Source organism: Lytechinus variegatus, chromosome 2 (genome assembly GCF_018143015.1).
Source record: "Lytechinus variegatus isolate NC3 chromosome 2, Lvar_3.0, whole genome shotgun sequence".
Classification (NCBI taxonomy): domain Eukaryota; kingdom Metazoa; phylum Echinodermata; class Echinoidea; order Temnopleuroida; family Toxopneustidae; genus Lytechinus; species Lytechinus variegatus.
This window is the reverse complement of record NC_054741.1, coordinates 74,808,646-74,880,734: the sequence shown is the minus strand read 5'-3', so window position 1 is coordinate 74,880,734 and position 72,089 is coordinate 74,808,646. Positions and strand designations below refer to the sequence as shown.

Sequence of the window (72,089 nt, the reverse complement as noted above, 5' to 3'; positions counted from 1 at the left end):
CGGTAATGGTTACTAACGATTCAAATACTTAGTATGTACGTAGCTAAAGGAAAACGACCTAAGCATAATATCCAAATACAAAGACGCAAAGTCCAGCCAAGAGAACACCGTTGAAAGCTACAAATTTTTCCCACTTTGGGTCATCAGCAGCCAATGCTTGTTTCTCTGCTACGGCCTTAGCTTGCTTCTCTGCCTCTATTTCGGCATCCTCGTCCATTGGTGAGCCGCTTATGCCGCAAAGGATGGACCAAGCTTTCCATTTTAATCCTGTTCGATTCTTGTACTCTGTAAACAGATAAATATACATTATGATGAAGTAATTAAACAAATTACATTCGAAACAGGAAAATCTCGTAAGAAACGTCTCATTCTCTAGCGCCCGAATATGAGCGTATATATCATTTTCAATCGAAACATTACGGCATTAAAGACTTACTTAGATCAGACTCCATTTTTTTCTCTTTCCTAACTGCATCGTGTTCCTTCTCTCTTTCTTCCTCCTCCTTTGACATCGGCTCCCGTGGAAGTGTCGAATGTCTGGTCCAGAAAGTCAATCTAACCAACTGTTTGGGAATAAATAGTACGAATCTTATACATTTCATTCACTACTCACTCTAAAGTTAGTGATATATTAATCAAGATAATATTTCATTAAGACTTGTCGGACGTTTAGTCTGATGTGTCCTGTTTATCCGATAGTTGCCATAGTATGAGTGCTTCTCAGCAAATCAAATCAAGATAATGTTGTCGGATTTGACAATTGTCAGACAATAAAAGTTGATAAAACTAATTATCGCCAGATTGTGAGCAACTAAGGGCTATGTATAACGGGGCTGCAATATTATATTGTTTAAAATGTGTTGAAGTTAATAATTCAATCTAAGCTTCACGTTTGCCATGAAAAAAAATTGATTAGTTTGAAAATATTTCTTTTATCGCGCGAAAATGCTTTAAGTTACGAAGAAATAAATGGTAAGAAACTAATAATTAATTTTAATGCCAGGAAAATAAAAACAAAGATTCCGGCCATCACTGGAGAGCATTTTACTAATATTTAGTCAATTATTTAACACATTTAGAGTAGTCCTTGCATCTGTTTGACTGAGAGGAGATCCGATGAAAATAACAGACCACGCTCTTCATATTAATTAATGTTCTTGTTAATGTTCCCCGCTTTATGATATGATTATCAAATCAATTAAACTCGAAATTAAGAGATGTCCAACTGGTCTCTAGTACACTACCCATCCGAGTAAAATTGATCCGAAATCTGACTGACTAATAAAGTTGATTCCAAAAGGCACCATTCTGAGTCAAATTTGAAACCCGAGAAATAAGAATGTATGCTAACTTGGTGTTTGCGGTATTAACTAACATGGATTCGGTGATTCCGATTGGCCACTGAATGCCATCATGGCCATGGTAGTTACCCATTGGCAAATTGTGAATTCGTCATAAAACTGGCCAAAGGACTATATTTTATTCTTTATACTCGAACATAAGGTAAATTTTATGTTAGATTATACACTACAGAATATGAACCTTTGTCGGTGGGATCGGGTCGGTCATAAGACTGATACAGACAATCAGGATGAGTGTGAACGCGTATAGGAATGCTGCAAAGTGCAGGAAATGAAAGTTCTTGAGGACGTCTGGTCTGGTGTCTTCCTCGAGGCAGGTTGGTATGCCATAGACGAACTCCATGATCGCCCGGGTAAAACCAGTTGTAAAGCCAATCACCAAACCCCAGAATGCACCCTGTGAGAGAGAGACGAATAAGAAAGAGTTGGAAGTACCCTAAGCAAGGAGTTTCAATGAAAGGAGTTACATAAACCAATTCCCTTTGAAGCCACGTTTGATACGGCAATGAGGAGATATGTTAGGCATGTTTTTTTTTACAAAACATTCTTGCCTGACTACAGACTTACTGGCCAGTTAAAAACAAAAGTAGATTTTTTCCTTTAAGAATAGCGGCATCACAGATCGCCATCAAATGCTAAAGTGTACATTCTTTTATAAGTTTTTAGAAATGGGAATTTGCATGAATTAATTTGCGGTTCGTTGTGACTCCATTATTAACGACTTCTTGTCCCGACTTAAGAATAATATACTTAAAGAGAGCATTATATGATATTTTTATCCAAAACCACAATAAAAATGTTTTCATTATTTCATATAGCAAACCATAACTTTATAAGCAATACCAAACAAACCACATCACATCTCATCAAACGTGTCAATTCGATTGATGAATTAAATTAAATGATATCTTTCAAATCACCTTTTCGTTGATTCTGGACCATGCAATAGCTGCTGTGAAGACTGCAAAGACTGACGGTGAAAGGTAAGACAAGATAGACTGAACATAGTAGACTATTCCTCCAGAACCATAAGATTGGATGACTGGTAGCCATAGAACCCCTACGATCATGAAGATAATTGTACAAAGCCTGTCCGTTGGTCATCAAATATTTGGAGAAACAGAAAGAACATTCAAAGCTTAATCAATATGATAAGTCACAAAAATATATATCGTTTAAGTTACAGCGTAAAGGCTATTAGTCTCACACCACAAGATAGTCTGCACATTCTTGAAGTACTGTAACACAGAGGATAATTGTTTATCAGTGATTCAGTGGCGGAGCCAGGGAGGATCCACAAGGGGCCACATTCTTTCTTCCATTTATGTGAAAGCCCCTCCCCCCCAAAAAAAAAAACGACAAACATTCCACTCACACGCCCATACAACGGAGGAAGGCACTGACCTTTCTATTGTCTTATTCGTTTTTTTGTATATTCCCTTATTCGGGGGGGGGGGCATGGCAACCCTCTGTGATGATTAAGAGTCTACTTGGATATGAAGAGAAAATCGTATACTCAGATTTTTTTCTCCAATTTTCAAACAAATTAAAACTCTCGGTTGTTTTTCAAATCAATTGTGATGTTCTGTATGATTCACTGAAATGAATATCTTCTTTCAATAATAATGATCTGCATATTCTAACAGTTCTCTCATGGACCTACTACAACATGGTTCTCCTTATAATGTAGGGCCTAATCGAAACTTACTTTCCAACGATAACCATCTCTAATTCTGTAGAGGTTGGACGAACCTTCACCCAAATGTCCAGAACAAACATGGAACTAGCTGCATTGAAGATTGATGTTAGAGTACTGACCAATGCAGCTAACATTGCAGCCAACATAAGTCCTTTAGCACCTATATACAACAAAATCTGATCTCAATCTTTGTAGGATATCTCCCTTAATTGGGATTAATATATTATGAGATCTATGTCAAAACTTAAAAGCAGAGCAACTTGTTAAGGAAGGCATTATGTTGCTTTGAATAAAATGACATATTAATATCTCAACAACGGGGATATATCGCCTAAATTCGAAAATTTAACTGACAGTCACTGGTTCCTCAAGCAACATTTCGCTCATGCAGCTGTATAAAAAAATACCTATGACAATAATATTCCTTACAAATTAGGATTAGATAACAATATTCAGAAGTTAATCCCAATGAAGTAAAGGTAAACACTTAAATGAGCTCCATACTATTTTGTTTATAATATCTTTTTAAACAATAATAATGGCGTCCAACGTCATTACCATTTTGCGATAGACACAAAATCACGAGACGTAAGCTTTACCTACCAGTTGGCATGAGGTTGACCACCAATTTTGGGTAGGCGATGTCCCCGCAACCAGCTGGATTACTGCATACTTTTTCACATATCCCCGGCTCCACACACGCCACTTCATCTAAGTTAGCACGACAACAAACAAACAAAAAGCAAAAAAAAAAACATGTTAAAAGCTGCATCTAAACAGCGACCAAAATATAGGTTTTTACGGTCAATAAATTTCCCGAAAAAAAATCCTGTGTAGTTGAATGACTTTAATGAGAGCAAAAGATTGAAGCGAATACCATAGAAAGCATAAATCTTCTCAGTTTGTTAGATCGTCTTGTTCATCAGAGGTTACAATGATGTGCAAAAACCAAAAGATCATTCAAGACCATGGACCTATGTCAAGACCGACGGTCAATATATATATATATATATCATCATCATCATCATCATCACCATCATCGCAATCATCATCATCATCATCATCATCATCATTTAACACAAGCACCACCATCACTAGTCCACCACCACCACCATCATCATCATCATTTGTTTGGTTGGCATATATTACAGATAACATAACAAGTATATTTATTGACAAACTAAGACATGATGGATTCAACCTGTTAGTATTAGTGAAATATCTCAAAGAATATGCAGTCAATGTCTTTGACTAACTTCATGTGCGACACATTGTTCTAGTAGGGGTAAGGACTAAACTCACCAGGCCACAGTGATCTACTTATCATCCCAGGCCAGATCATTAGATACATAGGTAGGATCTTGAAATATCCAGTCAGGATACATCCTGCTTTGCTATGGGTAACATTCTTTGCAGAGAGAGTCCGTTGAACAATGACCTATACAGCAACAGATCAAACAATTAAACACATTTGGGTTTTTCTTTTTAAATCAAACATATACACGACACGGAAAAAAGGTGAATCACTTTCGAGAAAAGCTTCATGTTGTACAATGGGGTTAACGATAATTACTATGCCTGATATCAACGGCGGCTTCTTTAATCACTAGGCAATATACCCGCATTAAGTGCTCTTTTCACCTGGTTGGAGCACCAGAAGTAGAGTCCCAGTATGAAGATACCGAAGATGAGTCCTGGCCAAGGAATATCACCCGACTTGGCATCCCTGAAGATATGCCATGTATCCTCCTGTGGGATCCCACACGTTGTATTGCCATAGATCTGGGTGGTGTTTGGTATAGCAGTCATGTAAAGTAAACGAAGGTTTCCGATGCCACCAATCTCTGCTATCGCTGCAGAATAATCGTAGTGTTAAAAAATATTTAAATATTGGAATTATCAATAATGAATATTTCATAGTTTAGATTCCATGAACTATAAGACTTTAAGGATGTATTCAATTGTATTGTATTGTATTTAATAAAGTCACATGGTTTATATTGTGTGTGGATTCTCGCTTTTAAAGGGGGGGGGGCACACTTGTGTTACAATGGCATATTTACATTACATTTCGTATTATGTATGATTATGAGCCACCCGCTGGATCCGCAAGTGCCTGTTACAATAATAATCTATGAGCAAAAAAATGTTAGTCATCTGATATAAAAGAAATTTCAATAATGTACAAGTGTATCATATTCCATGCAATTTAGTTGTAAACCCCTTCGTTGCCACCCCGGGCCACGCAGTCAAGCTAAGCTTATAGTGACAATCCCTGCAACCTTCTGAAATCATTATGTTGTAGAAAATAAATCTCTGTTCATTGTTTTGATGGTCAAATATTTTTATTAATATGTACTATGTATTTTCTTTGTTAATTTGATTATCCGATAAGTTGCAGTGATCAATAAATAAAATGACATTGATTAGTGGAAGTCAACACGCAATTTAATCCATTTGATAAAAGTGTCACCAGATGCAAGCCAGAAAAATATTTTCAATAATATTCAAAATAATGTACTTTGAGTGTACCTAAACTGTAGGCATATATATTCACTCACATATTCCCATAAGAACAAAAGCACCAATGATCATGATGACGGCCTGGAGAGCGTCAGTATAGATGACGGCCTTTAGACCACCAGCTACCGTGTAAATAGCCGTCAATAAAAGGAGAGAGATCACAGACGTATACACGTTCCATCCAAGAGCGGTCTGGATTACAATAGTACCACCATACATTTCACCCTATAAGATGATAAGAATAGGATGGAAGTGAAATTCAGTAACAAAAAAAACAACAACAACAACAATAATAATAATACACATTCAATAATGTTACGTAAATTAGATATGTTGGAAAGAAAACAATTTTGTGCCACATCACCACCTATGTATGTGTGTGTGGGTGCGAGAGGGTGTATTTCAGAGAGTGTGAGGGAAGGTGGGTGTGTGTGTGTGTGTGTAAGGGAGGGAGAGGAAGAGGAAGGCCTAGGGATCGAGAGAGTGTGTACAGAGTGTGTATGCGATTTGGATGTCGAATGTGTGTATGTGCATGTGTTTTTGATGTGTGTTGTTGTGGTGTTAGTATACCCTATCAGCTGCTCCAGGATGGCGTGCCACATCACGCCCTATGTATGTGTGTGTATGTGGGTGCGAGATGGTGTATATGAGAGTGTAAGGCAGGGCGAGGGTGTGTGTGTGTAAGGGGGAGAGGAAGATGAAGGCCTTGGGATCGGGACAGAGTGTGTATGCGATTTGAATGTCGAATGTGAGGGTGTGCATGTGTTTTTGTGGTGTTAATACCCTATCAGCTGCTCCAGGATGGCGCCGTCTTGATCCACGTGACAGAAAAAAAAAACGTGCGACATATTCAGTATAATACACTTTCATTTCTTATTAAATCTGAATTCACAGGCTATGTTCGCTTTCCAGACCTTTTGAACAGTGTTTGTCCACTAACATGTGGTCTAAGACCCATCACAAAACAGGCCTTTCATGATACTGTCATCCCTTTTACCCCGGCATTTTACATTACGTAAATAGCAATTAATTTACCTTCTAAATCCCATGTTAATCCATGTGTTTTATTTTAGACACGTGGCCGATACTGGAAAATAATATCTGAAAACGTTGAATAGTTTTTGATAAGGTAACCTCCCCCTATTCCTATTCATTTCCCTTCTTCTCACACCTTACCGCTAGCATCATAATAACAGCAACGATGAGGTTAATGACTGAGATGAAAGTTTGCAACCGGTTTCCTCCAAAACGTTTCTTTAGATATTGCGGCACCGTCGATATCTGGAAAAATATACGAATACAAATCAAACCATTGTGATTCTAAATGTTTAATTTAGGACATGATACTTGTGGCAAATGCCACATTGATCTAACAAGCATGAACATGCAAGATGTTCTGGTAGAAACGGTTCAGTACTGATATCTAAGATTACAGATTTACTGAAACACCACTGCGACAATTCCACTTGATATGATTGTTATCACTATTTTGTAAAATAGGTCACTTTCTAACTTCAAATTGTTAAATTAGTAACTTTATTCTAGAATTTCTATACGGTTACTGACACGTAATTAAAAATGTGGAAATAAAAAGAAACATTGGAGATGTAGAAATAGAAATTAAACAGGATAAGCTCTGATAATGCTAACCATTTTTGAAGTATCATCATTAGGAACAGTGGTGCCAAGATTCGTGATACCTTGGACGTTGTCTCGTAGAACCTTGCGATGACGCTCGGCATCACTAATTCAAACTGATAGTATGGCAGCGACAAGGGATGAGGGAATCATGTGGGCATATTAAATCAACGTACTGAAACTGCAATGAGGTCTAAAAAAACACTTTTTACTCTTCGAATTTGTAATTTCGATGGCTAGGTTCCCTCGCACACATGTCATAACGCAAATATACGTTGAAATCCCGATTTGATCATGATTGTAAAAAACAATCGCTGTCATTTGTTTAGTTTAATTCATGATCGTTATATAAATTAAAAACCTGGATATACTTGCCTCTGAAGCAAAATAGACCGGACTGAATACAAAACCAAGGAGCAGCAAACAGACCAATGCCTGATGTTAGAAACAAAAAAACACTGATATATATATATATATGTATATATTTAAAGCACGAAATACGATTACAAAATATAGTTTTGATTTTAGATTTCATGTGCATTTGTTTCATTTAGTGATGAAGTATTGAGTCAATCTCTAAATGCTAATTCAATATTTTATGTACTTTCTTTTTTATTGGTTGTTTACGAACTTACACTCGAGAATTATGCAATAGATTTATACTTAGTATTGTATTTCTTAAAGACAAAGGAATGTTTTTCACTCTCACCGTAAGAAACGACAAATAATAAATCAATTAATGAACCAACTATAAACAAATAACGGATTATATGTATATCGTTTTTTTTAAACTAAGAATATGCAGATGAATAATCCAGATCGCATAGTAAAGGGTGAATAATTAATTAATCAATATTGTAGGGGGGGTCCTTATAATAAGAAAAAATAGCAAAACTTAAACCATGTAGAGAAAGTTGTTCAATGGAAATAGAATTGCAACCTTTTTCAGTAAAGGTTTTTATAAGAATTTGGATGGGTTTATTTAAAAACAAATGAGAGGTAACAGAATATCTTACGTAGTATTCATAAGCGATGACTGCAATACCAGACACCGCAGCAGTTCCTGCCATACCAATGAAAGATGAACTACCAATGTTGGTGACGTATAACGAAAGCCCAACCTGTTTCCATGGAAAATAATTGTTTTATAAATTATTCTTATGTGGAAAGTATGCGGGGTATAAAAAAAAACAATTGTCCAGAAAGAGGTACAGTCAGAACTTCTGATTACCCTAAGCTTACCAAATGTCTGTGCCCCCCGGGTGCCCCTGGCCTCTTGGATCACACAGTGAACAAATCATCATCATCGAAATGTAGGCTTCATACGTATGAGTGAAATAATAGTAAAAGTAGTGGTCGAAGTAATAGAAGAATTAAGAGTAGGAGATTAGTGCAATGTAAAAAATGAAGTGCTATTACGTATTTAAAGTGCTTGTTTAGTGACTGCACTACGAGTGCTGATTTTCTAGTGTAAATTTGAACTAAAAATCAGCACTCGTAGTGCAGTCACTATGCAAGCACTGTAGGTGCTAAATTAGCACTTCATTTTTCTACCGTATGGAAGGTGTATTTGAAGTAGTTATGCGTGGTGCTTTTGTGAGTACTCTGGTGGGGGGGGGGGTGTTGAGACGGCCCTGTCCCGAGACACGTCCCCCAAAATCGCAGCCCAAGTTAGTAGTAGCAGCAGCATAAGAAAGAAATGCTTCACCAATGTCTAACATCATTTTTAAAGATATGCCAAGTTTACTTGTTTGTTCTTACCAGCCACCATGGCATATTTCGACCTGCCAGGAAGTAGCCGCTTGTAGAATCCTTTCCACCTCCCCATGATGCCTGTAAATAGTGATTGGAAAAAAATGTTTAAAACAGTAGTATGAACTCACGTATGCTTAAATAGTTTACAGACTGATTAAAAATATTGAAAACATCATGGCACTTTGCAAAAAAATAATTCTATTGCGTTTTCTTTTTCTAGACTATAGGCTAGCCATTCAAGAGTTCAAGAAATAATCAGTAAATCAAGTCACAATTTTACTAAAATAAATAAAATATGGGTTTTATTACTTTAAGCAAATATATTATCTTGCAAAAGCCAACACAACACACCCATTCAACCACTCTCGACAGATCGCCTTTACCATCATAGGGCAATATATCGTTGTTTATATTGAGTATTATATGAATTTCGGGGGCCAGTGTTTAAATGTCAGTTCTTGATTGTCAAGAGTACAAACTAATTATCGAAATTTATTACAGTCATTACCTACCATCACTGGTAATAAGGTAATAAATGCATAAGCATTATAAAAGTGATTTTTATAACAAATGGCGTGCAAGACCTGTATAAGCATGACAATTAGATTGATGTAGGTCTACTGGAATTGGCTTTGGGTGAAAATATATGGAATACAAATAATCATGTGCAAAACAACAACAAAAAGTGTGTACTTGGATAAGAAAGTACTACAGATTTTTTCGAAACAACATGCATTCTAAAAAGAAAATTTCGAATTCAAAAAAATCATGTCAGCTTTGTAGTCACTTTTCGTCGATCGGAACAGGGACTTGGAAAATGGTTAAATTAAGTTACCGAATAAGACCACAATTCTTTACGTGTACATATACAATGCGTCCCCCCAAAAAACTATACACTTTTGAAATGGCTGACAAAAAAAATATATCACTTTGGGGGAAAACAATTACATATTATGGAAGCCAATAAAGTCAACTTTCAAATGACGCCAAGAAGTTGGAAAACTATTCACGCTTGATCGAGCATTGCCCACTGAAACAAAGGGTATGAAAATTAGGCTGGGCTGGAATTAGCCTTCCAAGTTTTGGTTGTTTAAGCAAGTTTCATAAATTATTAAATTTAACTTTAATGCATGAGTAAACACGTATAACACCTTTTTAGGCAGCATTTCAACATTATTATGTGGATCTCAGCAATGTGTTCATGGGAGTCGGGAGAATAGGGGGTGAGATAGGACTTAAGTGGGAAAAGTAGGTTGATGGAATAAGAGTCAGCAGAAATTTTAGCCCCCCTCCCTCTCTCCCGCCTTCCCCTGATTGCTATTGTCATGTACGCGTGAAGTCCAGAGCAGAATGTTGATTTAATGATAAATTCTGAATTGGGGCATCATCTTTTTCCTATCAGTCATTAATAAACTATTTCAATGTGCATTGTGATCAATCAAACATTCAGTTTTTCAATAAATTATTTCATAAATCATCATAATCAGTCAATTTCTTGGTAATCATTCAATGAAAAAAAAAAATATCAGCCACCGGTCACCTCAGTGGCAGTTAAGTTTTGTATAGGCTACTATACAGGAAGTGAGACAGAGAGAGAGAGAGAGGGGGGGGGTAAAGATGGAGGGAGGCGTTGCTAAATGTTATGTTGAACTTTATCCCATTAACGTACTTCACCTACTTAAGTCCTATCTTACCCCCTATTCTCCTGACTCTCATGAACACATTGCTGAGATCCACATGATAAAGTAAAAATGCTGCACTAAAAACTGCAATTCATGATCACTCATGCATTAAATTTTATTTTTTTGGGACGCACTGTATATGCACACATGAAGCAACTTCTCAGTTGTATATATATATATATAAAGAACAAGCTACAAAATAACTAGATGAATTTAGGTGCCACTGATACGTCTACTCTTATACCTTATTTCATTCTTGTTTGTAAAATGATGTAGTTCCAGTGATTAAGACTACAAAACAATGAAATATGCCTTTAATAATAATAATATCGGACATTTGCAAAGTGCATGTATCCACCTTGTTAGGGGCCTAAGACACTCCTATACACCCCGTCAAAGCTACCCGTGAAAGCTAGGCCACAGTGCTCACAACTTTGTTTTACTTGCTGCTAACAATAAGTCTTTATGAAATGGTAAGAAGTGAGAATTGTAAATAACTGTTTACTGCATAAGCTGTTATTTTCGCGGATTTCGCGAATTGCCGATCGGCCGCGAATTTAACAACACGCGAAAATATTGACACATTTCTTAGTCAGTGCCCATGCCCCCAACAGCAAAGATTTGCTATTGAAAACTTCCTGCATAGTTAGAAAATGGAGATATGCACCTCTATATGTACAAAAAATAAGGCTTAGAAAGTACAGTTAGTGATTCAAAAAGTTAGCTAGAATTTCACTTTTTTAATGTCTCGAACGAAATCAGAGCCTAAATTATTTTCTAACATTATTTTATCAATATTTATACACTCACTGTAATAATAAAATGTATTTTCCATGAAATAATTTGATTTTATTGTCATCTGATTGACTCTATACACACGTATTGGTAGCTATTTGCATACTCATTAATATTCATAAGTCACATGACCAGAATTTTGAGGGTGAAGATTCTGTTCACAAAATTCCACAAGTTTGCACTTTTACCAACTTTTTGAAAAATTAATCAAACAAACTACAAATTCCAAAGATTGCTTAACCCTATTAGATCCTGTGGCATGATGATTTTTTAGATCTAAAGGTTAAAAAAGTGAAATTTAAGCCACCTTTTCCATAATTTCTGTTTTTACAGGGACATATTTATGTACAAAAGACATATCAGCATGAAGATTTTGAGTGGTAAAGATTTGCACATGATTTGCACTGGATTTACTTCTTTGAAATGCTGTGAAAATGATTCGTACATCTTCCGATCGCGAATTTAACAACCCGCGAAAATGTCGGGACACCCGCGATTCGCGAAAAATTCTGTACGCGAAAATATCAGCTTTTACAGTATTTGAACTTACTCACTCGAATCCCCCATCTATGTCATAGACATAGTATTTGTGAATAACAATAATTACTCAACATCTTACCAGAGAGGTGTTGAAATAACACCGGTTTGGCGTTAGGCTCAGGGGCGGATCCAGCCTTTGCCAATAGGGGGGCCCAAATTTTTTTTCACCCATTTTTTCCCCGATCGGCCGCTCGAATATGATTTTTGCCGGGATATTTGGTTTCTTTGAAGTAGTCCTATTAGTCACTTCTTAGCTTTATTCTTATGAATAAATGTAAAAATATAATACCATAATCCTTATATAATGCAAGCGCGAAGCGCGAGCTATTTTTTAAAAATTCTTATGTACTTTTTCCTAAAATTTTTAACATTCTGGGCAATGTTTGTTATCCTGAAAAAAGATGTGTATGCAAGTGAATAATTACTCCGAACGTAAAGTGCGAGCAGAAATGAAGTGATGAAAAGGTACTGCTTGCAGTTATAGTCATGAAGACGTTACATTTTTTAAAAAATCATATAATGCGAGCGCGAAGCGCGAGCTGAATTTTTTTGACATTTTTACCTAAGGAATGGAAATTCTAAGCACTTTTTGTAACTTAACAGAATAGGTATATAACTAAACAATTGATGCGACGCATGAGCAAAAAAAATCTAGCTTTAGACCTTTTGAACGAGACACTCTATTCAAGTTTTGAAAATCATGAAGGATGAATGACTAAGTAGGAATCTTCCTTACATTAATAATGCGAGCGCAGAGCGCGAGCAAAAAAATTAATAACGTTTTGAACTGATCGAAAACGTGCCTGTTATGGACTGCTTGCACTTAGCCATGAAGACGTTACATATTTCAACATATTGCGAGCGCGAGCTGAAAATTTTTGACATTTCTACCTGAATAATGGAAATTCTAAGCACTTTTTGTAATCGTGGAAAGGATAAGCATGTAAACTAAACATTATTGATGCGAGCGCAAAGCGCGAGCGGAAAAATTCTGGACTCTCCATTCATATTTTGTAAGTTATTGGAAATGCGAGCGCAAAACGCGAGCAGACAATTTTTGATATTGTGATCTGAAACTGGATAATGATTTAAATTTTCAAACAGAGAACAAGCTGCGCATCTGAATGAACGTGTGTTTCAGATTTCGACCTAGAATTGGGGTATTCTAAATTCCTTTCTTATCATGAAAATCAATAAAGCGAGCGCAAAGCGCGAGCTAAAAATATATGATATTCCGATCTGAAAAGGGGTCAATTTAAGCTCTGTATTGCAAGTACTTCGTGGGAAAATTGTGAGGTGGATATGGATCACAGAAAAAAAAAGATCTGATATTTTTCATTATTATTACTTTGAGTTTTGACTTAGGAATGGGACATTTTATAAGGACATTATATCATCATATAAAAATGATGACTATCTTCCTATTTCTCTTCCTATAAGCATGAGAGCGCGAAATCTGCATGTTAATATTATGGCCTTAAAACTCGACATTTAAAGCACTTTTGTAATTATGCATAAGATGCATGTCATGAGTTAATATCTATCAATGCGAGCGGAAATCGCGAGCCGAAATTTTTGATAAACTGTCATCAAATTGTGATTTTAAGTAGTTTGTTTTAGAATTAATATTGAGATATACATAACTCATTAATCAATATGCGAGTGTGCAGCGCTTGCTGATACGTTTTGACAATCTGACCCTAATAGGGATATTTTGAGAACTTTATGGAATACAGGAAAATAATAGGCACCTGTCAAATCGAATTTGCGAGCGCTCAGTGCAAGCAGAAAATGTTAATATTGAGACCACAAAACATACATTTTTTACAGAACACTTTTTAAAAATAAATTTGTAAATCAAACGAAATAATGAAAGTTCAATTTCCTAGCTGAAATGTGTTTTGTATATTGACTTCAAAATTTGATATATTAAGCTCCATATTGAGCAAGATATGTAAATCACCTAAGACGCAGTGCGAGCGCGAAGCGCGAGCGAAAATTTTATATCCCGACTTGAAAGATTAAAAAAAATATTTTCCAAGTCTTCCCCTCATCTTATTTTATTCACTCATCTTCCTCCTCAGTCTTATGTTTGCCTTTCCTCTTTTCTCCTCTCTTTTTCCTTCTTTTCCCTTTTTCCTTTCTTTTCCTCTTTTTTTGCTCCGCCAATAGGGGGGGCCCGGGCCCCTCGGGCCCCCCCTGGATCCGCCTATGAGGCTAACACTTGGCATTCAAGCAACGTTGATTAGTGTTTAACCAATATCGTGTTGATTTTTACCTGGTGTTGTTTCAACATGCACCTCTCGGGTGTGGACCGATATAGATACCAGGCTCGGCAGGCTGGTATTAAATTAACACCGGCGTTTTTGCAGCGAACAAGTCATTCATGGATTATGTTTTTTTTATACATTTTATCTGTCAGTTCACTTATTTTATCAGTTATTTAGCTGAAACAGCTACAGTTAAGGCCTACTAAATAAAACTGGAGTTATCGAAATACCGTTTTGGTTAAGTCGATGAGCTGAAGTGTTATATAGCAATGATTGAGTTGAAGTTATTGAAAGCAGTACCTTACCCAGATTCCTAGTGAGAATACAACAACAAAGTGAATACAAATAACTGCGATATCCCATCCTTCAATGTTACTAGAGGTCATGTTCCCCATGGTTACGAGGAGGAGGACGATATCAACTTCGACGTCGAAATCACCGTTTCTGAGGCGTCAACCACACATACAAGGTCTATTTTGCGATATGGATTTCATCAAATGCCTTTGATTTCTTCAAAAGAATTGAGGACGATTGTTTGTAGTCATTTAACGACGATATAAATATCTCATTTACCACACACATCAATTTGTTTAGATGAATATTTACATCAATGATTCAAAGTCGAAGTGTCAAGTATTATTACATTAGCAATTCTACGGGCTACTATTCGGTGTTTATATGTAAAATGAAGTAAGTAAGGGTTATCTATATTAGATAAAAACTGATAAGGTGATAAGGTTACCGAAAGACAAGGTTTATCTGTACAATATAACACTTCTTTTTATATCTATCAAAAACAACACGTTAATAGCTTTTCGGATAATTTCTAAATTGTAAATGTGAAGCTAAATCTAGAATAAGAAAAACATAAATATTTTTTGTTAAACCGTATATGAATAAGATAGTCAGCTCTTTACGTCTTTGTGACATGCACAAGCAATTTTATCTGCAAGAATCTTCAGGAGTGACGGAGATGGCTATTACAAGGAAGAAGAAAAATTTATTGGGCCTTTAGCGAAGAGAGAAAAATAACGGGGGAGGGGGGGATAGATGCTAACATCTATGGGAACTTGAGGCTTGAGCTACATTCATCATGCTTACCAGTAAAATTAATGAAACTAGCTCTGGAAATCATTAATATTAATGTGTGCGGAGATTTTTTCTTTGAAGTGTGCGTGTGTGGACGCGTGTATGATGTTGTGTGTGCTATAGGCATGGTAGATAACCGCCCACATCCTCTCAAACGACTGCAAGTCGAATGTACTATAGATGGCGCTAAAATATCTTTTAAAAGGGACACATTTTGTATTTTTTTGAATGCACCTCTGACGTCCCAGGTGACTGGTAAACTGTCATTAAGCACACATAAAACGTCCGCACTCATAAAATGTCCCCACACATGCATGTTTTGAGGAGAGTGTGTATACGCTTTCATCTGCTACAACAGTGTTTTGAGAGAAAGAGAGAGAGAGATAGGGATAGTGTAATGACGGTGGGATGCGTGTGTGAGGATGTGTGTGTGAGGGTGTGTGTGTGTGACAATGGGGAGAACAAAGAGAGAGAGATAGAGGGTTTAGTGACCACAGTTTCCTCCGATAGATGTTAATTTCCTATCTTGCTTTGTAGTATTCATGTGGTGAATACATTTTCCCCTAATCTTTATACCCCCCTCAAAATTGTGATTAACGAATCACTACTACTGATGCTGTAAATGAGAAATAATGAAGATTACATTATACTTACAATGATTATGATAATAATTGTGATGATAATGATTTAATTATTTCAGTTTCAATGACATTTGCTCTGGAGAAAAATGATCCAACCAAAAATCTACACAAACCTCAACTTCAAACCTAACCCTCATATTATATCTCCAAAGAGATTACGAAAACATTTGTCGTAAGAGCCGACAGCTACCATTATTTTATTACATTCTAAGAACCATTTTCCGTTTTTAAAGATGCCCCTTAAAATACATATCCTTATAAATCATTGTCCCCCGAGTAATCAAAATATTCCCAGTCCTATCTTGTAGACGTTCACCTGTTTAATAAGGGAAGCGTTATCCGACTTTAAGCGATGGAAAGGCCTATAATAGTACTTTCCCACAGCGTCACCTATGTAAATTGAAGAACCGTACATATCTTCTGACTGTCCTTTGTCTGAAAGGGTATCAACACACTTGCTCTAATGTTCAAATGATAAAAGTTATACAGCTACTAAAGTTTTCTCATAGGAAGGATACTTGATCATTTCTAGTATATTTAAAGCTTTCCTTGAACTGACCATCTCAACATCTTGAAAATGAAACGCCTTAAATTGGCACTAGTTCTGGTTGCAGTTATTCTAGAAGAGAAATTACTACAAAAGGCATGTGAGTAACACGCAATTTCCTATTCATTATTGTTTCTATAATTCCCAGGCTGATTGTTTGCTTGTTTGCTTTTATTTCTGAATTAAATATACTACAAAACATTTATAAAATGTGTTTTCATATAAATCATGCATAAAACTATAACACGGACAATGTATTCATGTTAAAATTTAAATCATAACAAAAATGTTTCATAAAAAGAATAGAATCTATGAGAGTAGGAGACCGCCTACGTGAGCGGTGTAGCTTGTAATTGATGGCCGCTTTGAAAAAAAACACACGATTTTTAAGCACGTATAATGTGTGTTATTTCACAAATTATCATCTTTTTGTTTTTGTTAAGTATTATGATAGTAATAATAATAATGTTTTATTTACCCAGGGTAGCCACTTCAGTTAGGAAACTGTTCTACCAGCGGGCCTTGCATAACATTATATGTTATTATTATACCCTTCTCCAATCTCAATGCTGAGCGCCGAGCAAGAAGGCAGAAGGTCCCATTTTTATAAGTCTTTGGTATGACTCGGCCGAGGATCGAAAACGACCTCCCGTTCATGAGGCTGACGCTCTACCACTGAGCCACCATGATCATTGATATTATAATCATTATCATCATCATTATCCTCAGTATTAATGTCTATATTCAGTTTTTCAAATGACAATTTGAACATAGAAAATAGAAAGTGACTGCATATTAGAAAGTTGCAAGTAATGGTTGTAATCATCAGCCTATTCAGTGATTGAATTACTGTTACATCTATTTTTTTCTATAAAGATTTCGACATTAGCGAATTTCATATAAAATCACAAAATACACCTATTACCCACACCAATTGTGTATTTATCTTATCACAGAGGTATAAAGGATGGAGTGGCAACGAAATGCAAATTAATTCGTGTAGCTTCTAATCCAAGAAAACACAAGTATACATTGTAACCTTTGGAGGCGATCTGTAATGCCGCAAGTTTCATGGGAAATTTTAAAATGATGATGTTGAAAATATTTATTTTGGGAATAATTCATTTTTGTAATCATGAATATTAAACACATGACGAAATATGCCTCAAAGTCTTGTTATGCCCTAAAGTTGGCGAAATGTTGTATAACACTTCCAAAATCTGCAAATCCCACAGAATTTGACAATATTTGAAAATAAACATATTGCAAATTTCCACACTTCTACACTACAAAATAGTTTAAGGTAATATATATATTTATGTAATTTCAAATAATATTTCATTGCAACATATGGCCAGTGTGTCTGTAGTTAGGTAGGAATATTTTGTCTACAATCTGCAAGAAAAATCCAATAGAAAACATGTCTTACATGGGGGTTGATGGTTTTTAGGTGCAAAAGATTGTTTTCATAATATAGTATTATAGAAATCGTATTTCATGATTGTCACATACATCCTTCACTTCAGTGGGTGAGTTCACCTCAATTAAGACCCGCTGTCTTGTAAATAGGTGGTTTTCGCATTTACTACGGGGATCGAAGCTCTCTACAACACATCGACTCCTTTGAAATGCAATTAAAATCACAATGGAGAGCTCAGAGACTTTTGTCGAAAGTTGACGGACTGAGACAGCAGATCATCCGAAGATTTGCACCCAACGAACAATTGCAAATATGTTGTTTAGTTCATTTTTATTTTATCTTATCTGTCTTCTTTACCCAGGGTACCCTCTTGAGTGATTAAAATACTGTTGTCAACTAGGGCCCTGTATGCACAGTGGTCATAATTATATACATAAAACAATCATAAGAACACGTTACAATACACCGTGTCCGGAGTTAAGAGATTCCGATGATGCGCCGGTCCACCAACTTTCGACAAAAAGCCTCTCAGCTCTCAAATGTGATTTACTTGCATTTTCAAATGAATTGGTGCGTTGTAGAGAGTTTCCCCGCATTAGGCCTAAATGCGAAAAGTTCGGTTTGGATTCAAACTTTAGCGGGAGATAATTTATGGACTTGAATTACACCCTACCAATCTACCCTCCATGTGGAGAATTCAGATTGAGCAACGGTTCGGTGATCTGATCACGTCACAACTGATCCAGAGCTGCAGGAAGCATGGGGAACATACTGTGTATTGTACATGCTGAAAGCGAGGTATTAAAGGGCATTTTCTATAATAGCGGCGATAGGGTAAAAAATGACAATCAAAATGTCATTTGACCCACACCTTTGAGATAATTAACAAACAATGTAGCATCATAATGAGCGTGTCAGATTTTGCAATATGTCTGAGTAGCTTTCGTTTGAATACTGCTCGTTTAGTTTATCACTTATCACTCAAACGCCAATACAAACATGACAAAGATGATATACCTCTTCCACCATATTGCTAAGCAACAACAGTTGCTCATTTATAATAGATATTCATTATTTCAAATTTTAGTAATCGCGACGAGCAAGTGTATACAGTGCGTATCAATACAACCGTTGCAACAAATAAAGAACAAGCTGTCAAACTTATATTAATTGCTAAAAGTGCAGTAGAATGTTTAAATATTGATAGCTTCTCTAAAGTATTCTCTATTCAATGATACCTAAAAGTCATTTGTAATTATGTTAGAGAGAACACTCATCTGGGTGTCAAAATGGCTCGCGCTAAAATAAATGAAACACGCTCAACAAAAGCAGCAGTCTGAATGCAGTACTCCAGATCAAGTGATTCCCCCCCCCCTCTACATTATTTTACTAAAGGTAATATTTAATTCTGACATTCTATTTGCATTTGCTTGGATAAGAATAGGCTTTGTTGAGAATCGATGTGTAAAAGTGTAATTTTCTTCGAGATCTTGCTGGGTATGATGTACATGTAATGGAATTCAATTTAATGGATAGGAATTCAACTATATATAACCACATTTTAATGCGTTTTTTGTAATTCAATTTTATAGAATATTTTATTGAGCAGCTATAGAAATGAAAATCAATGAAGACTTCTGCTTTATAATGAATGAATATACATGCTGTTTGGATGTGTATATACACTTTGTGTGTGTCAAACATAGAGATGGCGCCATTTTTTATTCAGTGGACAAAAGTTGTCATTGTTCGACCAAGCATGAATTACAAAATGTATCGCTGGCTTCATCTTGTAAAAAAAAGACTTTTGAGCATCTTTCAATATCAAATCTCTTGGAAGATTTCCAAAAGTGAATCGCTTTTATTGATACGCCCTGTAAGAGTGACAAAGCGATGTATATCGTACAGAACAAAGCATATTTACTGAGAGTTAAAAAATGCAATTAACTAACACAGGTAATTAGCATGATGGACCGGATGCATGGAAGTATAAGTAAAATGTATATTTTAGCCGCTTGCTTAAATTAGTGAAGTATACATAAAAAAAGCAAGTAAGACAATCAAAGGCAGGTTTCAGTTCCGAATGACACTTGCTGGAAGTGGGGGGATGGCTTCTTATTATTGGGCAACCATTCAATTTGACTATTTTCACCATGCCTTCAAAATAGCTTGTAAGCATTTCGTTCTGCTGCTTTAATATCAGAAGCCTTCAAATACTAAAAAGTCTTCACCAAGGTCAATTATTATTTTTACTTTAAAGGCCAATTTTATTGTTATCATTGAGAATGTAAAAGGATCAATTGATTTTATTATTTCATGTTTGTTATATAGCTTATGATAATCAAACGAAACACTCCACACTAAAACTAGAGGGTCATCCTCCATCAACGTATAACTTGATGTTTTTTTTCGAAAAAAAAACCAAAGCTAGTATAAGCATTCGCTCCACTGCTTCAATATCAGAACTGTCTTATATTTGCCTCGGGACTTTTAAAATGACTGCTGGCTGTAATGTCTACAAAAGCGACAACACCCGAGGTGGATCAGTGAAATTGCAAGTAAAACCAAAATTTGAAATGGTCTTATACAGGGTATACAGGCTTATTCAGGGGCACCATTTTGATATTTTGATACTGGAGGGGTCAAGGTCAAGAAAAAAAACCCTATTATTTTCGTTCAGAAACAATGTCACCTTTAGGTCTTAATTATTGTTTCTAAGAGATGGTCCCTGGTTTATATCTGATTTAATTTCCCTCTCCAATGTTTACTAATTTGTTTTTAAATTTTATATCCTATACAGTGGCGTAACTTACGGGGGCATGGGGGCACGTGCCCCCCCCCCCCCACAATCGGCTGGCAAAAAAAAACGGGGAAAAGGAGAAAAAAGGAGAAAGGAAGAGAAACGTAGCGGGAAAGAAGAGATAATTGTTTATTATAATTATAATCAAAATTATGTTTTGTTATATTACATAAGAAACATTTTTTCATAACTTTGTTAAACATTATTGCTCAGGGCCTATGTCTTTATTGTTCCTGGTGCTCACATTGTCTGTTTAACAAGATTATATAACCCAGTTATACTAAAACATCCCGTTTTCAAGTCAATATACAGCAAAAATTTCCTCGCACTTCGAGTTATCATTGTATTACTATTTGACATAAGCTTCTTTATCATGACTACTTAAAGTTAATGCCTCATTTCAAGGTCTTAACACTTCCTGTACATGCTTACGTTCGACTTAGTGGATCGATGATATATGTCTGCTCTTCATGAGTTCCTAAAATCAGTCTTTAAAATGTCCCTTTTTCTAATCTCAAAATCAAAAATTTCAGCTCGCATCATTCGGTGAAATACGCATAGTTTTAGTGAATTTCTACAAACAAGCCTTAGAATGCCACTCTTCAGGTCTGAATTTCCTAAATTTTCAGCTCGCGCTTCGCGTTCTCATTGCTTGTTTAGCGAAACAGATACGTATCATGATTACACAAATGTGCTTGTTATGTCTTTTTTTAAGGTTTGAATATCTAACATTTTCAGCTCGCGCTTTGCGCTCGCATTATTTGATCAGTGACATACACATCAGTTTCATGGCACTATCCTTAAAATGCCTCTATAACTAAGGCCAGTATACCTCGCAATTGAGCCTGCGTGCGCGCTCACAAAGTAACTCCAAAATTTTGCTGCCCCCCCCCCCCCAATGCCGTGGCCCACGGTACGCCACTGATCGTATATTATGTCCGTTTCTGTTCATTTCAATTATTGAGTTTATTGAAATGAAATAAAATGATATTAGAATATTAATATATTATTTTGTGCGAGAACGAATTTAATTTCCATTTGTAGCTGATTGCATCATGGACGATAAAAATAAAACCTTGAAACCGATTTAATACGCAAATCATTACATCATTTTATACAGTTCTATCAGCCGAAATTAATATATATTTTTGTTTAAAAATGATACCAATGCACACCATAACACACACAAACCCACACCCTTAAACGCACCCCTCACACTGATGGACAATGTTTGATATTATCCCCCACGCAATCACATCTCATTGTTATCAATTACGTTAAATTTTGTGAAAAAGCTCTCAAATTTGGGTTTCAAAATATGAGATAACCAATAATGCGAATTGTTATTCATGCATGACCGAACTCTGACCCTTTTTATCCACTGTGTTAAAAACTACCTGCACCAAAATGAAAGATGATGGAAAATGAATGTAATGATAGCAACAGTCTGAATCTAGTACTCCAAACCAAATGGTTTGCTCTTACAGCTTTCACCGGATATTATAATGGAAATATGTGTCGCCTTTTTATCACGATTGTAAAGTTTACTGATTTGTAATACCCTTAAGCTTCTCCTGGGAATGCATGAATGAAAAGCAGTTTATACACTGATTAGGGATTGACTAATTTAAGAGCCTTTTTTATCGAGCGTCTTTAATTATCACTTTGGAGTATTACTCCAAAACAAGGCAGGGATAAATATGAATAATATTCATTTTGCAAGGAGATATTGCTTATTTGCCAATTATTCCCATGAAAAATATTTGATTTTGTACTCTTCTTCTTGACGGAATCACTGGTATCTTTATATATTTAACTACTTCTTATTGTGTGAGTTTGAAAGTAAATCTCTGGTCAACTTCTCATTAAGAATAAGTTTGTTACATTCGTATAAAATAAATTATTGCCCATTATCTATCTTCATTCATGCATAAAATAATGAAAATTTGTGAAATGGAATTGAGACATACATCAAAATTATTAATGTATACAAAAGGAAATCACCCAATGATAATTATGATGATAATTATAATAGAAACAATGTAAATATTCATGATTCAATTCAATTTAATCAATTCAAGTTTATTGTCCATAACTTTAGGTTTTGCCTACACTTTGCAATAATTTTCATTACACGTTAATATAATAATGATGATAACGAAAATAATTGCTTTTGATTTCATTTCCATCAAAACTAATGATGGTCAATTTAGTAACAAGTTAATTTTGTATATTTTGATCAAATTTTCAGCATTTTGCTTTGTGAATTTTACTCTATTTATTGAGATATGAATATTTCCAGCATGGACTATCCCTTTAAGTGTAGGACTGTAGGATCTGTGCGAGTCACGGTTGGTCTCAAGGATTTAGAAAAGCATACACTCATTATCCAGAGGTTAGTTAACGTATTCGTGAAGATGTTACTGTCACTGCCATCTCAATATGATTCAAACATTCAAAGACTTTGGTTTTATGATGTTCATCACTGATTCGACGACAGCTAAAATAGCAAGACAGTTGTTGGATTGTATTGTATTGTATTTATTTCCTGTCAATTGAGAACAACAGCGATCTACAATTACAGAGAAAAATCAGTAAAGTGGCGGAGGGATTGCCCCACTCATGTGAAACAGTAAAGGAAAGGAGGAAAGGAAAACTTCCATTAAAACTGACTTACGACAAAGGCACCAAAACATGGCCATAAGGTATCTTTTCAATGCCTTGTCATTCGAATTTCATGTCTTGGTTTGAGGATTTGATGCCTTAAAAATTATAGACATTTTCAAAGAATGTACACATATATTTACATTTATTTATTTAATTTAAAAAGGATGGAAAATTAATAATGCACATTTTACACTTAGGTGCACAATGCCAAGGTTTTTCTGGTGATAATGTTAAAACATGCTTTGTCGCCACGCTCTCGTTGACAAAAGCTTGCCTATATTGATAAAATTAACATGTTATTTTCGCTATATTGCCCTTGCGCCCATAAATACACCTTGATAAGTTTTACAGGTGAAAAATCGTTATTTTGTTAAAAACATGATAAATAAAAGGATATGACTTCGTGCTTCTTTATACTTGTACACCACAATTTATGTAGAGCGCTCGTCGTTTCTTGTATCACTCTTGATCTCGGCCTTGAGTTTGTTGTCACGCCTTGACCTTGACTTGGGTTTTATTTCAATGTCTGTTCTTGGTGACTTGACTACAGCACTGGTGCCTTCTACAATATTCTCATAGAACTATGACTTCAAGTGCTAATAACTACGCTTCAATTGAAGTACATATAAACATAATTATTTAATTAGTTTACACTGAATTTATATTCACATATTAAAACTTTTAAATCAACTTAGATACGAGTTTTGATAAAATATCAGTCTGTTCCTATAGTCTATAGCAATTTTGCAGTTTGAAGTGGGACAGTAAGAACCCTTCTGATAGGGAGACCAAAGAGCTTCCATCTTCAACACCTTCCCTCCTTCTTCATGAGGCGACCAGCAAACAACCCATTTCGAAGAATGCTATGGTTGCAACAATCAAAAACATCTGAATAATGACTTAATTTGTTCTAAAACCTGAAGAGCAGCTTTACGATAGCCTTTACTTGTGACAATATATACAATACAGTGCCACCATGTGACTGAACTAGAGATAAACCAATTTACTTGAATCAACGTTTGGTTGAGATTAAATCCATTATGGTAGAATGATGTGATCATCAAGAATATTGGACTCCAACCGAGAAAGACTACAATGTTCAACAAGAGAAGGGTGATAAAGGCGCGTCTTGAGCGAGAACGTCCTCTTCGTAATTTGTCTCTTTCTTGACTCCCATCTCCTTGAAAGTTAAGTGTCGATACATTGCCAAGGGCAATGTCTATCTGTTTTATTTGTCTTCTGGTGATCATGACAGTGTGAATACTCGTAAACGATGCTACGATGATACCAAGGGAACAGAAGAAGATGAAAAAGACATGGGTGACTATAATGTTGTAAGTGGTTGGGTACTCCTTAATCGTGTACTTGCAAAAAAGGTCATAGAAAGTGTCCATCAATGTTCCTGGAAAGGGAAACATGGCCAGTGATGATATCAGGATTACGGTTGTACATACAGCAATGATTACTTTAGCTCGCTTAATTGTCATAAATGTTTGATACTTCAGTGGCATCACAATCATAAGATACCGATTGAGGTTCAGGCAAGTTGAGATGATGATGGCTTCAAACGCACAAGGGTACATGAAAGATGCGTTGTACTTGCACAGGAAAAACTGCAATGAAGTACCTGGTAGGAAAAATTGGAGCGCTGGTACGAGAGACATGTCGGTACCGAGGAGGAGATAGGTCCAGGTTAAGGAGAAAAGCAAAATCTTCATGATATCATCAAAATCGTCTCTTACTCGCTTCAATACAAAAAGCGTGAAAAGGTTGCCCAATACACAGAGCGGACCTTGGATAATAATTGCACATTGCATTGCAAGGTCATATTGCTGTCCAGTATAAGACGAAATATTGGTCATCATCATATCTGAACAGTGCAAACAGTCATAGATTGAGAGATCACTCAGCTATAAGAAAGAACAAATCTTATATAATTTTATAGGTCCTAAGATAAAAGGTGTGGTCGATCGAACTGACTAGCATCGATAACCGCTTGGGCATAAACGAGTTTGACTCTTCACTTTTCGTACGAAACGACTTGTTTAAACAAAATATCTGTCCAACATAGAAGGCGGTCGCCTATCTGCAAACACTAACCATCAATAATGGAGCCTGTCAGAGAAGAATGAACTACACATCTACTTTAGATGCATGTTCGAGGCCAAAACGATTAAATATCATCGTGGTATAGGTAATTAAAATGCTATTAGATGTGAGCTACATTGATTGTTAGAGTATCAATCATTTCCTAATACGTCAAGCCACATTAAGGATATGCGTTTTAATTTTCTTGTGGTAATTCTATCGAATTCCAAAATTAAAAATGGGAAACGTGTCCTATAATGCAGTCTTTATTAAGGCCTCCCCATCAAAAGTTGATTTGAATAAAAGGATAAAAATCCAACTAGCATAACAATGAAAATCTCATAAAAAATCACAAAGAGTACATCCTGGTCGGTATGCACATGAAGGGACTGACGACATCACAGCACTCACTATGTCTTTTGTATTTCATTATATGAAATATTTATATAATATTGACTGGCCTTGAGGGGAACATCAAATATATTGCCAGCAAATGAATCATATTGGCCCGAGTCTTTAGACGAGGGCAATATGGGTCATTTAAGGGCAATATATTTGATGTTCCCCGAAAGAAGAGCCAGTCAATATTTTTATTATCATCCAAATCAGATATCTAGAGCAAAAATCATGATAATGGGGATATTTCTTTTAAAAATAGAGTTCTATTGTGTCATGTTAATATCGGTCTAGGCTCTGCACTTAACCATTATGACGTACTTGCAAGCGCTCGGATTCAGAGCTGTCTTTATTATGACGTATACTGTTGGTGGGCGGATCCTTATGAAGCGTATCTCTTTATACGCATCTACAAATGCCCGGATGTGAGACCAGGGAAAATACAAAGGTATATTTTGCTTCGTCTCTGCATGCAAAGTAAATACGCGCATTGAGACCGAGGAAAATACAAACAATATACCTACCCTTCCCGATATTCAGAAAATGTAGGGCAATACGGTTTTGTAAATGACCAGCTCAGATGTCTGATACGGGTGATAATCTAATATACTCCTCATTGCTACGTGAAACAATGTTTATTCCTCCTTCAACATGTGGAATTATCATTGTAACATTTTTGTGGTTCATTCGAGTTGGTCATTACTGTGAAGTCTGTTTATTGTACAGTGTGTCCCAGAAAAAAAAGAAAATCATTATCCATTGTATTTTTGTTTTACCATCATAACTTTAAATTTGCTTCATAAGATGTACATCAATGAAAAGATACACTTCCTCTCATTCATTTGAAGCCCATCGCAACTTTCATTATGCACGCATGACAAAGTTAGAAAAATTGAAACTTGTGCTAGCAAATGTCAATTTGCACAAGCAAATTACGAATTTGAGTTTTTTCTGGCTTTTACTGCAATGTATTCGGGGAAAAAAGTCCATTAGTTTTGTATCTTTCATATGAGAAATATGATTAACGCATTGTCGAGAGAAAGTTGCATGAAAACATGCTTGATTTTCACGATTGGACGGATCACTGAAAAATAAGCATTTCTAACAAAGCGGCAAAAAATGGGCTACTGGTGGTGATGAATGTGATTTTATGGTCGGCTTGAATGTTATGTTTGAATTCTTTTTGTAAAACTTGTAAAAAAAAATCTTGAAATGATGAGACGAGACAGGGGCGGTGGAATGTTGAATGGGGGGAGGGGGGGATCCACTTGAAGAAAAACAAGAAAATGGCTTCCTCCCGTTCAGTTGTAAATCGTACCTCCTTTTCTGTTGCACCCCCTTCAAACATACTATTCTGCCACTCCTGTGGAATGTACCGTCAAATGAAACTACTGAGAGAAGTTTGAGATAAATTGTAATATTGAATTCTCATTGCCATAGACTCCAGTCCGCAACAATAAATGGATTTCCTTCCCCGTCGTCCCGAATAGCGTTTACTGTTAACCAAATGGGTAAGATACGTAAAAAGGCGATTGCTTCAAACACAAGTAATAGGTAGCCAAGCAAAATATCATGCTTCAGCCCGGCTTCAGCATTTACTTTATTTCATACACATCGCCCCTTGTTCGTGCTTGAACCCTTTTCTTGCCTTCAGAAAGTAATTGCTAGCGGTATGAACAACAGCGTCTCGACGTCCCGCTGCAGCGCGCTGGTGCGAACACGACTTACAGATCAAGGCAGGACTCGAACTCTTGAGATGTGGCAGTGCAAATTATCGCTTCTTTCCTCCTTTTCCTCAAACGTGGTGACAAACTAACTCGTTTTTTTATAAATTTATATATGTGGCATTTGGTTTGCACTAATTAGGAAGAAAACAAGGAAATGTAGGTTACGGTACACCTTGGGGTTCTCTCTCAAGTGCATACATGATTAAAAAAACGTGAATACCTTGATCAATCAAACGCTCAAAACTGCTCTGACGGAGCTTGAATAAAAAAACCCCAAGCAAGTGCTTATAGACGCACAAGCAAAATGCTTGTTTTATGCATATACGCTTTTTAGCAATAGCTTAACCGTTAAGGATATGCTCGCAGTCAGTAAGCGATGAACTTACTAGCAAAAACATTTGCTTGCCCATTTTTATGCATACGGAATTAAGCAAAAGCCTGACAAAAGCAATTACTACTTTTTATGCATTAGAACCATTGTCTGCTTCTCTGTTGGGGAAAACGATGCGGTTGTTTTTCAACGATCCGTTGAATAGGTAGAAATCGAACATTTTTTCAACCATGCGTCATTCATATTTTACGCATGTCTCATATGGAAGAGGAAAAGATGGAAATTCAAGTGATGAAATTTGTTTTCCGAATAAATAGCAGTAGAAGCTAGCAAAACTCACTTAAAATCATTATTTTGCCTTTTTTTCAGCGGCACCGCCGATCCGAAGCGTCACTTAGAAGAGAAGCAATTTTATGCTCGCACTCCGCGCTTTTATTATTAATGTAGGAAGATACCCAATTAACCATCCTTTTCCTGACTTTCAAAACTTGAACATGCTTGAATGTCCAGTTTATAGGTCAGAATGTCAATATTTTTCAGCTTGCACTTTGCGCTGGTATTATTTTATTGTTGAAATATGTATCGTCTTCATGGGTAACCGCAAAAAGTCCTTATAACAAGTCCTTTTCCGATCAGGCCAGAACGTATATTAAAATGTTCTGATCGCGCTCGCAGTAATTATTTTGTTACGTACGCATCTAATTCAGGACACAAACATTGCTCAAGATGTTCAATAATATTTTCAGGACAAAATACATGAAATTTCTAAAACTTTTAGCTTGCGCTTCGCGCTCACACTATTTATTGTCTTTGTATGTGCTTATATAAAGCTAAGAAGTGACTGTGGGATACACACACACACACACCCACACACACACATATATATATGTATGTGTGTGTGTTTGTGTGGGTGGGTGCCCTGTGTATACATAAAGGAACAATGGTAAACTCAATTCTACCCCACACCTTTGAGGAGAGATTTCAGCCATGTCAGCACCCCCACTGAAAAAGCGCGCAAAGCGTACCCGAGATCGATTCTATTTATCTCATTAAAATGTGATAGAATTGTCACTTTACTTATTGGAAAGGGAGAGACAGGATGCACAACTGAAAGGCCTACTGATACATTTTGAAAGCGAGTTCCATTTCCAGTCAAAATGAAGCGACGTCTGCTGTTTGCTCTGGTTGCATCTATTCTACTGACTGAATTATTGGTCGAAACTAGTGAGTATAATGGAGAAGCACTCCCTGCCGCAGGGATGTCCAATAATTTGTTAATAGGTTCCAGGCATCTTTTTTTTATAGGTATGCATGTGTTCCAATTATTTAAAGAAGAAATCGGGTATGCCATTTCCATCTGATTTCTCACGCGTTTTAATATCAAGATTTGTCTTTTACAGAGGATGAGCATGAGGCGCCATAAAAGTTATTATCTTTGACATTCATTTTCCCCCAAAACCTTTACCCAAATTTTATTATCCAAATGACGAAATTCAGCATTGGAAACGTTCAATTTTAATAAGCATTCATTATTTTTTCATGAGTAATTTGATCCTGCTATACCTATAACTCGCCAGTAAGAATTACATGTTGATCCGTCATTGATAGAATAAGTAATAAGAAATTATCTTATAATCTAGGTGTCGATTTGTCTACATTTACTTAATGTGATATCATCAATATTGTACTAAATTTTGTTTGTGTTTTGTATTCACTTTTATAAAAAAAAATTATGTATACAGTATAGTTGTAATTCACTTATCATTGTATGTATATATGACTATTTTGTGAAGCAGGCCTTTGGGCGCTGAAAAGAATGCCCTGTTTTTAAATAAAACTAAATGATTGAATTAATGAATAAATAAGATCACAAATAAGTGGTAAAAGTAAAAATTACAAATGGAAATCATATAAGCTGCAAGGCAGAACAATGTATTACATTAAAGCTTAAAGCTTACTAAGTTTTAAGCTTATTAGGTGCTTGCCAACTGAGTAATTTTGCCAATGAAAAAAAAAGAAACAAACAAACAAAAACAAATTAGTTGGCTTGGAAATGAGACTTTATCGTGCTTCTTAACGGTCAGGATTACATGACGTCAATTTAAGTTGGGATGGTTGAGAGTACATGGAAGAATAGATTACATAGAATAATAGTACGGAGAATAGATTTTTTTAATGGCTTTATTTTTCACGAGAGAATAATTATAATGAGAGAGCGATTTAGAAAAAATTCAAAAGCTGAAGTTCTAAAACTCAATTACTCAATCAATTTTGGTCAATTACTGTTAAAATGGCATTATTGCGAGGTGTGGCGAGCGTGCATCACCAGCTCAAACTTTCAATAAAAAATTCCGAGCAGGTTTTTGCTATCATTAAAAGCATGTGCATCTAACCATGGACCCTAGGGTCCATGAGGTAACTGAAGAATTAACACAAGCGCAAAACAAGAATTTAAATATTCTGACCGGAAAAGGAACCTCTTAAAGGTCAAGTCCAGCTCAGAAAAGTTTTGATTTGAATCAATAGAGAAAAATCAGACAAGCACAACGCTGAAAATTTCATCAAAATCGGATGTAAAATAAGAAAGTTATGACATTTCAAAGTTTCGCTTATAATTTTTTTTACAAAATAGGTATATGAACGAGCCAGTTACATCCAAATGAGAGAGTTGATGATGTCACTCACTATTTCTTTTGTTTTTTATCGTTTGAATTATACAATATTTCAATTTTTACGAATTTGACGATTAGGACCTCCTTGCCTGAAGCACAAAATGTTAAAATAATGGAATTCTACATGTTTAGGGAGGAATGAAACTTAATTTCACATGACAATGACGAGAAAATCAAAATATATCAAATTTCATATAATAAAATACAAAAGAAATAGTGAGTGAGTGATGTCATCAGTTCCCTCATTTGCATACCGACCGATATGTGCATATAACTGTTTTGTGAAATGAAGCGAAACTTTGAAAAGTCATAACTTTCTTATTTTACATCCGATTTTCAGTGTTATGCTTGTTGAATATTTCTCTTTTTTATTCAAATCAAGTTTTTGTTGGGGTGGACTTGTCCTTTAAGGACTCCATTGAGTGACCATTTTAGGTTACATATTTTAATAATCGAATAATGCGAGTGCGAAGCGCGAGCTGAAAAATTATAATATTCCAGTCTGAAAATTAATCTAAAATGTATAGTTTAAAAAGAGTATTTATTTGAAAAAAAAATCGGAATTTCCCATTTTTGAAAAATAACATTTCCCTGTTATTTCTTTTGGGGTGAAGTCTTTTGAGGTCTGGGAAAAAATCAATTCTGAAGTTGTAAAACTCGCTTTTTGGTCAATTATGGACCTACTAATTACTGTTTAAAGGGCATCATTGTAAGATGTTGCGAGCGAATCATGATCGAGCTCAAACTTTCTGAAATTTCATGTAGGCCTAATAAGACATAACAACAATGATAATAACGTTGGTATTATTTACTAAGGGAAGCCACTTCATTACTGAAAACTGTTCTCCCAGCGGGCCCTACTAATATTATTACCCCGGCTTTAGCTGGGCTGCCTAGGCGCCCAAAGGAAGGCATTTAATGAATTTCTTCCTACCGGGTATCCATTCACCTCACCAGGTTTGAGTGCAGCACAGTGTGGATAAATTTCTTGCTGAAGGAAATTACGCCATGGCTGGTATTCGAACCTACGATCCTCTGTTTCATAGTCAGAAGACTAATCGACTGGGCCAAAACGCCCCACAAAAAGTCATCATTCCAAATATTTTTGTAATCATGAAAAAATGATTAACATTGTACCTCTAGGCATAACGATCAATAAAATTGTATTAACATTTATATTTTATATTTTATTTTTTATTTTACTTCAATCTATTCAAATTCCATTCAATAAAAAAACACAAGATAAAATATCACAGAAATACATAATTGATAAGAAAGCAATTAAACATACATGAATACAAAATGAAATTTGGGAGACTGCAAAAGACCGAAAGGTCTTGACGAGGCAGACCCCGAATGCCATCATGGCGATACATATATTGACCTATTAAAAATGAGGACATGAAGAAAAAAAAGTGCGGATGTCCTACCCCCCCCATCGGGAACTGGAAACCAGTGTTACAATTATAAATGATCTAAGTACACTTTAAGAAAATTCATGAGTCATATGATGATATGATGTGTTTTTTTTTAGCTTACGTTTAAAAGAATAAAGCGAAGAACATTCTTTTATTTCACGAGGCAGTGAGTGCCAAACATCGGGTCCTCTATGTCTGATGGATTTATAAGCAAGTACTGTTTTGGGATTACTAAGATGAAAATTGTTGGAACCTCTGGTATTGTGTTCATGAACCTGGATATTGCGTATAAACATTGAATTAAAATTGCTTGGAACCAAGTGATTAGCATAATTGAACATAAAATTTGCAGTTTGTAAGATATTGATATCAGATATTTTTAATATGTTCAGTTTTATGAAAATTGGATCGGTATGGGCTAAGTAGGGAGAACTTGTGCAAATTCTTATGGCTCTTTTCTGCAATAACAGTAAGGAATTAAAATTTCGTTTGGTTCCACAACCCCAAGCAATATTAGCATAAGATAAATAAGTTAATATGAAAGAATTGTACAATAGTATAATAGACTTTGACATTAACGTATCTTTTAGTTTGAACATAATACCAATAATTCTAGAAATATGTGTTCTTAGATGCTGAAAATGCAAATTCCAGTTTAAATGTTGATCGAGAATAACACCAAGAAATTTAACATTAGTTTTCCTTTCAATTAGGGTATTGTCTATTAAGATTTGGATCTGGTCTTCCATAATCTTTTTGTTTGTGTTGTGAAATATAACATAATTTGTTTTACTGAGGTTGAGATATAACTTATTACATTCTAGCCAGTTAGTTAATTTACGTAATTCTACATTGATGGTGTTTATCATTTTGTTAAAATCATGATAAGAATATAGTTGTGTCGTATCATCTGCAAATAACACTTAGCTAAGCATTTCAGAAGACTTTACAATGTCGTTCATATATATTATAAAAAGAAGCGGCCCAAGTATGGATCCTTGTGGGACGCCACACTGGAGCTCTAGTGTGATTTATGAACATCGACCTCAGTGTATTGAATTCTATTTTTTTTTAAATAATCTGTAAACCGTGCCAGAGGCGTACCCCTATAATGCCATAACATTCAAGTTTATGTATTAAAATTGAGTGATCGAGCGTGTCGAACGCTTTTGAAAGGTCCAAAAATAATCCGGTTATATATTGTTTTTTGGCAAGGGAGTTAGTTATTCTATCATATAAGTCCAAAACTGCTAATTCCGTTGAATGATGTCTCCTAAAACCATATTGGGCGGTGCAAAGTAATTTGTTTTTGTCTAAAAAATAATATACCTGGTTATGGATTATTCTTTTAAGATTTTAGATAAAGAGGGTAAAATAGATATGGGTCGGTAATTTTGACATTGGATCCGATTTCCCTTTTTAAATATTGGTACGACGCGTGCTAATTTGAAAGAATTCGGATAGCACCCAAGAGACAATGATAAAATGAAAATATGACATAGTGGATCTGCTATAAAGAAAATTATTTGTTTTAAGATAAATGAGTTGATATCGTCATGACCACAAGTTTTGGTATTTTTAAGGGATTTTACTATGGATATAACTTTGTGTGGTCTTACGGGTTTGAAAAATATCGAGTTTTCAGTTCGTTCAGGTAAAAAATCTTTAAAAGAGTGCTCATTGGTTATAAAAGTTTTGATGAAGTTGGCCCCATGTTTACAAAATATTTATTTAAGATATTTACAATTTTCTGTGGGTCACGAGTCTTTTCTTTTTCAGAGTACATTTCTTTTGTGAATTCTGTTCTTTTACCCCTGCCTAAGATATTGTTTAAGATGGACCAGGTAGCAGACATATTTCCCGACACTCTTTTAAGTTTATTTGTATAATACATTTTGCGTGATGCTCTAATAATGGCTGTTAGTTGTTACGATAAGCCTTAAATTTGTTATGTTGGACGATATTGCTATTTATTACCATTTATTACCATTCTTATTATGATCATCATTAGTATTATTTTTATTTTTATTACCAGCAGAAGCTCTTATTGAAAATGACATCCTTTCCTATACAAATCCTATTATCTAGAGGTTACTCGCAGGCGACAAACACACTTAATCCCCTGCATCCTTGAACCATTTGCTTAGGCAGCAATTGCTAAAATATCGAAATTAAGCCTATATGCTTGATCCGGGCACCTATTCCTTACAGCACACACATGTATCATCGTTCGTTATTACTATTATTGCATAATTATTGCATAATATCGTGTTTTCTTGTAAGGGCAACATCGTTCTTGTTACCAAAATGAATTAATTTCATTTTCGGAAATACGAACCTTATTTAATTTTCGGATTAACGAACCTTATTTCGTTTTAGGATTTACAAACCTTCGGATTAACGAACCTTATTTTGTTTTCGGATTTACAAACCTTCGGATTAACGAACCTCATTTCGTTTTCGGACTAACGAACCTTCGGAATTACAAACCTCATTTCGTTTTCGGACTAACGAGCCTTCGGAATCACGAACCTCATTTCGTTTTCGGAATAACGAAGCTTCGGAATTACGAATGTATGCGCATATAAACGTAATTTTATTTAGATATATGGTGGAGCCAGAATTTTAGCCATGCTTATCTACATTATTTAGGGCCACTTAACAATGTGCAAAATTTTAATGGCAGAGGGCAATTCCACCGTGAATCACGTTACATTGAAGGAACATCGACTTCATCCACAAGTTCTAAATAATTCCGTGAGTTCTAAATATATCATGCACAATCTCCTACGCTCTAAAAATATTGGTAAAAAGTGTTCCATTATGGTAATTATATGTCCAACCAACATTAGGCATTTCTTTTGGGCATTTTTATTTATCCAGTGTGATGAAAATTTTTCCCATTCTAAAGTAATTGCTGCTCATTTTTTGTCTCACCTGCGAAGCAAAGTGAGACTATAGGCGCCGCTTTTCCGACGGCGGCGGCGGCGTCAACATCAAATCTTAACCTGAGGTTAAGTTTTTTAAATGACGTCATAACTTAGAAAGTATATGGACCTAGTTAATAAAACTTGGCCATAAGGTTAATCAAGTATTACTGAACATCCTATTAGAGTTTCATGTCACATGACCAAGGTCAAAGGTCATTTAGGGTCAATGAACTTAGACCATGTTGGAGGAATCAACATCGAAATCTTAACCTGAGGTTAAGTTTTTGAAATGTCATCATAACTTAGAAAATATATGGACCTAGTTCATGAAACTTGGACATACGGTTAATCAAGTATCACTGAACATCCTGCATGAGTTTCACGTCACATGACCAAGGTCAAAGGTCATTTACGGTCAATGAACTTTGGCCGAATTGGGGATATCTGTTGAATTCCCATCATAACTTTGAAAGTTTATGGATCTGATTCATGAAACTTGGACATAATAGTAATCAAGCATCACTGAACATTTTGTGCAAGTTTCAGGTCTCATGATTAAGGTCAAAGGTCATTTAGGGTCAATGAACTTTGGCCGAATCGGGGGTATCTGTTGAATTACCATCGTAACTTTGAAAGTTTATTGGTCTAGTTCATTAAACTTGGACATTAGAGTAATCAAGTATCACTGAACATCCTGTGCGCGTTTCAGGTCACATACCAAGGTCAAAGGTCAATGAACTTTGGCCGAATTGGGTGTATCTGTTGAATTACCATCCTAACTTTGAAAGTTTATGGATCTGATTTATGAAACTTGTACATAAGAGTAATCAAGTATCACTGAACATCCTGTTCGAGTTTCAGGTCACATGATCAAGGTCAAAGGTCATGTAAGGTCAATGAACTTTGGCCATGTTGGGGTTTTTTGTTGAATAACCATCATATTTCTGTAAGTTTATTGGTCTAGTTCATAAAAAGTGGACATAAGAGTAACCATGTATCACTGAACCCCACTGAACATCTTGTGCGAGTTATAGTAGTATTCAAAGTCAGCACTATTGCTATATTGAACCGCGTGATGCAGGTGAGACGGCCAGAGGCATTCCACTTGTTAACCTTACTGGACGATACGCTTCCCGTATTGAGTAAAATACTACCCCAATTGGTTGGAAACATAATTACCCTCTTGGTGGTAAAAATTTTACTCACTATTTTTTTACAGTGTGATGTGTCTCTGTGAAAGAGCGCCCAGTTCATGAAACGAAAGTTTGTAGATTCGATCCCCGGCCGGCCTATAGCAAAGACTATTAAATTAAAACACCCTGTATTCTTGCCGGGCTCTCGACTTCTGATAATTATTTAATTATCATACAGTAGAAAAAAATCTGAACAAAAGTCTTTCATCAGAAAAGTATTTTAATTTGGTTGTATGCGCCATGATGTGTTGGTACTTCGATCCATTTGGGTGGTGAGGGGGTGAGGGGCAGCATTTAAAAGACAACAGTGGTAAATTTCAATTTGTCAATGGGTGTTGAAATAAAGTGTTTTTTTACAGTTGCTACAGGTGAAAAACCTTAAAAGGTGTCAAATACAGGATTAAGAAAGGTTTTTAAATCTCTAAGAGAGTAATATGATAAAATGCAAAATAAACGGTTAATGGTTCCCTAATTTGCAGACCGATAAAGGTTCTGTCAAAGTAAGAGAAACTTTACAATGCCATAATGTCATTAATTTCTTATTCTACATCAAAGTTTGATGAAATTCTCAGCACAAGGATGTTTTTCTTTGTTGAAAAATAACTGAAAAATTGGATCACCGTGGTTTGGATCGAACTGCATGAATTTGAAACTGTTTATTCTTGTTTGGAACATGAGTGAAAGGGCCTTTTCTTCTTTATTTTCCTTCTTGTTTTCCCTCCCGTGCTAGTGATTCCTATATTCTAGTAATATGCTTCATATTGAATCTCTTTCTCTATGGATTATATTTTTTTCTTTTATCTTTGTTATTGTTGTAGTTAAAGCCGAAATAAAAGTTTAATTTTAACATTTAGCATGTTTAGCTTTGTTCATTCGTAATGTCTCTATCCGTTAGGTAACATATGAAATTAACAAAACTATAGAGGCCGTTCTCATTACGCTTTCTAAAACTAGTTTACTGGAAACTGATTCAGGAAACCACTTTCATGACTTTGGAAGATCGCTTTGCTAGCGTTCTCACTTGATCACAAGAAAGTCGTTTTCAAAATCACTTCACGTAAAGCGCTCTTGTTGCTATGGAAACGCTCTCAGTGTGGTGAGACGTTTCGCGCGAAATTCGAAACCGCAGCATAGGCATTCTACACCTGTTGTGTGGAGTAGCGCGCTCAAAATGTGCGAAGATCGCTTCCCGAAGAACGGTTGTGTCCTCACTTACAGTAAAACCAGTTTAACGAGGCAAAGCGATCTTGAAAACTACATCGCGAGGTGGTTTTCCAAACTGGTTTGGAAGATCGCTTCCAAGACCGCTTTGACCGTTCTCACTACGCGTTAAACTAGTTTCCACTAAACTAGTTTCCAGTAAACTAGTTTTAGGAACGTAGTGAGAACAGCCTCTATGATATTTTCAAGGAAATTCGATATACACTGTGGTGTTGAAAGTATGCTATAATGATAAACCCCACGTGAGCTCCCCCGAACGGTGACATCCAGCCTGTACACCAGTGATACTCAGTATGGGATTCTTCTCTCACTAATATCATCTATGCTTTCTATTTCAGTGAGTGAATTCACTAGTACACAGGCCCCGACATCTTGTAGACGCCCTCCATCTATGGCGGGAGATATAGAGTTGAATTACACCTTACCTATCTATCCGCCATGTGGAGAGTTCACACTTGGCAACGGTTCGGTGATAATCAAGATCCCTAAACTGCTTCCTACACCATTCTTCAAGAGTTGTAGGAGAGATGGTATTCCGGCTGGGCATCGGATCTGCAGATCACCAGGTAAGAGAGAACAATAAAATGGCTCAAAACAGTGTAAAATTTACATTGCACTTACACAAGATGGAAAACGAGAACATACAGGAACACGGTTCAAAAGTCATCGATTGGCCACGAAGATGTCCACGGTTGTATAATAAAATGTCAAAATGATTTTGGGAGTATGGGATTCATAACGACACAGAAGTTCTGGATTATGTTGTGACATACCTTTCTGTAAATTATGTCCTCGATTTCCATCTTAAAAGTGCATTCATGTGAAGATTTGTGAGGAGGAATGTGGATAAGGGTGTATGTCGGCAGTGTGTGTGTGTGTGTACAACTGAATCTGAGGGCTGTGGATAGGAGATCATACAAGGAAAGAAATGGGGAAAAAACAGAAAAAGAAAAGGAAATCAGGAAAAAAGAAGAATTTTTGCTATTCTTGTAAATGTTCCCTCTCCAATATCTCCTCTCTTTTCCCTTCTGCCTTTGTCTCTACTTGCGTTCTTTTCGTATTGTGATTTTTTTTTGTCCTTTCGTATGTCATCCAGTCATTTAATATTTCTTTCCTTGATCTATCGCTAGAATGTAAGACCAATACCAATATTCTCATCTATTTTAAATGTTCCCCTTCATGAAATTAAACGCAGCGAAGTTTTTCCTTTTTTGTATCCCATTTTCTTAATTTCTGTTTCTCCCTCACCCGTATGGGCTTGCCAGATATTGTACATGAAATTTATATAATTTAACATTGATATTGTCTGACAGAAACTGAATTGATATTAAAGGTCAAGTCCACCTCAGAAAAATGTTGATTTGAATCAATAGAGAAAAATCAGACAAGCACAATGCTGAAAATTTCATCAAAATCGGATGTAAAATAAGAAAGTTATGACATTTTAAAGTTTCACTTATTTTCAACAAAATAGTTATATGAACGAGCCAGTTACATCCAAATGAGAGAGTCGGTGATGTCACTCACTATTTCTTTTGTTTTTTATTGTTTATTATTATTATACAATATTTCAATTTTTACGAATTTGACGATTAGGACCTCCTTGCCTGAAGCACAAAATGTTAAAACAATGGAATTCCACGGGTTCATGGAGGAATGAATCTTCATTTCACATGATAATGACGAGAAAATAAAAATATTTCACATTTCATATAATAAAATACAAAAGAAATAGTGAGTGAGTGATGTCATCAACTCTCTCATTTGGATGTAACTGGCTCGTTCATATAACTATTTTGTTGAAAATAAGCGAAACTTTAAAATGCCATAACTTTCTTATTTTACATCCGATATTGATGCTTGTTGAATTTTTCTCTTTTTATTCAAATCAAGTTTTTCTTGGGGTGGACTTGTCCTTTAAAGGGGAATCCAGCCTTGGTCATAAAATGGTGTGTTGGGAAGGAGAAAAATAAATTAAACAGAATGGTGAAAGTTTGAAAGAAATCGGACAAGCAACAAGAAAGTTATTGCTGTTTTAAAATTGAGATCACTAATACTATGTAGATTTCAAATTGGCAACTAGGTAATTAAATTATGATAAGGGGCAAGGACAACTTTCCCATAGGCAATGTACTTTATTATCAGGGATTTGTGGTTTTCTCCCAAGTACCCATTACCCTGGGGCTGTAATCTAAATATAACCCAGGTAGTATATTGTTTTATGTCCTCATGACAGAAAAATATAATTTGAAATAAAACTTTTGGGAAAAATGATAATTTAGCCATAATTTGCATTGGAGTACATGGAAGAGTAGTTCTTGATTACATCACTTTGACATCCCATATGTGGCCAATTTGAAGTCTCCATGGGTATAGTGATTACCAATATTTACAACTTTTAAAAATTCTTAACTTTCTTGGTGTTTGTCCAATATTGTTCTAACTTTCAGCTATCAAATTGTCTGATTTTTCTTTTCCTTGTAAAAACAAGTTTTTATTTGGGTTGGATTCCCCTTTAATGTCTTAAATACAACTTTTGGCCATCGTACAATAATTCAGAATGATGACCACGCCCACTACCAGTATTTCACTCTGATCCTTATCACTCTAGGTAGGAATATGATTAGTAAAATTCTGGGTAGAAAGTTGATTGTTGTTACTTAATCATCCACGAACTTCAAGGCCGCTTAACATGAAACCCCCATACACATAATTATATTGTAGTCGGCTAATTAAGCTAATTATTATTAAGTCCATTTGCAGCATTTCTCTAGAGGCTATTTATAACACACAAAAAGGGTTTGGTTAATTGATTTGCACTGCAACTTCCTTTCTTTCTACATCCCCCTTTCTGTTTATCGCATTCTCTCTAAGTTTTTTTGTTTGAAATTTTCACCATGTAAAATGAATAATCACATGAGCCCCCCCAAAAAAAAAACAAACACACGAAATGCTAAGTGAAAACTATAGACAAAGAATGTATAGCAAGAACAAACTATAAACTTTTTTGTTTTGCCAAGCAGAGTCACTTGAATTTTTTTTTTTTAGAAAGAATCACTTGAATTTTTTTCAATTTCATTTTTGAGTGGAATTCAAGATCACAGGAAAATCATGTACAGTACATATTTCATTGAATCAAAAATATTTTTGACTGGCCTTAAGTGAAAAACAAGCTTTAAACGGATATTGCAACATATGGATGAACAGTACAGCTGGCTTTAACTTAATTGGGCAAATCTCCATTGCGCTTGTCACTTTTTCAATTCATTTCTAAATCATATAAACGTGTATGCCACCAAAGAGTTGTTATATGAAGATTGTGTAATACGCCGAAAAAAGTTTTACATGATGACTTTTGCGATTTTTGTATGATTTTTTTGCGTTCGGTTGTCCAATCAAAATAAAATAACACACATCTGCTTGTTTTTTCCTCTGTTTAATAGAGAACCAATCCAAAGCATGGAATAGGTTGAAAATCTAAATTCCTGATATCCAGTCACAAAATGTTGAGTAAGATGCGCATACATTCGTAATTCCGAAGCGTCGTTATACCGAAGGTTCGAATATTCCGAAGGTTCGTTATTCCGAAGGTTCGTTAGTCCGAAAACGAAATGAGGTTCGTAATTCCGAAGGTTCGTTAGTCCGAAAACAAGGTAAGGTTCGTAATTCCGATGGTTCGTTAATCCGTAAACGTAATGATTAAAGAACCTTATTTCGTTTTCGGACTAACTAACCTTCGGAACAACGAACCTTATTTCGTTTTCGGACTATTGAACCTTCGGAACATCGAACCTTATTTCGTTTTCGGATTATCGAACCTTCGGAATAACGTCACAAATGTTCGGATTAACGAACCCTTTAACGTTTACGGATTAACGAACATCGAGGTATAGGCAATTTACGTGTTTCGGAATTAGGAACCTTCGGAATAAAGAACCGTTGGAATTACGAACCTTCAGAATTACGAAGTGTAACCGTAAGACGGGTGCTCGAAATGTCTTTAATTTAAATAAAATAGGAATATTAATAATAGTTATAATATATGAAAATAAAACAAAAAAATGATTAAATTATCGTATTCAATGAAATCTCATTCACTCACTGGTTCGATGTGAGATGAGAATAGAAAAAATAGGATTATTTTCATGAATAAGGGGTACCTTTTGATGTAAATTTTGAAGCATCAAGCTGGCGTATTAAATGACTATTATCTGATAAATAGTCTGGCCAGTGAGGTCATGACCTCAGGAGGGGTATTAGAACCTGACTGCTACTGTGGCGTTACACTAATATACTCAGTGAGCCAGTACTGCCAGCAAACGCCAACGCCGAGCCCCAGGCGGCGGAAAATAACCTGGCCAACTCAGGTACCCTGAGAGGGTAGTGGGACCCTGATGGAGGAAATGCCATCTAAAGGCGGAGGAATCATAATTGATCAACGGCATCCACAACTCACCAACATGCAACTGTGGCCAGCATGGTGAGTCAAGGCCACACTCCCTCAAGACTATGGCAGCACAAAGAAAGAAATGGCCCTCAGTCCCCAGCAGCTCTGGATTGCCCAGCTACGGGAGCGGCTGTGGTAAGGAAGGAGCAGAGGGTGCTAAGAATCTCTGGGCTAGGACAGGCTCCTTAAAGGATGTGACCATCTGTACATATAATGTACGTTCCCTTTTAGGAGAGGATAGGCTATATGATCTGGAAAAAGAACTAGGCAACATCACATGGGACATAGTCGGATTGTGTGAGGTTAGACGCCGTGGGGAACATCTACAACAACTAAAAAGTGGACATTTGCTGTACACAAGGAGAAAGGAGGAAAGTAGCATAGGAGGGGTTTGCTTATTCACAAGACCATAGCATCCAATGTCATTAGCTACAAGAGCACTTCAGACAGAGTATCCCAGATTATCCTAAAAATCTCCAAGAAACAAACCATGAAAATCATCCAAGTATACCTTCCAACTTCTAGCCATGCGGACGAAGAGGTTGATATGGTCTATGAGGAAATTGCTAAACTACTTGATGAAGACAAAGCAAATTTTACTATAGTTATGGGAGATTTCAATGCTAAAGTTGGTAAAAGGGAAGATAATAGTGAGATGATGCTAGGTAAATTTGGAATAGGCACTAGGAATGATAGGGGAGATCGTCTACTGGAATTTGCTTCAAGCAGAGGTCTTAAGGTAATGAACTCTTTCTTCAAGAAAAAGGAACATCGAAAATGGACTTGGCAAAGCCCAAATGGCACTACCAGGAACGAAATCGATTTTATTCTAACAAACAGACCGGACATCATCACAGACGTTTCCGTGCTAAATCGTTTCAATACTGGAAGTGACCACAGGCTTGTGAGTGCTAAAATGCATGTCAATTTCAAGCTAGAAAGAAGTAAACTAATAAGGAAGAAGAATGCCAGCCTAAATGTGGACAAACTTAAACAATGTAAGGATGAGTTTCAACTACAGCTAAGGAACAGATTCCAAGTGCTTCAGGATGAAGTAAACCAGGTAGATATAAATGATATCTACAATAAATTTTCTCACACTGTCCAAACTTGTGCTCTTGAGATAGCAGGTAAAAGGGAAAATCAAACAACTGACAAGATCACAAAGGAGACACTCGATCTGATGGGAAAAAGGAGACAGATGAAGGTATCAACACAGAAGGATAGCATAGAGTATACAGAATTGTGTAAAACAATAAGAAAACGTATGAAAAGTGAAATTCGCAGCTTCAACATAAAGAAAGTCCAAGAGACCATAACAAATAATAGCAGCTATAAACGTAAACTCTCCAGTGGGAAATCACAACTGATAGCTATTAAAGGGGAGGATGGAAGTGTTATTCATGACAGAGACCAGATAATTAATCATGTGAAGATTTTCTTTCAACACTTGTACTCCAGCAAGGTCCATGTTGATGCACCAATCATTGCTCGAGATGCAGATGAGGACATAACTCCGGTAGGAGTAGATGAGGTTGCTAAAGCCTTACAAGAAATGAAGCGTGGTAAAGCACCAGGCAGCGATGAGGTGCTGGTGGATGTCCTTAAAGATGGAGGCGATGTCATCTTAGAACAGCTGGCCAAGCTGTTTACACTCTGTTTAGTAAAAACACAAACACCAGACAGCTGGAACAATGCAATCATAATCCTCATCCACAAGAAAGGAGACATAAAGGATATTAAAAACTATAGGCCAATTAGCTTACTTTCAAACACCTACAAATTATTTACAAAAGTTCTAACAAACAGAATCACTGGAACTCTAGATTTTAATCAACCGAGGGAACAAGCCGGATTCAGAAGTGGTTTCTCTACTACAGACCATCTCCACACACTAAACCAATTATTAGAGAAGACTTGCGAATACAGACAACCCTTGTGTGTGGCATTTGTAGACTTTGCACAAGCTTTTGATAGTGTAGAATTTCAGGCAGTAATAACAGCCTTACAGGTACAAGGTGTGCACCATAGCTACATTAAACTAATTCAGGAAATGTATAGCCAAGCAACTGCAACCATTCACCTGCACAAAGACAGTGATGAATTCCCCATTAACAGAGGAGTGCGACAGGGAGATACCATTTCACCCAAACTGTTCAACGCTGCACTGGAGGAAATAATACGTAAAAAAGACTGGGAAAGTACAGGGCTAAACATTGATGGCGAGTGTCTCCATCACCTAAGGTTTGCCGATGATATCATTCTAATCACTGATGATGGCCTCAAGCTAGAAAATATGCTTAACGATCTCAACACTGAAAGTAACAAAGTAGGGCTGAAGATCAACATGAAAAAGACAAAAGTAATGTTCAACAAATTTGCTACGGAGCAAAGAATCATAATGGATAATTCTGAAATCGAGAGAGTAGATCATTATATCTACCTTGGGCAATATGTCAGAATGGATCATGAACAACTGGAAGAAGTTAAAAGGAGGACAAGAGCTGGATGGATCGCTTTTGGGAATTTCAATGACATTATGAAGAGCAATATGCCAATTTGCCTTAAAAGAAAAGTCTTTAATCAATGTGTTATACCGGCAATGACCTATGGTTCCGAAACCTGGTCTGTAACAAAAAAAATTGAACAGAAATTAAAAACCACTCAACACAGTATGGAACGTATAATGCTAGGGATATCAAAACGCGATAGGAAAACCATACAATGGATTAGGAGCCAGACTAAAGTAATAGACATAATCAAAGCAATTAAATCAATGAAATGGAGATGGGCTGGCCACCTTGCAAGATCACATGATAATAGGTGGACCAAACGCATCACAGAATGGAGACCATGGCTAGGATCACGAAATCGGGGTAGACAGAAATTGAGATGGAGTGACGAGCTCACAAAATTCATTGGTATAAATTGGATTGCGTCAGCACAAGACAAGCACCTTTGGCACCAACTTGAGGAGGCCTTCGCCCTGCAGTGGGCTGAACATGGTTGATATGATGATGATGATGATGATCTGATAAACACTTGAAAGTCTTACGAGGTGTTAATCACTTTTGTTGCTTTGAAAATACTAAATGATGATTTCAGGGGTTTGAGTTCCCCGTCGAAATGTAAAGATCATTCGATTTAAGATTTATTACAGCGTAACTATACATTAAAAAATCAATACAAATATACATTTTATCATGAAGTAGATAAATATGACATTTTTTTTTTCATTTTTCTACGCAATATATTGCTCTATACAGTTCACTTATGAAACCAATTTAATCAACGTCAGTTCATCAACAGTCTCTTGGTTTGAGACCTAGCTATATCGCCCCCACCAACACACACACACCGTTCATACCCGGTTCGCATGGACTTTTAAAATAGGTGTTAATAATTAGTATCTTTTAGGAGAAGAATGATTGTTTAGTCATACATGCACAACTTGTATGAATATTCAGAATTCATAGAAGGTATACATACCGGCTTTGTTGTTGTTTTCCCCCCAAAACTCAGGCGCAGTTCTACGAGGGGATGGGGCTTTGGGTGGTCAAGCCCCCATGCCCCGAATCCTACATACTACATACGATTTACGATAGACCATTTCCCTCATATTGGAATGACCAACGTCAAAGTTTTCTCAAGCCCCCCCCCCCAGACAAAAAAAATTACTCTAGAACCGCGTCAGTTTTATTTGTTCAGATTTCTTTCTTGATATACCAAAAATTAATCAGCCCTTAATATTAATATCATTTCAAAAGTAAAGACTTTTCTATTACTTGTCCTCTTTTGAACCACATACAGTCGTAATTAATTGGTTTCTATGATATCTGCCGTGGGCGACCGCCTAAATAAATCATGAGAACAACACTAGTAATAATGTAACTCCAAACTTTTCGTCAAAACGGTGTTTTTATATGTCATCCATCTTTCGTAGACAGTACTGGAACAAAACCAATTATCAAATTGGACCGATGCAGCTTTAATGTGGGTACAGCAGAGGACTGATTCTATTACCGAACAAAATAAACACGTTATGCTCATTTTCCTCTCATTTGATAATGATAACAACTTTCAATATTTATATAGCACCCAATACAATTTTTTTCAAGCACTATGTACCCCGGTTTCTTTCTTTTTTTCAAATTAACACAAGTTATTTTTTTATGCTCGCAATTCATTAAAGTAGAATATTTCATTTACTTCTTTTATGTTGATGTTGTGGTTGTTTTCGGGAGCTTCACATTGGGGACCGTGGCCTAGAAAAATAAGACAATCTACTCTAGCCCCAACCCCGCATTTGAATTCTAAAATAACGTGTTTGCATGCATGGGTGAGCACTCGAAGCGGGAAACGAATGCAGGAATTCTGTGAACACACGTATTATACTGCATATTTCATCAATTTGCGAATTCAAAGATAAAAAATATCATTTCCCACAACGTTCCATTTTCTTCCCCGTGTACTCTTTCTCCGCAGTTACACCTCTGATACAAATTGCACTAATGAGACGAGATAGTGTACGAAAGCTCAACAATAGTTTGCTATTGATAATATTCACTGAAAATATGTTTAAGATAATCCCAAAATAAAAATGATTTAAAAAAGATATCAAAGTATTTCTGGTACTTGTCATCTTTTTAATCACCTACTTTGTTTTGTTCCTTAATATTTTCTGTCGTGGGCGACAGTCTGAATAAATCATGAGAAAAATATTAAGGCAATTAACTCCAAACTTTTCATCAAAGCGGTTTTTTATGCCAGCCGCCTTTCATGGAATAAAAGCAATTATCAAATTGGAGCGATCCACTTTCAAATGAATATTTTATATATCTTTTTCAAAGACCATTATACGATTTCTGAATGACATATTCATTTCTATTTGGTTGCTAATCGTATGGTAAAAAGTACAAGATTCTGTATGGACTTTATGCTACTGGTAGCTTTTTGTGTGATCTACGACGACAAACACTTGCTCTTTCTATTCAAACAGATTTCTTTACGCATCCTATTTGTCAATATAAACGAAGGACGAATTCATCCACTCGTCAATGATTACCTGCTGATTACCTGACAAGTTCATTTTGCTGTTCACAATTATTTCTTTGGGATGTTGATCTGATACAAAAGTACTCCAGAGTGCAATTTGTAATCAGATGAAATGTAATTATGCACAAAAGGTTTGCTGGATGAAGAATCAAACAAAGCGTGAAAAATTTAACTTCTGTGCACGCACACATTCACTCCTCCACACCCACACATAACACATCACCTTTCTCGCTCACACACACACACCCACCCGCGCAAACATCCACCTCCACCTACACATACGCTTTTTAAAAATCTTCATAAACCCATCATAAAGCAGTGTTTCCTTATCTCTCTGGTTTTTTATTACTTTGGTTAACAGTGTCCAACTGTCCCATTGTTTAACTTCAATATCGCTTGCCTGATTTGGAAACAGTTACTCATGTTGGGTCCTTCACAAATGTGTGGGTGTGTGAACTCTAAAATATCGAATGTTAAATCAACATATGAAAGGTTGGAGGAGTGACAACCTTTTCCGAATGTTACATCCAACCTTGTATAAAGCTGATTCCAACATTTTAAGTGTTGGGTAAAACCATTTAAAGTGGTAAATGCAACAGTTAGAAAATGTTGTCACTCCTCCAACCTTACAAATATTAAGTTAACATTTCTTGTTTTTAGAGCGTGGGTTCAACAATTCGTTTGTTGAATAAATCAAGAGAACAATATTGAAGCAATTTACTCCAAACTTTTAATCAAAATTTGAGTTTTTATGCCATCCCTCTTCCATGGAATTGGAGCGATCAACCTGCCAATGGATATGTTATATATATTTTTCAAAGGCCATTATGTGACTTCTGAATGACATATTCAATTCAATTTGGTTGTTGTTAATCATGTGTTTAAATATAAAATACAGGATGAAAGTAAGAAGATTCTGTATCGAATTTATATTACAGGTTTATTTTTGTGATCTACGACCACAAACACTTGCTAATTTGATTAAAAGAAAATCTTCACGCATCCTATTTGTCAATAAAAATGAAGGACGAATTCATGGACTCCTCAATGATTACCTGCTGATTACCTGACAAAATTTACAAATCTTCACTTTATATCAACAAGAAAAAATACAGAATAAAGTATCCCAAAACTGAAGCAAATAACGATGGAATGAAATGCTTTAAAAATACTTTTTTACTTAAAGATCAAGTCCACCCCAGGAAAATGCTGACTTCAATGAATAATTAAACTATAGGATAATGCTGAAAATTTCATCAAAATCGGATGTAAAATTAGAAAGTTATGACATTTCAAAGTTTCGCTTATTTTTCACAATACAGTGATATGCACAACTATGTCAGTCAGTCGATAATGTCACTCACTATTTATTTTGTTTTTTATTGTTTGAATTATACAATATTTCATTTTTTCAGATTTGACAATAAGGACCAAATTGACTGAACCATATAGTATTAAAAACAATGCTAATTCCACATGTTTAAGGAGGAATTAATCGTTGTATCACTCAGCAATGAGGAGAAAATTAGAATACGAAAGAAAAAGTGAGTGGATGACGTCATAGTCTCCTCATTTGCATAACAGCCAGGATGTGCATATAACTGTTTAGTGAAATTAATTGATTAAGCGAAACTTTAAAATGTCATAACTGTCTTATTTCACATCCGATTTTGATGAAATTTTCAGTGTTATGCTTGTTGGATTTTTCTCTTTCTATTAAAATCAACTTTTTATTGGGGTGGACTTGTCCTGTACAAAAAGCAAACTTAACTGAGCCCCAAACACTCCATGTAACTTAATAATGATAAATATTGAAAGGTTTGCAGAAAAAAACATAATTATTATCATTGCATCACTAATACTATTTTACATCAAGCTTCAACACACATGTACATAATTAAAACACACACATTTTTCACACATAGATAAACACGTATTATGAACGTGTTCACGAACATTCAATTTTTCGCGGAATAGGGTACAGAAAAAAAAAGAATCTGCAAATCAGTTCTATACAAGAGAGAAGGGGAAATTGAAAAAAAAAACAGTACAAAATCAACCATTCACACAAAGACTCACATTCGCACCAAACTAAACACATCCTATCTCTTCCTCTATACAACTCGTAATATATTTTTGTATTTTAGTTTATGAGGGTACCCGGCCTTCAGCTCTAGAATTAAGAATTGCATATTTTATGAATAAAATAATATATATATCCGACCTTCGGCTCTGGAATTAAAAATTGCATGATTTATGAATGAAATAATGCATAAAGAACACACCACCTCTCCCACACACCCCATATATCCATATATTTGTGAAGGGCCCAACATAAGTAACTGTTTCCAAACCAGGCAAGCGATACTGAAGTTAAGCAATGGGACAGTTGGTCACTGTTAATCAACGAAATACACAACCAGTAAGATAAAGAGATGAGGAAACACTGCTTTATGAAGGGTTTATGGAGATTCTTAAGCAGCGTATATGTGTGGGTGGAGGTGGATGTTTGGGGTGTGTGTGCGCGAGAAAGGTGATGTGTTTTGTGTGGGTGTTGGAGATGCAAATGTGTGTGTGTGTGTGTGTGTGGAATGATGGCTAGGTGTATTTCTGCATACACACAAGATACTTTTTCACACTGTTTGATTCTTCACCCTTCATCTGAGATTTTACATACCTCTGTAGGTGTAGATGTCTCGTAGTCAGTCATACATGCAAACTTCCGTGTGGAAATGGTACCAAAATGAGCGGGGGAATAGATCTATCAGATCATATCAGTAAATCTATAATTAAATGTGCATATTAAGACAAGGAAACTTATTACTAATGGGATATTTCCTCTGAGTCACTTTGTATATATACAATACCTATTTCTTCAAAATTTAATTTTCAAATCATTGAAAAAAAAATAAAAATTTACAACACATAAGAACATATAAATACATTTCAAAATTAAAGGTCAAGTCCATCCCAGAAAAGGTTGATTTTAAATAAATAATTAAATAAATAATAAAATAAATAAATAGAGAAAAATAAAACAAGAATAATGCTGAAAACTTCATCAAAATCGGATGGAAAATAAGAAAGTTATGACATTTTAAAGAGTCGCTTATTTTCTCCAAAAATAGTTCTATGCTCAACTCAGTGATATGCAAATGAGAGAGTTGATGATGTCACTCACTATTTATTTTGTTTTATTGTTTGAATTATACATTATTTCATTTTTTACGGATTTGACAATTATGAACATCTTGTTTGAACCACAAAATGTTAAAATCTAATTCCACATGTTAAGGGAGGAATGAACCTTTGCTTACATGACATTGAGGTGAAAATTCAAATTTTTCATATTTCATATAATGAAATACAAAAGAAATAGTGAGTGGATTATGCCACCGGTCCCCTCATTTACATGACCAGGATGTGCATAATAACTGTTTGGCAAAAAATTAGCAAAACTTTAGAACTTTCTTATTTCAGATCCGATTTTGATGAAATTTAAGTGTTATTCTTGTTTGATTTTTCACTTTCTAGTCAAATCATCTTTTTATTGGTGTGGACTTGTCTTTTAAAAATATGCTTAGATACAATAGATGATAAAATAATTCATCCTATATTTCATTCAAGTACAGTATAAAAGATACGGAAAAGGGGAAACTAAAAAAGCAAAGCTTGCGGATTAAAACGTTCCCCAATAATTAAAAATAGGTAAAATGTACACAAAAACGGCGAAGGTTCGTTATTCCGAAGGTTCGTAATTACGAAACAAAATAGGGTTCGCTTTTCCGGAGGTTCGTTAGTCCGAAAACCTAAGTTTTAGGTGGCGTAAGCAGGGGGTGGGGGTGGTTACAAGGGTTCAACCCCCATTTAAATTTTTTGAAGACCTTTTTTTTTGCTTGTCGATCCTGCGTACGCTGCTGGGTACCTTTCTAAATAACTTTTGTAGTTTTTAACCTTAAATGTATTATGTCGTACTTCAAAAAGTGTATTTCTTTTCGTAAAAGGGCATTTTCAATTTAAAAAAAAAAATTCCTACGGGGAAAGGAGGGGGGGAGAGAAGAGTGCCCCCTGTCTCCAGTTCCGCCGCCCACGAGGGAAGAGGTTGATCTATCGGTACACTGTTAAAAAACCTTGATTTTTCTGAAAAGATTTTGCAGAAAGCAATAACAGAATCATTCTGTAAGTTCATAAAAATGAATTTTTTTCTGAAATTTAACAGAACAGGTTTGTTTAAAAAGGGAACAAGGGTGTTCCATTTAAGGAAATTTGTAAGATTCCATACACACCAAATACAAATTTCCTGTAAGAATACGCAATCTGGTGAGATTACAGGTGCTCTCGAGACTCTGCTGCGGGAACTTCTTTTATTTTAAGGATAAATTTTCAAACAGTGTACCAGGGGCGTTCATGTATGAGGAGTTCTCTCAGAAGGGTGATCGTAGGTTTATGAGGCTAGTTCATAGTGTGTATCTGAGGCTCAGACCTGTACTAGGGCAGAATTGATGTATTTTGAAATTATTTTGTCCAAGTTCCTAAAAGATCAATTCTTGATTAAATGTTAACCACTTACAAACCTTTACATTAAAAAGGTGGGGTGAGGATTGTTTGGACCAGAACAGGAGCGATTAAGACCTCAAATAGGGACATCGATCCCACCTTTTTTAGCTAGGGCGCGCCCGGGCGGGGCAAAACACCAACCAGCTTTGCTGAAATTAATTACTACAAAACACACACAATACTCAACGACTCTAATCTCATGGTAAAAATATCCAAATACCCCAAAATGCCAATTTTTACATATAAGTGCCCTTTTTGGCTTTGCCTAAAAAAAAAATCCGCCGCCCCTGCCTTCCCATCCTCATAGTAGTTAAAAAGCAACGGTATTTCTACCCCCCCCCCTACACTTGCCCTTCTTGATTTCCCTGCTTCGCTACAGATAATTTCGTCTTTCGGAATAACGAAACTTGTTTCGTTTTCGGATTAAGGAGCCTTCGGAATTACTAATTTTCGAAACAACGATACTTAGGAATATTCGAACCTTCGGAAAAACGAATCTTTGGAATAACGAACGTAACCCCATAGAAAAAAAAGTATTTTAACAAAGCAGAAGAAAACAAGATTAAAATACAAAACAACAACAAATCCTCTTCACACAGTCAATCACACAGGGATGGGGGTGTAAGAATAGGGCCTTGGTCTCCATCCTAACTAGTACAACTCACAATTAATATACATACAAGTAAATGAATAAAAAATGGAACTGGACCAGTCATACACATTAAATATACATATATTGTAGGAAAAAGAGAATACTGACTAAGTGGATAGTAAGCTTGACTTTACATTTTCGTTTGAAAGAATAGCTTCATGGTGTGACATTGACATTCAAAGAACTCCATATTCGAGAACTTCGATGACGGATCGATTTCAGAGAACGATCATTTTCTACTTTTGAATAGCGTAACTTTTAATTTTACCGGGTATTGTAAGAATGGATATAGTTCTTTAGTTGAAAAAAGGAAGACATATTGGTAGGTAATATTGCGTTTGTATGTTTACAATAAAATGTCAGTTTGGTAAGTATAGTGTCAACAATATTTTAAGCTTTAAGTCTCAAGAATAGTGGTAGAGTATGGGCAAAACAGTATGAAGTTATACAATTTGCAAGGCCTTTTCTTTTAAGTTAGAGTGAACGTTCAAGTTTTGTTGAACCTGTTCCTGCCAATGCTATTTTACATTTATTGTAAATAACGATCAGTAAATTGTAAAGCATAAACAAATGGTTTTCGGGAAGAATAGATTGGAGCTTGAATAAGAAACCTATACTTTTTTTTTTACTTTTCGAGATATTTCCAATCCATGCTCACTGAAATTTATCCTAGCATCAAGGGTGCTCCAAGAAATCTAAATTCTTCCTGGCCATTGTAAGTTTGAATTCATTAAGCTAATATTCAATTTATTACGCATTATGTTTTTATTTGAGAAATATATATAATTTTTTTTTCACGGTTGACAATATAATTAATTTGTTTGCATTAAACAATCAGTAATAGTACCTATTGTTACTATTGGCTTTGATCTCTGGATTTAGGGAGAGGCGTTTTGAGGCCTTCAGGTGATTCCAGCCAGAGGTGTCGATCGGGGGGGGGGGGGGGGACAGTGGCGCGCAAAGACAAACATTGTAGACTCGCCTCCTTTCATTTGGACACTTTACTTATAATATATACAATGCATACTACCGGTATTAAAAAAAAACAAAATTGCATTTTGACGCGCAAAAATTCTGTATTATTTTGGCGCGCGAAATTTGACATTTTCACGCCCCCCCCCCATCCGAAACATGGATCGACACTCTGTTTCCAGCTATTAGACTAAATATATTTATCAGAAATCTGAATAATAATGTCGCAACAATAAGTTACTTCCTCTTTTATTCGTAGATTGTCTATCTGGACCGTGCAAAAATGGATGGTGTGAAGAGACTATGGAAAATTATCACTGTCATTGCCCGGAAGGGTTCTCTGGAAACGACTGTTCCATAGGTTAGTCACATAAACTGCAAAATTTGCCATTTTGCTTTATTCTACCATCTTCGTTATCTCATCGTCTTTCTCTCCTCGTTTTTTCACATCTACAGGGCGCTGAAGAGCCATTTACACTAATTTGAAAAAAAATTAAGGACTGTTTGTAAGAACTGCTGAAATTATGCGAGCTTGAAGCGCGAACTGTTTTTTTTTTCATATTCAGACCTGAAAATATCATTGTACAGGCACTAGCTTTATTATTATGTCCCGTAACTCACTTAATTAGCAATGCGAACGCAAAGTGTGAGCTGATGTTTTAAAAATGTATTTACCCGAAAAGGGAAAGTTTTAAGCACTCGTTGACACCAGGAATTAATGCAGAGAATACATATCTAAATAATAATTAGTGTGCGAAGCGCGGGGTGACTTTTATTTGTTAGATTGGGACCTAAAACAGTGATATTATAAGCACTTCTAAGCATTTCACTAATTAAATACTGCGACCGCAAGCGCAAGCTAGACAGGTTTAGATATTCAAATATGAAAAGGGACACATTTTAAAATGTTTTTGAAGGAATTGATGAAGAGCATAGTATCTCACTAATCAAAAATTTTGAGTACGAAGCGAGCTAAAAAAATTCTGATACTCAGACCTATAAATGGACATTTAAAGGGCTGTTTTTAGTAATTCATGAAGAACATACATATCTAGAAAATGTGAAATTTTCTAGGCACTGTTAGTAATCCTGAAAAAAGACGCATATGTCATTGACATCGACTTCAATAATAGATGAATTCAATCTTGTTGGGCGGATATTATGTATCTCATTAAACAGTCAAATTTCATTTACAAATTTATCTATTTACCTGAATTATATTTTTTTCATTAGACTTCTTATAACCTTTAAATTTTACTTCATAAGTAAAAAAGAAGAGACTTTTTGTCAACCCAAGTAAGAGGATTTGCATTATTAATTAGGAGAATTTGTAATTATTTAAATCTTATTATGTGAAACAAATTATGTTTTTGTACCTATAAAAGACATGAATCCTATTTTCAAGGGGTTATTGAATAATTCACCAAGTTTAATTACGTTCTTGACAGGACATACAGAAAAGGATCCATGTCTTTCAATGGCAATGGTGTATTGAGTCAATTTCGAAGGAGCAAGATATGGCAGATCGGGTAAAATGTATTAAGAAGTTGTGAAGCGAGCAAGCAAAAATTTCAACCTTTTTATTAAAATTTTGACATAATATTAAAAAAAGATATCATGTTTCACTTTCTATGTTTTCTGTTATTTTCCTTTCCACTTGTTTTCCTTGGTCATAATCTTTTATGGGGGGAGCACCCCGAGCCCCCACCCCTCAGTATGCCACTGTTCAAAGGCACCATATCCAATGTAGCACACAATGAAAGGATTTGAAAAAAAAACACGCTCTCCCATACTTTGGATTTAAAAAAAACGTTCTTGTCTAAAGAACGAATATTCAAAGCTAAAATAGAAAATATTAAAAAAGAACATCAACAGAACTATTCAAACAAATAAGTAGATTTGGAAATGAATTTTGACCGCATTATTCGAAAATTATGGCAAAGATAATGAAAAGGTTAAGAGGAAGTCTGCTGATTAGCAACAAGTCCGACCATCATATATAACATTTTATGCCATTTTGGCGCAAGCCTCCTTTTTTACCCCAGACAAAAACATTCGGTGTTCGCTCAAACATGAACAAAACTAAATTATTTTAATAGAATTTGAAGGATAAGACTCCAGAGCACGTATTGACACCAAGATTTAAAGATCATAATTTGAAACAAAAATTTTATAGACTTTTCAAATCTGTCCCGTTTTTTTTATACGCACTGTATAGGCGCCGCTTTTCCAGAGGCGACGGTGGCTGCGACGGCGGTGGCGTCGGCAACATTGAATCTTTACCAAGGTTAAGTTCTTGAAATGCCATCGTAACTCAAAAATTGTATGAACCTAGTTCATGAAACTTGGACATAAGGGTGATCAAGTATTTTTAAATATTTTCCCTGAGTTTCAGGTCACATGACCAAGGTCAACGGTCATTTAGGGTCAATGAACTTAGACCATGTTGGGAAATCAATATCAAAATCTTTACCAAGGATAAATTTTTGAAATCTCGTCAAAATATAAAAAATATATAGACCTAGTTCATAAAACTTAGACATAAGAGCAATTAAGTATTTCTGAAAACCCTGTTCAAGTTTCAAGTCACATTACTAAGGTAAAATGTCATTTAGGGTCAACGAACTTCGGTAATATTTGGGAAATTGTTGAATTGTCATCATTGTGATCATAAAGTAAGCCTATATATACGGGACCCATATGTAAAGGCTTACTTTACTTGCAAACACAATTAATAAGTTGCCGGTTGCTGCAATTACTTCGATGAAGATGCTCCATTATATTTATCACTGCAATGGTACCTACTCCATACCAGTCATGGAATATTAATTGTTGGATTCCATTTAATATAATCGGATCAATTTAATTGCTCATTTGCTATAATTCATCTACACGTATAGGGGCAGATCTGGGATTTTCCATAGGGGGGGGGGGCACGCTTGTGTAAAAACGGCACATTAACATAAACAAATCAATTATGACTCTCAAAGGGGGGGGGGGCACGGGCCCACCTTGATCCGCCACTATCACCGTTCCGACTCATTGAGTGAGTGGCTATGAAAGTTTGTGTTCTGATGAATGGTTTTGCCGTGAAAAAAAGAGATTGTAACAAACGTGATTAGGACGGTACTTCTTATGTAACTTCGTTGTGTAGCAACGGCATCATCGGGTTTGCTGGAATAGTATACTCAAATTATAAAAATATTAAGTTGCCCCATTCATGATTACCATTATTACCGCAAAATGCCGCAGCCTTTCAGAAAAAGGCTCTCGACTTTTCTTTATCTTTATTAGTAAGAGCCTCCACCACTCAAGTAAAACATTAAAGAAATTGAATAAAATGACGAACATTCTATTACTGAATTTAATACTGATAAAAAAAACCTTTATATTTAGGATTAATATATTATTATATTGTATATTTTTTGGATTATTTTGTATATTGCAAAGAATTAAATACTTTTAATAATGTATTATTGTGAAAGCAGAAATTAAAATAAAACAAACTAACTTCAACAGTGATTAAATTGCAAATATAATAAGAATACACGTATATAAATTTAGGTGGGAAAATAAATTAGGTCTGGTCCAGATAGAAATTATGAAATAATCGTGTAACATAAGAATGCATGTACAATTCTTTGGAAAGGACAATAATACTTTTAACTGTCTGCTGGGGTATTCATCAATAGGATAGGATTACTACCTATCACCGGTTGTCATTCTTCTTGATATGAAAGTAAATGTTATACTGGAAGTAGGTAGATGTTATTACAAAGAATAAGTATATTTGTTATTATATTAAGCGAAATTTACACAAGATAACCTAATTCTTGCGACAATATTTCCATCCAGCTACCGGAACACCTACTGGTGCATCGGTCCATACTTCAAACGTGTCCATCCAGTCTAATGTGACTACAGAGAACCCGACGTCCACATCACAAACGACCCAGTCATCATCTTCAATCATGTCAATGTGGGCTTCGCTGTCGTCTGCATTCACTTCTCTGATGTCGACAGCGCCGGCGACAGCGGTGATGTCGACAACAGTGACCACGATGCCAAATGAGGATAAATGCGGATCAGATCCATCGATAATTGAAGGTAGGCCGGATAATTACAAGACTGGTCATAAAAGTATTTAGCGATTCTCCCCTCGAAGGTGGGGGACACAATATATTTCTCAATTGTTCTCTTTATTATATATATATATATATATATATATATATATATATATTTTGAAGTACTTGAAATACATATATATATATATGTATTTCAGGTACTTGCTAGGGAAAAATTGAAGAAGATATGGATCGCAGATAATGAATAATGCGAGCGCGAAACGCGAGTGATTATATTACTATTATTATTATTATTATCATTATGAACTAGGAACGAGAAATTCTAAGCACAGCTTGTCTTTATATGAAAAGGAGCTCAATATTACTGATTTTTCGATCTTAAAAAAGGACACTTAGGCTTATCATGAAAAAGGATATTATCATAATCCTATAAACCTAGTGAGAGCGCGAAATTTCATAATACTAAGGCCTGAAAACTGATCTTAGCAATCTTGAACAGAATGCATGGGTTAATATATTTCAACTATTAACGTGAGCGCAAAGCGCGAGTCGATTTTTTTTTTGTAAACTTGAACAATTCTAGATTGAAAGTACATTTAGGTTAGACTACTTTGACCTAGCATCATCTAGGTCCTAATTGAAGTTAGGCCAAACGAGTGATATTCGTACTTTATTTTTTACATTTTGGAAATAAAAATAGGAAAAAAATATACAATGACGCAAAATCTAGTTAAAACAATTAGCAAGGTTCTTATCCTGAAGGGAGTTAAGTCCGAACGCCTAACTTTGTTCGATTTGTGTGTCATCATAATTTATAGGCTAGGTACAGTAGTTTCAGCTCAATGTGTGCAGGCATCAATGTAGTTTGATTGATTCTTTGTTTATATGCAAAAAATTGATCATACAACATAAAATATATTGACAATATTTCACGGTAAAATAAAAATAGGCAATCATTACGTGGGAGGGGACAGCCATAAGCACAGAGGCTTGAAAAAGGACGCACCTCAAGAAAGACTACGGCCCTGAATATAAATCAGTAAAGTCCATATTTAAAAATTACAATAAAAGCAGGGCCAAAAGGAAAACACATCAAGCATGTCAAGAATAATATAATGATAATAACACACCAGCAGCGTATCGATTGATATTACTATATAGATATATAGATACGTCGTAAGTATAAAAATAAAAAATACGGTATGCAGAATGATGAAATAATGAAAGAACTATATCTTAACTCAAATAAGTGCTAATAATGGAATGCTTAAACTCAAACTTAAAGTTATTCAATGTAGGGGCACCACGTATTGTTAAAGGTATATCATTCCAGGTATCTGGACCAGTATGTCTTATTGACCTATGGCCTATAAAGCGGTTAGCGGGTTTGATAAATTTGTTGAGGTTCTCGTAGGGTAATTATGAATAAATTAGTTCAAAAAGTACATATGATCAAATGTTATTGGTAATTGGCGAGAGTGAAACCTTAACAAAAACAAAGCAATTTGAACTTAATATATATCATCAATTTTAAAATCTTGAAACGGTTAAAGAGGGGACCAGTATTTTCATAATAACCAGCATCAGCACACAAACGAATAGCTTTCTTTTGAAGTAAAAGGATATATGGTGATTTTTTTTATTTGAATGAGCCGCATACAATATTGCAATAGGTTACATGTGGCAGAAAAATATAATTATAAATTGAGATTAATGCCTGCGGGGTAAATAGTATTCAATTTTAAACATTACACCTATACATCTACAGACGTCAATATTTTAGATACATGGTCATCCCATGTTAAAAAACTCATCTAAAAATGACACCTAACAATCTCGCATTATTTTTTTGTCCAATAGAAATCCTACTTGTCTTTATTCTTTTGTATGATGATCAACTATTATTTTGGAGTTCTTAAAATCTACATAATATGTTTTTAAAGACAATTTATTACTTTGGAACCATGTGGATATTTTGGGCAATTCATTATTCAACATTTCAAAAAGCATTCTTTTATTCGAGTTTGAATAAATAACTGTTGTGTCATCAGCATAAAGAATATATTGTAATAATTAAGGGTGGCGAATAAATAATGTCATTTATATACAGAAAAAAAAAGCGGGCCCAGGATTAGGCCTCGAGGAACACCACAATTAATATACTGTAAATAAAAATGACTGAATTTGTGGAAAAATAATAACATAAGGTATTTATATTGTGCACATATCCACCTTGTTAGGTGCTCAAGGCGCTCCTATATTACCCGGCTAAGCTGTAGGCGTTTATCGCGCACACAGCTTTTCAAAGGACAAGTCCACCCTAACAAAAACTTGATTTGAATAAAAAGAGAAAAATTCAACAAGCATAACACTGAAAATTTCATCAAAATCGGATGTAAAATAAGAAAGTTATGACATTTTAAAGTTTCACTTCATTTCACAAAACAGTTATATGCACATCTCGGTCGGTATGCAAATGAGGGAAGTGATGACATCACTCACTCACTATTTCTTTTGTATTTTATTATATGAAATATGAAATATTTTGATTTTCTCGTCATTGTCATGTGAAATGAAGTTTCATTCCTCCCTGAACATGTGGAATTCCATTATTTTAACATTTTGTGCTTCAGGCAAGGAGGTCCTAATCATCAAATTCGTAAAAGTTGAAATATTGTATAATTCAAACAATAAAAAAACAAAAGAAATAGTGAGTGACATCATCGACTCTTTCATTTGGATGTAACTGGCTCGTTCATATAACTATTTTGTTAAAAATAAGCAAACATTTTGAAATGTCATAACTTTCTTATTTTACATCCGATTTTGATGAAATTTTCAGCACTGTGCTTGTCTGATTGTTCTCTATTGATTCAAATCAACATTTTTCTGAGGTGGACTTGACCTTTAAGGAATTACTTCCTATACCGGTAAATATACATGTAAATTGTTGCATATTAGAAATATAACTATTAAACCAATTAAAAGTAGTACCTCTTATTCCAAAATATTTTAATTTGTAAAGCAATATATAATGATCGGGGTGTCGAACGCTTTACTTAAGTCCATGAAAACACAAATTACATGTTCCTTTTTTGCTAAAAGAGAAGGAATTTTATCATAAAGATCAACAAGAGCTAAATCAGCAGAATGAAATTGGCGAAAACCATATTGGGATGCAATGACAAAAATGAAAGTAATCTATTGTAAACAAGACGTTCAAGGTTTTTTTTTCAAAATGACGAAAGAACAGAGATAGGGGCGATAATTCTTAATAATTAGTGTCCGATCGTCCTTTTTATAGATTGGAATGATTTTCGCAACTTTCGTAATTGTGAAGTGGAAAAATTCCAGTTGACATTGAAATATTACATATATGAACGAAAGGAGTTATAATGGTTAATATGATTTTTTTAGGAGAAAGTTAATGATCTCGTCATTTCTAAAAGAACAAAGGTTTTTAAGATTGTTTACGATTTTCAATATTTCCTCAGAATTTGTTGGATTAAAAAACAATGTATATTGACATGAATTGTGTAGATAATCTGCAAAATTAGTTGTGATATGTGGTATTTTTAATGCCTGTTCCTGCCCAACATTAACAAAATAATCATTAAAACCGTTAACAATATCATCTAATGATTCACCATGTGAATATTTATGATTTAAATTAGCATCCTTTTTCGCCAATAATTCGTTAATATTTCAAGTGGTTGACATATCTCCTTTAGCATTTTCAAATTTTTGTGAATAATATGTTTTTTGGCATTTTTGATAATACATGTTAAAAAATTTCTATATCTTTTTTATTTACTAATATTTTCACTTTATAATGTTTGTCATTTTGCCTCCGACGAAGATTCTGCTAGGATCGAAAGCTTAGGCCCCTCCTGACTCTCTAATTTACTGCATTGGCTCTCTTTTATTAGATAAGCAGTTTTCAGCAGCTCCTTTCTGCTACTTATGTTTTAAGAGGAAAGATTCTGCAAACCAGCGCTGAGACTCAAGTTGTATAATAGTCGAACTATTATGCTTTTACCCAAGTTCTATTTTGAAATTCAAATATGCACATTTCATTACGATTTTTAATGTTGTATTTTTTTTCCATCATAAGTGGGGCCATTTGATATTGTGCCCCCTTCCCCTTTAAAAAAAGTGGGGGCGTCCCCTAGCTGGGATTTCCCCCATGTTTGTGAAATGTTATCAAACATTATTATCACTGTCTCTGTTTTTTCTGTCTCAGTTGTAGGATTGGACAACATAATTATCTGTGAAGGCAGGCAGCTAGACATCACTTGTCAATCAGGATTCACCATGAGAGTGTTATCTGCAAACTACGGTCGCACTGATAACATAACATGCCGTTGTAAATCTGACCCTGTAAAAATGGAAAAAACCAACTGTCATTCGAATGTGACCACAAAGATTCAGGAGCATCTCACAGATTCAAAACTCATCATAAGGGTTGAAAACAATGTATTTCAGGAGCCTTGTCAGGGGACATATAAGTATCTCAATATTACGTACAAGTGTAACTAGTTTTCTTGCTGGCTTTGCTATCTCGTATGGCATGGGAGTCACTTAAAACTTCGGCCTAGAGGGAGACACTACATTGTCACCTTTCCAGCTACTATATGCCTCACTACATTAAAACCACACGATTCTCTCTGGTCATGCTCTTTAACTCTGTTAATTTTCATATTCATCTATCGGCATTACTAGTTTTATCAATAATATAGGCCTATGCGTCTGGGAAACTTGCTTCCATTACAGTTCTTTCCTTTCAAGTACCTATATATTCTATCACGAATATATGATGATAATTTATTTCTTAAAAAGTTAAAAGTTTGACTGTAATATTTGTTTTTCTTCATTCCACATAAAATTTGGATCGTTTGGAATTCTCTTCAGTGATGACGTGAATAGAAATGTACTTATTAAGAATATATCACGTGAAAGCCTTATAGCTTTGGTAAAGGGTCAATAATGTGATTGATAATCGAATATCATCTAATATGACAGTCTTACTGAAGCGTAGAGACCGTTAGATAATTTTCAAACTGCACTTCTCTGAGAACATTGCAAATATTCAAATCTTGTTTATATAGGGCCTTGATCTTGGATATATAGCGCCCTCTCTCGGCGATGCTAGTTTTAAATTAAAAAAATGGGCATTCAAGCACTTATCTTATAAATTTAGTGATTAGATATCCAAAAGTTACAGACAAAGAACATTATCTTGTCAGTTTCAGCCCATTCCATGATTTGGAATAGGATTTAATTGAAAGACAAAAACACACAGATATTTTAATTTGATCGGGTGACCCGATCAAGTTAAATTTCCATGTTAAATCGCAAAATTTATCCTGTAAAACACATTTTCATTTCATATCCTCCACATCATAACTGTTATGGGGCTTATCAATTCATATTAGCTAGCAATGAATTGGAATAGTGATAGGTGCATTTTGGTGGATTTACCAAAACTATACACAAGCTTTAATGAATAATGCTAGCGCGAAACGCGTACACTGACCTGAAATAGAATATTATTTGAGCAATCTATTTTGTTGGTGTACTCAGATCATTAGTGTTCTTTCTCTTTTTATCCTCCATATTCAAACCTACATAGTCGACCTTTCTGTATTTCTACATCACTGTCCTATTCCACATCACTGTCCTATTCACCTCAACTGCCCAATGAATGCAAAACATTGACCCAGAACAGTCACTCTATTTCATGTGAATGACCCATCACCAACTTGTATACTAATTATTGTTTGATTACAGTATTCCTTCCATCCTGTCACCACATTTTTAATTATTTACTCAAGTACCTGTTTTCTATCAAAATAAGAGTTTTCTTAACCCTAAATTAGTACTCTCTATCAGCTTTATTAATGGTTTATTTACCCATGCCTTTTTATAGTAACGACTTGATTGTATTTGTTTTTAGAATTTACTTCATCTTTGTTACTTAATTGATTCAGTTGCATATTATATACACCCTGTTTTCTTGTACATATTCTGTTCACGCACTATATTGCATAATTTTATATATCTTATATCGACTGTGTTTACTTGATTTGTCCTTTTTTCAATGGAATAAATGAAATTGAATTAAATAAAATGTGATGGCGAAGCGCGTGCATTTTTTTGCTCTATAATAATCTGATTTAATTTCAAAATTACTTTCCAATCTCCCTCTCCTTGTTTCATTAACTTTCCTTCATATTCTCCTTTTCTACTTTTCCTCAGCCCTTTGGCTGTTAGTAAACGGGGGAGGGGTCAGACCAAAACTTGGTAATTTTTTAGTAACACATAGGTCCGTATTCTGAAGTCGGGTTTAACTTAGACCATGGTCTAACTCTGTGCTAAAATTATGGGAAGCCAAAAGTGTCAAGATTTTTATTAAGTTGTATGTTTCTCATGTTTACTGTGCTCTTTCCTGATTCATCGATGGCGAAGACAATCACCTATTTATACGTCGTAGACAATTATGAATGACTTGAGAGCCAAATGAGCTGAAATATGATATCTCTACTGTTAGTGATTTATGTAACAATTGGCTATCCATACTTAAACCACAACTTTAAACCTGAGTTTAAGTTAAACCTGACTTCAGAATACGGGCCATAAAGTTAAATTTTATTGTATATATTTTTCACAAAATCAACTGGTATAGGGTCTATTATAAAGTATAACGTCTTTGGGTGCACCGCATCAAATCGTAACTAAAAAAAACAAGATGAACCAAATAATTTGTTTGGCTCCTTTCTCATAAAGTAGAAACTTTTGATCTCAACACAAAGAAAAAAATCGAAGAATTGCGTCGAAACTTTCGGCTGCGAAATGCAGCCTTCTCCAGCGATGACCGAAGCGACCCGATTCGACCTGGTGACGTATAGCGATCGATACTTGGGGGTCGTAGACACTCGGGAAGCTTGTATCGCATCGCCCTCCGCCACAGTGGCGTAGCAAGGATTTTTTTTCCGGGGGGGGGGCACTGGGGGTCCTTGCATTTTAAATCTTATTGGGGGGAATTTTTTTCTCTGTGTGTATGTGTCACAGGGGCGGATCCAGCTTATGCCTAATAAGGAGTGGGGCCCGAAATTATTTTACCCATATTTTCCCCGATTTACCGCTCAAAGTTGATTTTTGTTTGTTTGAAGGTGTAGTTCTCACAGTCACTTCTTAGATTTATTTTAATAAAACAACATTGATATGTAATAATATCAAAAGCCCTGTATAGCGAGAGCGAGGCCCGCGAATTAATTTCTTATTTATTAATCTAAAATGCTTATTGAGACTTTGTTGATATTAAGACTTGAAAACAGGACATTTTACGATGTTTTAAGCATTTTGTAATTATGAATAGGCCTACGCATGGGATGATACATTGATACTAGCGTTAATGGCCAGCCAAATTTTTAAAACTGTAATGAAAAGGGGATTTATATAATCAATATAGAGGCATACATAACTTACCAATCAAAATGTAAGCACGCAGCACAGATAGGACGACGTTTTGACAATCACATCTGAAAAGGGATATTTTCATAATTTTATCACGAAGACAATAGGAACTTGGTAAATCAAATAATCCGACAACGCAGCGTGAGCTGAAAGTGTTGATATTTAGCCTACAAAAAGGAAATTTTACAATTTGTAAATGAAAAAAATATATAATGAGAGTTTTTGTCCGAGCTGACATAAGCTTTCTATAATGAGTTCAAAGCTAGATATTTTAGGCTCTATATATCAGTCTATTGAGCAAGATATGAATCTCATCGAACAGCATTGCGAGTGTAAGGCGACGATTGTGCGATAATGAAATAAATTGCAGTTGATTTCTTATCTAAACAAACAAATGAAAGTTTTGCTTTATTCGCTGTCTTGTTTATTCCGTATATTATATTTGGGTTATTTGCCTGATTCAGTGAGGGATAGAGAGGGGGGGGGGGGGTGATGTACGATGGGAGCTGGAAGTAGCGAGAAAAAAGAAATGGGAAGAAGTAAACTGAAAGAGACACCGGGGGCACTTACATTGACGAGTGGATACCATGCGCGACCAAAAAAACCACGTAAAAAGGATGTCCTTTTCACGATAGGGCACGTTACGTACGTAACGTGATAAGGGTGTCAAAAACACAAAAATAATGAAAAAAGGGTATCTATTTCGCTAGGAAATTACGTGTTTAGGGTCGAATTTGCGGGGATGATAAAACAAAATTAAAATGTTTTATAAAGGATGTCCTTTTTGCCCCAACACTACGTGTTTAGAGTCCTATTTGGGCGAGGTGTATAAGGTGGGGTCGTACTAAAGGTAAGGTAAAGCCGACGACCGAAGGACCCGTAACAATAAAACATTCCTGTACTTGTTTAGGGGTTCATTTCAGGGAATATTTGCCAAGTGTATCGTTTTGTTTCCAATACTTGTTAAGGGTAGGGTTTCACACGCCAATACTTGTTAAGGGGTGCATTTTCAGAATATGGAAATTACGTGTTTAGGGTGCTTTTCGAGACCCCATAGTCGCGCATGGTATCCACTTGTGAATGAAAGTGGCCCCCCGGGAAGAGACAACGATGGAGAGAGAACGATAAGGAAAAGGAATAGACTAGAAATGAGGGACTAGGGCTTTGGGGGTCCGATGATTAGGATACAATTTATATGTTAAATCAGTGTTTCAAAGACCAGTTAGAGGTTTTTCTCGGAAATATTGGCTCTCTATTTTATTGAGATCGGTCCCAGCTTCTTTGATTCCTCTCTAATCTAGCATCGATTTATTCAGTCTTCATCAGTTCACTCGTCATTCTGCAAGCAATAAACGCAATGCAGTTCAAGATCCAACATTAGATATAAAGGTACAAAAAAATGCTATGCGCGTTATTTACCTTGCTTGTTTTTTTTACTAAATAACAAGTTCTACATTTGGTGAATGATATATACCTCCTTGTGGGCCGTAGGTCGGACATGATCCATGATTATTTTGATTATCATTTTCATCAGTGCCTCATGCTTCATTACTGGTGGATCGAGGGGTAGGGGGGGGGGCACATTCGCCCATGCTCACTCGAACACTCGAAACGCATAATCAAATTTGTAATGTAACTTGTAACACAATTAGTGTGCCTCCTCCCCATTTTAAAAACAAAAATTTTGGGGGTCAAATTTGCCATGGACAAAATGACCTTAATAAATTTTGGGTGAATTTTTTTTTTTTTGCTGTCAACTTTTCCTCTGGAAAAATGTGCCCCCTCCTTTTGGAAAATCATGCATCCGCTCCTGACCATCATTATCAGGGGCGGATCCAGGATTTTGAAATAGGGTGGGCCCAAGCGGCGAGGGAGCGAAGAGACCGAGCGGGGGAGGGTGTGGGAGGGGGGATACCCCCCTCCCACGGCAAGGACTTTTTCAAAAAATCATGTCTTTAGAAGAAAAATGCACACTTAAATCACTGTAACTTCATGAATAAAAGACACATACTGACTCATTTAGGAGCTGGTTTCCAGTCACACACCGTATAAGCGGTCATTCAAAACATACATTTGGCAAAGGCTCTTCACTTGCTTGCATCGTGTGATTGAAACGTCAAATTTAAATGATACGAAACTGAGACTTGTAATCGATAAGTTCCGAATAATCTATCTGTTTATTGTCATTTGTGTATTTACATTGTGTGTTTCAAACGAGAATTGTTTAGTCGTATGGCAACATGCATAAAATTTGGTTCTTTTTTCCCCAATGAATGCACATTAAAGTGTTACAAACTACAGAAAAAACGACATCATCTTCTGGTAATCAACCTTTTCCCTCGTATTATTTTCAAATCATCTTCAATAATCCAGTCATTCTGCACAACCTCAAAGTAATATAATGCTTCTTAAGGGGATTCTCATCATTTTTATTGTTTACGTTCAAAGTCTCTCATCGCGTTGCCATCTTAACTTATGACCAGCCAGGATGAAATTGTATTTATATTTATTTTAACATAAGATAATCAATTTTTACGAAGCACTTGTTAAAACTATACCACAAATAATTAAATAAGGTCAATGATAAAATGCTAGAAAATTCATGTGAGGAGCTTTGATATCCAGTCGATAATTGTAAAAGTTATAACTATCAGTTGTAATGAAATTACAACTTGTTTAGACCATGAATTCATATAGGCTTCCAATTTGATGTTTTTTTCTACATGTTGAATCAATGTATACTAGCTTTCCAACCAACAAAGTAAATGTTGTAAACTGTATTGATTGCCTTCTGTTGGGCAAAGCTATTCCTGCCAAGTTTGAGCTCAATCATGACTTTTATTTTTTAAGATGAAAATGTGGAAAGTTTATTTATGCAAGGCAAACGAAGAACAGACGAAATAGTGGAATTTAATTACTCACACTATAATATATAAGGGATATACTTTTAAAGCTCTGCACTATATAGATCCCGTTTGCTGCCTGTGCAAGTCTCGAGGTTCTGTGGGCATAGCCACAAAATATTATATACGTTTTTCGTAAGTGAAATACTTCAGTAAATAATTTAATAACGAATATCACACCCAAATGTATTTCTATGACATGCATGATTAATTCAAGGAAGTTTTGCCGTACAATGCATTATCACGTAAGCGCGATTGGAGGAATGTTATGAGAATGTCCCGCTTTAGATTTAATACCGTATCCTCCCATTTTGTCATAATTATATTGTGTTAAGATACTGCATACTTAACTAGTTCATCATCATTACAATGTTGTGATTGCTTTCAGCTAGGTTTGTGTCTGTTCAGTGGTGTTGATCTTTTTTTTGCGTAATCGCTGGTACAAATTTAGTTTCTGAAAAAGAGATAATGATTTTTTTTCATATTCGTTGGAATGATTGCTTCGGCGAAACTTAGTTGGGGCGCCCTGGATAATATGCCTCTGAATCTACCAGAAAGTGTAAAAGTTAGTTTACATTATAAATACAAATATGTCTGACCTATACATTTCAGTGAAAACGTACATGACCAAGGCAGAATGATAATGCTGCGCACGTGGCGCCCGATATAGGGCTTCATCTTTGAGTGAAGAATAATCTCGGGGATAGACATTATCATTCGCATCGTTGACACTTTCTCTCGCGATCTGTTACTTACAATTTACATGTATTTGCCATAAAGACGGACAAACGCATGTTACAAAAAACACAAAATTTCGGGAAAAAATGATATTCAATCCAACATCTTCACACTGGTCACTGCACTGCAACTCCCGATTACAAGTGGTGCAACTTTCCAACCAATCGACTTGCGCGCCCTGGAATTCCGGAATTTACATATTGCAATACAGTATGACAGAGGTGCATTTGTGCGAACACAAAGGCCATGAGCGTAAGTTAAAATATAGTTTTGACTAGATCTAGCCCTTGAAATTGACTACATTGTACCAATCCAGTAAATATAACCATCAAAAAAAAAAAAAAAAAAAACCGGCGAAAATAGGGGGTGCGCGCGCCCGGGGCGCCCCCCTCTGGATCCGCCACTGATTATCACCTCTGTATCAACATTATCGATCACCACGGTCACCACCGGCACCATTATCATCACATCCACCACCAGCATCATCACCACAGTTATTATCATCATCGTCATCATCACGGCAACATCATCATCCCCACCACCGCCACTATCCCCGCACTATCCACCATCATCACCAGGCACCAGCATCATCACCATCCTTATCACCATGGGTATCATCACTATATAATATTCTCACCACCGGCATATCATCACCATCATCATCGTCGTCATCATCGTCATCCTCATCATTCATCACCATCATCGACAAAGCACCACCACCATCACAATGCCCATGGGCCGGCCGTCGGGCTCTTGGGCTGGCAGTGGCGCGCGGCCGCGCCGCCGCCCCGTTACCGGGTACGTTTGAAATATCTGGCGGGAGACGGTGTCTGCCTAGATCGACTGCACGCATTTTTTTTTTATTCAGTCCCGGTATTCGTTCTGTTACTATTACAATAAAGGTAAGAAGAATCTCATCCTTTATTATTTTTTTTCGGGGGGGGGGGGGAGGGGGGTGATCGAGTGCCAGAGTGGAACTCTATCTGCCTGTGGCTGTGTTTTTGAGCTCCGGACCGTAGACCAGCTGGTGAACTCCGGGCTGCTACGCGGGCGCGTGCCGGAGCTCCTGGCAGGGTTATTTTTTATGAAGTCTTTCAAAACAACACACAGTATTCTGTATGTGGGAACGCGAATACTCTCTGTTCTTGAACTTGGTTCCACTACTGCTAGGGGACTGTCAAAATTTTAAATTAACCCCCATGGCCCAAAATACATCATTCCTGCCTAAATATGTTGATGGGGAACATATCAGGGGTCACTGCTCTACCTAGACAGGAATAACCGTCGTTTCTGGGGATTTATTCAACAATTTCTGACATTTTTTACTGTAATATGTATGGTGAGTGGAGCCAACGCAGTTCAGCGGAACAACCAAAATACAGAGACTGAAGCTATTGGTCTATGCTTTACCCTAGTCCTAGACAGCTGGCAGCCGTCTGTTTCGAGGAGTTTTTTAACATTTTAAAAAAAAAAATTCTCCTCGCACACAGACAGCTCACTATCGTGCAGTCACCAATCACCACTAGGGGACTTGCAATGCAAAATCCCCCCGTCGGGGCTTTTTAATGAATAAAAATTTTGAAAATTAACGTGACCAAAATGCAAATTAATATTCCCTCTTGGTATTAATTGCCAAAAAACGGAGAAAAATCAAGTTAAAAAGAACAAAAACAGTGACTTACCTCGGCTGTCGTGCAAATTCACTTCCCCGTTTTATCCGATCTTAAGTACATAAACATATGGCCATTGAGTCCCCTGTACAGATCACGCTAGAACTTCAGTCTATGTATTTGGTGAGTGAAGCCAACGGAGTTCAGCTGAACAACCAACATAACAGAGACCGAAGCTTTTAGTCTATGCTCTACCTAAAGTAACCTAATACCACTACCAGTATACCCAGTTGTTTTGTGTCCAGACAATCAATTTTAGAAAGTCATTTGGAAAAATTTACAAGCGAAGTTTCATCAGTTTTTAGTACAAATGATAATAAAGGGGGGCAGACTGCCCCTCCCTGACGAGTCACAACTGATGCAGGGACGTACCCCCCCTTTTGAGAAGCAAAATTTACAATTTGTATGTAAAAATGCAATGAAAACAGATGTGTGCCCTCTCGTTTGAAGCCTATTTTTTTTGCTTGTCAATTTTTTTTCTGGTATGAAATCTCCTTTATTTGTGATTGAAGACATATTTTTTTGGGGGGGGGCTTGTCAAATTTTTTCGCGGACGAAATTTCTTAAAAATTTGTCCCCCTTTTGGAAAATTCTGGGTACGCTGCTGGTCGGGGTGCTGCTGCAGCCGGAGGTCAATGGAAATTTCTTACACAATAATATTAACGTTTGACCAAAAGCTGTTTAATATGTTGGGTGTTCTGCTGAGCTCTGGCCCATTGGCTCCACTCACCAATTACAAAGACCAAAGTTCTAACTTGATCGATCTGTACAGTGATCGAGGCACACACATACCCACACTCAGCATTCATAACTACCAGTGATTACAGAATACCCCAGGGGGGGGGCACTTCCATTGACGAGTGGATACCATGGGTCTCGAAAAAACACCCTAAAAACTTATTTTCCATATTCTGAATATGCACCCCTTAACAAGTACAGCGATGGACGATTGTATTACCTTTACCTACATCATGGGGTTTAGAACAACCCCACCTCCCAGCATCTTGTGCAAATCGTACTCTTGCTAATTAATTAGTGTTGACTTTTGGGGCAAAAAGTATATCCTGTATAAAACATTTTATTCTTAATTTTTTTAGACCCTCGCAAATTTGACTCTTAACACGTAGCTTTCCTACAAAAATCGATACCCTTTTTTCAATATTTTAGTGTTTTTGACAACCTTATTATGTTACGTATGTAACATGCCCTTGAAAGACATCCTTTTTTCATGTTATTTTGGTCGTGAATGGTATCCACTCCCAAATATCAAATCCCAGCCATGGCGTAGTGTCCTTCGGCCAGGAATTCCTCCACAGTGTGCTGCACTCAACCCAGGTGAGGTAAATAGGTACTGGCACCAAGTAGTTCCTCAAAAAGCTGTGTACACCTGAATCAGTAGCCTACACATGGCTTAGCCGAGTAGTAATAGCAGGGCCCGCTGGGAGAACAGTTTTCAGAACTGAAGTGGCTACCCTGGGTAAATATACTGTCATTATTATTGTTATATAGTGTCCCGGGAAGGTTGATACAGGACGCGTGAAAAAATGTTGAAATACGAGGCGTCTGGTCACCGTCTCGACCACTTTAGGTTTCTCTCCTACAATGGGAAAGGATATATTTTGCTTGTTGAATCCTGTGGTTAATTTTTTATAGTATGTTTCTTGGGTTGGAAGTCATATATGTGATTAAAAAGGGATATTTGAAAAGTTAATAAAATTTGAATTGGATTACAATGCAGTCTTGTATAAGCTTTTCATTGAGGATGGAGGGGATGCATTTTCAAAAAGTTGGTTCTCATTGACAAAAATATGTATGACTGATCTTAGAGTTTGAATGCCTGCCTGGATAAAGAAAAGAAAATGTCAAGGGGGGTATTCCCTTAGTTATAGCCCTGCAATTGCTACAAAATCACGAAGGATTCACTCCAAAATAACATATTTCTACAAAAATGTGTTGTCAGTTGTTTGTAATCACAAGAAGAGGTAGATGAAATAACATTGTTGAGTCAAATTAGAATCTAAAAGTTTAATAAGGGGGATACATGCAGAATGTCTCCTCTGATGCTGCAATTTTGCCTTTATGTGTACATACTCTTGCAAATGCAATTCTGACCTCTGGAGCCAGATTGCAT

The 72,089-nt window shown here is 35.8% G+C and overlaps 3 protein-coding genes across 3 annotated transcripts in view; 2 read left to right on the top strand and 1 right to left on the bottom strand.

The window, feature by feature from the left end:
- The window catches only part of LOC121409017 (sodium/glucose cotransporter 4-like), a 15,689-nt gene extending 965 nt beyond the window's left edge, over window positions 1-14,724 (bottom strand). The window contains exons 1-14 of the mRNA XM_041600793.1: window positions 14,569-14,724; window positions 8,983-9,054; window positions 8,238-8,342; window positions 7,597-7,656; window positions 6,760-6,864; window positions 5,622-5,808; window positions 4,702-4,913; window positions 4,363-4,498; window positions 3,664-3,771; window positions 3,070-3,220; window positions 2,282-2,450; window positions 1,543-1,758; window positions 437-563; window positions 1-285 (exon numbers count right to left, since the gene is read on the bottom strand). The exon at window positions 1-285 is cut by the window's left edge and continues 965 nt beyond it. Of these exons, the coding sequence (XP_041456727.1) occupies window positions 59-285; window positions 437-563; window positions 1,543-1,758; window positions 2,282-2,450; window positions 3,070-3,220; window positions 3,664-3,771; window positions 4,363-4,498; window positions 4,702-4,913; window positions 5,622-5,808; window positions 6,760-6,864; window positions 7,597-7,656; window positions 8,238-8,342; window positions 8,983-9,054; window positions 14,569-14,658 (1,965 nt within the window). The 5' untranslated portion in view covers window positions 14,659-14,724 and the 3' untranslated portion in view covers window positions 1-58. The remainder of the gene's footprint in view (window positions 286-436; window positions 564-1,542; window positions 1,759-2,281; window positions 2,451-3,069; window positions 3,221-3,663; window positions 3,772-4,362; window positions 4,499-4,701; window positions 4,914-5,621; window positions 5,809-6,759; window positions 6,865-7,596; window positions 7,657-8,237; window positions 8,343-8,982; window positions 9,055-14,568) is intronic.
- Window positions 14,725-29,045: 14,321 nt separating this feature from the next.
- Window positions 29,046-61,710, top strand: LOC121406956 (L-rhamnose-binding lectin SML-like). Its single transcript, XM_041597829.1, has 5 exons — window positions 29,046-29,193; window positions 37,742-37,969; window positions 53,346-53,447; window positions 56,942-57,193; window positions 61,415-61,710. The coding sequence occupies exons 1-5, from the start codon at window positions 29,127-29,129 to the stop codon at window positions 61,708-61,710; spliced, it is 945 nt and encodes a 314-aa protein (XP_041453763.1). The 5' UTR covers window positions 29,046-29,126.
- A 9,423-nt stretch (window positions 61,711-71,133) lies between these two features.
- The window catches only part of LOC121409016 (external NADH-ubiquinone oxidoreductase 1, mitochondrial-like), a 15,863-nt gene continuing 14,907 nt past the window's right edge, over window positions 71,134-72,089 (top strand). Inside the window, exon 1 of the mRNA XM_041600792.1 lies at window positions 71,134-72,089. This exon is cut by the window's right edge and continues 765 nt beyond it. The gene's annotated coding sequence lies outside the window, so the exon portion shown is untranslated.

Coding starts and splice junctions, on each gene's coding strand:
- LOC121406956 (XM_041597829.1), top strand. CDS start 29,127: ATGAAGCGACGTCTGCTGTTTGCTCTGGTTGCATCTATTCTACTGACT. Junction 29,194..37,741: donor TGAATTATTGGTCGAAACTA/GTGAGTATAATG, acceptor TTTCTATTTCAG/TGAGTGAATTCACTAGTACA. Junction 53,448..56,941: donor TGGAAACGACTGTTCCATAG/GTTAGTCACATA, acceptor ATTTCCATCCAG/CTACCGGAACACCTACTGGT.